Here is a 60,948-nt window from a genome sequence, read left to right on the forward strand (position 1 = left end):
TACCTCCAATATCTCTTCATATTTTGCTCTACTCGTTGACTGAGAAGCTTTGGTTTGCAAAACCAAGCTCAAGTATCATGTACTATACCGTCTGTAGATGAGAATATATTCCCCGTCTTTTTTATGGTATCACAACCACATATTTAAACATTGGAAATTAGATTACTGGATTGTTTAAATGCATTGCCTACATGAGTTATTGGATCTATTTAATCTATTTATCCAAATTGTAAAGATGAATTGCCAATGCCAGTTTATTTTGATTGTTGTAACGGTTCTGTGTTCCAAATTGTTTTTATTGGTCTACAATAGAGTTGCAACTTAACTTTGATTGTTGCAAAGGTGGATTATACATGTTATTTGTCATCTAGACTTGCACCTATTTAGTATATAACTCAGGTATTTCTTCTCTAATGATGCTGTCCGACAACTGAAAGAGGTCAAGAGTTGTCATATTTTTATGTAAATTTAGACCACTCAACCTCCATCCCTCACATATAATAAATTGAATCGGAGGGGAAAAAAAAAAAAACTTTGGCTTTCAAAAATCTCGTTGTACTAAATTCAAGTCCTTTCTTTGGATTCACGGAGCCCCTCTCAACTGCTGTAGATCAAAATTAGCACCCTCCTATCCTTCCAATGTGGTTAGATACATCCTCGCAGCAAGGAAATTTGACTCGGGGGCCCAATTATAGTAATAATCAACCGCCGGAATTAGCAGGAGGTGTCGTGGTGTAGTTGGTTATCACGTCAGTCTAACACACTGAAGGTCTCCGGTTCGAACCCGGGCGACGCCATTTTGTTTTCTTATAAGTTCCATGCTTTTTGTTTGCTCATCTCATGCGCACGAGTTATGGTTCCCAGTTTAAACAGACAAAAGGAAACTTCTACCTTCCTTACATTTTTTTTTTCTCTTTTTTTTTTTTTTTTTTTTTAACCCAATACGAAGAAAATTGGGTAAGAAAAAATAATGGCACTATAAAGCAATTGGAAGAGGACAGTAATGCTTATACACTCATCCATCTTCCGCTCTTACAATTGTTGGCTAGAAAAGAACCCGTGGTACTTCTAAACTCATTTATCTCACACTCCTTGGCCAATATGAGACGACTCAGACGAGCCCTCTTATTTTTTTTGGTCTTTCTTCTTTTTTCTACGCAATACCAAGAGAATTGGGCAAGGAAAAAAAATGGCACTACGAAACTGAATATGAGAGAATTGTTTATAAGCGAAACCCACAAAGATGCCCTATCCTGACTGGAAGAGGATCAGTAGTACTTGTAAACTCATCCATCTTCCGCTCTTTGGCGGATGTGTAACAAGCCCATTTTTTTTTATTTGTCATTATCATATTCTAGCAATTCTCCAGTCAGTCCTAAAATTTGGACTTCAGAAGTGCCATCCATTCCACCAAGGTCGAATTTTGAGGATGAGACTTCTATAGTTTCTCTCACTCCCATTGGTCTATCTGAGCCAAAAAAAATAAAGTGATTAAAAAAAAAGGCATTCATTTAACAAAAGGCTTCTAGATAGTTACAAGATACAAAACATGAAGCTCAGTGGTTATATATCCCCCTTAAAACAACACAAATAACATTACTGTTTCCTCTGTTTGCAACAACGCCTCAAAACTGGTCTCTCTAAGAGCTGGCAATGGTACAAAAGCACTTAGAAGATTAGAAGGCTGGTCTTTCTAGATAAGCGTCTTATGCAGAAAAACCTAACCATATTCATTGGCAGTGATGCTGGTGTCCGTAATTGTAGTATCACTGCTACTGCTGGTAGTACTTTTTTCATTATGTCTCAGTGGAGGACTTGCTTGGATTGAGATGGAAAGATCTGTGTTCGGGATTGCATGATCTGCTTTGTTAGGTATGCTTGAAGAGAAAGATGGCGAAGCTCTATGACTTGCAGCAGTGGAAGCAGTAGGTACAGGAATTGTTTGGGAGGCCGCCGCATGCTTTTTGGCACCTCTGTGCATGTGTTGCATGCAATACTTCTTATCAGGAACAACATCCCTGCTACACCGCCACTTCTTCCCATCTGTTCTTCTACACCTCCCTGGTTCAAGTTCAATGCTATTTCGATTTCCAAAGCATGAACTGTTGCAACCTTGAACTGAAAATAATAGTAAACAAGCAAATCCACCTTATTTTCGCCACTCAAAAAGAGAACATGTAGTGAACTAATGATCTGTCAATAAATTTCAGTAAGGCATGATGAGGTTGAATAAACAAAACCCTACTAAAAGCAATCAATTTTATCACATCATGCCTAGATAGTTTATGACAGATAATCCTGTTCTAACTTTAAAATGACACAACATTTATCAAAAGCAAGAGACAAAGTCCTAAAAAACACCAGACACAAAAATTCTACTAATGAGCTATTTGATCAAATTGATTTTACCTCAACTTACACCTCAAATTGCTAATAGCAGTTGATGGTTAGAAATTTTGGGAATAAAAGCATCAAAGTTTTATAACCAATGAACTAAAAGAATTCAATGAGAGTCTGACATCAACAAAAGCGACTGCATAAAGACCAAATCACAATTACCTAAGAACCTTTATGAGAAAGCATTTTTATAAACATATAGAAAAAAAAAATTAAAAAAATCTAGAATAACAAACTAAAAGGACATACTTAAAGATAACACAACCTACATGGGAAGGTTAACGGCCTCACTCCAAATGGTTCTGAGGGCCAATGGAGGAGCCCATCTATTTGTACCACCAAACAATATCAAGAAAGCATTCCCTTTGTACGGTAGGAAAAAAAAAAAAAAAAAAAAAAAGAAGCCTTCTAAGGTCTCAATAATGCCATCAAATATAGTTTATTTTTCAGATGAGAAGGGGCTTTAGTTTTACTAATATTACCTTGAAGAACACTCTTTGGTGAGAAGCCCAGTCCAGGAGATATACCAAAACTTATGTTGTTAACCCTGTTGTTGCTGCTTTTCATGGTAGTATGGTAACTGACAGAGTTGCCACTCATATCCTTTCTCTCAGTAGTCTGGTCAATTTTTCTGTTGGCATTGGCCGTGAGGGTGGGTGCAGTGGCAGGGGTAGTGGTGATCCTCATGGAAGCGGTGGCAGGCAGGGTGGGAGCAGTGGTAGGGGTAGTGGTGATCCTCATGGTTGTGGCGGCAGGTAGGGCGGTCGTGGTTGCTGCAATTGCAGGGATGTGGGTTCTGGTGGTAATAGCGTCATAACAAGCATTTTTCTTGCTTCCAGTATTGCTAATGGATATGGTGGTGGTGGAGGTGTTATGGTTGGAACCATTATTACTGTAAGATGGGGTCATGAGTCGAAGTCCTACAGCAGCTGAATTGCCACAATTCGCGTTTAACTCCCCTAATTTGTCATTCAACTTGTCAGATGGCATTGCATCTGAAGTAATTGAAATTTCAACAGCTTCCACAGGCTTTCTTGAACGCTGACGGCCTCTGTGCATATGCCGCTCACAGTATTTCTGGTCCGGAACCACATTCTTACTACACCTCCACTTCTTCCCATCAGTTCTTCTACACCTTCCCGGTTCGGGATCCATCATGGTCCTATAGTCAAACCCCTGAGGACTAAAATAACCTATAACTGAACACAACCAACAAAAGAAACGAAAGCCAGATCATAATCTTCAACTGAAACATTCAAAATCATCGCAATATGAAATTAATGAAAACCCATCTTAAAACTCATGTCTAGTAAACATAAACCAATTTCAAATGACAAACATAAATTCATCTCAAACATCATGTCTCTCAAGTAAGCTGACACAAACCCATTTCAAATTTCAAGTTGAGCCACACGACTGATACCATTTCAGATAAACAAAACCCATGCAGAATTTTTAAAACAAATATTCTCATCAGGACGAAGAGAAAACTAATCTGATATGATTCCCGTCTCAAAGTACAAGCCTAATAAACACACTCCATCTAAGAAAACAAAACTAAAATCAGCATCCTATGGAAAATCCAACAAAAGAAGCCCGGTTGATCTGATTAATATAATCCCATATCAAATCTCACGTCTTATAAGCTTAAACCCATCCCAAATACACGCGCGCATACACACACACATGCATGTACAAAATCGTATTAAAATTTCACTTACAAATCTACTGAAACAAGGTGAAATAAGTAACTTTCTTCATAAAATCATTAACTTCTAGTCCCTAATACAACTAGGCCCACCTCGTGACAGAAAAAACCCAGTTCAATTCCAATTCCTAAAATTAGTTTACACCAATTTTTTTGTTTTTAACCAAACGTTATACAGTATAAATAGACCAAATTAAAACCCTTTTTACCAAAAAAATAAGCTAAGAACCATTTGAACCGTAGAAAAGGAAGACTTACAGCTAGGGTAAAGCTCATAAATAGCAGGGCCGAAACAGCTAGCCACGCTCCTCCAAATGGGAATGAGGAGGTGAAGAGGAACAGGAAGACCAGCCTCTAAATGCTTGTAGATGAGGGCCTGTCCTTGAAGCTCATGCGACTGAGCTGGTGTCAACGACGCAGGCTTTCCGTGCTCACTCACGGGGTTTTGTGCAGTAGGAGCAGAGTAAGCACCAATCCCAAGACCCAGCTTGATCCACGGTGGCTGTGCTTCCTTCCCCACCCTACCCTTCCTCTTCTCTTCAACCCCCACGCTCGATTCCTCCTCGTCAGACATCCTCTGGGGTCCACGTCCTCCTTTCCCTTCACACAACATATATATATCATTAGTTATTGCATTTGCACCATTCAAATCAGCCAACAAAAACTGATTTTTTATTAACACCAGAAACCAAAAAATGAAAAAAAATGAAAAAAAATGAAAAAAAAAAAAAAAAAAAAAAAAAAAAAAGGAAGGCAGACGGAGAGAGAGAGAGAGAACCAGAATAAGAAGGAGGTACAGTTTGAAGCGGTGGAGCTTCCACTTCACATGAGCATCAAGAGCAAACGAACCCCAATTTGTAGTGTTGGGGAGAGAGAGATAGAGACAATGTAAAAAAGGCAGAATTCAAGAGGCAAAAAGCAAGAGCTGAAACTACTGAGGGCGTGACAGCGAGTGTTGACAGACATTGACATACTGATTCAAAGGGCAAAAGCAAAACCACCCAAACCCCTGTCTCTCTGTGGTGTGAGAGAGAACGTGAGGTTAAAGCGGTGTCAGAGTGTCAGAGTATCTGACCATCTCAGCCTTCTTTTAATTTTCTCTGAAAGCTCTCCTCCCTCGACAGTCCTCAGGCAGCGCGAGAGAAAAAAAAAAATTAAAGTAAAAAATTCAGAACCAGTTCAAGCGGGAACGCGCTACGCTCAGCTTACTGACACGAGAGTGACTCGCACGCACCAATCGCCGGAGCGGGTAGGCGATCGCCGAGGGTGGATTCCACGCGCCTTGTCAGAGTGCTTTGTCCGGCAATTGGTCGAGGCATAGGGAGGACACATCATCGGGTTTTCCGTTACGTGGGCCCGAGTCGGACAGTGGATGTGTGGGACCCACGTGTGCGTGGTCAGTGACAGGTGGGCCTTGGTACGGGCCGAGGAGTGTCCCTCCAATGAATTTTTGTTTGTTTCTTCTCGGCTTTTTGGGAATTGGGTCGGGTAAGATAGAAGATCATTATGGGCTGGATCATAAGGTTGTCTCCATAACATCGTCCAATTCATTTTCTTGGGCCTGAAGGGGTTTCCGTTGGATAGAAGTTGGTCTGAGATGGGCTTGAGATTGGGCTGAAAGTAAATTATCACTATTAAATTTTAAGAAAAATTGCACTATTGATCCATGTGGTTGATTTAAATTACAAATCACTCCATGTGGCATAAAAAATAATTGCAAGATCTTTGTGGTAAGCAAAAATTATAAATTATTCCCTAAAGTTATTTTTCGCCAATAACCTTAACACAAATCGTTAAATTACCACGTTAATCCAATAAAAACGTAACACATGTCGCTCTTTATACAGCATATAGACTTTGCTCCTAATTAAATTTGGCAGCTTTCACCGTCATGATGGAGCCATAAGCAAAGCCAACAGGGGGGGCAAATAACTTTTTTGACCCACCAAAAAAATATTGAAATAATAACATTCTATAAATAAATGACCCTATGGTGTGATGGTCTTTCAAAAGCACTGGACAAACAAATGGGGTTCCTTAAAAGGAAGGGTTTGAATTGGATTCCTTATTTGAAGAGTAAAATTACTCATAAAAATATAAAAGGATAATTTTACCCCTCAAATAAAACTAACTGATCCCGATCTTTGTCTTAATAAATAGGCTCAAATGTATGTTTGGTTTCGGATTAGAATTCATAATAATTAATTGTCTAAATTGTTAACAATTTGAGCAAGTAACGGGAAAGAGTTTATATGGGATCTACCAACCCAAAAAAATATGGACTGTTTAGCTATCTATTCAGTAGATGGGTTCTATATATTCTCTCTCACATTACCTATTCAAAATAATTGTCGTGAATCTCAATTTGTTCCCAAACAGCACATTATAAAAAAATAAAAAATTAAAAATTAAAAATTAAAAAAAAAAAAAAAAAAAAAAAAAAAAAAGAAGGATCAAATCCTATATTCGTTTCCCTATTAATTGCATTGTTCAGTCAATGCCAATTATAAAAATATTTTACAGAGTTGATTCTAGTTAATCTGTAGATTATATGTTGTTATAAAGTAAAGAAGGCTAGTCCTTCCACTTCTCCCCCTTAATAATTTCAAGAATGGAAATTTAAAATTCTATGTAATTAAGGTTCTGTTTGGTTCTCCTTCTAATAAGTGCAAAAATGATAACAATAAATAAAATATGTTTTGTTTAATTTTCCTCAAATATCTTTCTTTACCAAAAAACAATAATGTATTTTTTTTTGTCTGTATTTTGCTTTCCAAATTTCTTTAAAAAAATAAGAAAAATATACAAGAGAATTCTCATACTATAACTCATTATAAATTTTCTAAAATGAGTGGTAATGTATTTTAAATATGCAAGCAAATCAAATTGGACATACATTAATTATTCAATGTGCAAAACATAAATGATAAAGAGCATAAAATATGACAATATATTAACTAAAATTATAAAATATGATCATGTTGAATTATTTATTTTGCAAGTTATATTTTTCACTCTTTTTTAATTAAACTCTGAAATTCTATTCCACATATCTGTTATTAGAGTAATATTTCTTGCACAACTCTTGCACAACTTTTATATAACTCTAATAATTTTTTTTTAGAAAAATGATCCCTACACTCATTTCTCACAACAGTCCCACAACAAGCTGATGTGGCTGGTAATATTTTATTATTTTTTTACAAAAAGAAAACAAAACAAAACAAAACAAAAAAAATAATAAAATATTACCAGCCACATCAGCTTGTTGTGGGACTGTTGTGAGAAATGAGTATAGGGATCATTTCTCTTTTTTTTAAGATCAACCATTGAATTGAGAAATGATCCCTACACTCATTTTTCACAACAGCCCCACAACTAGGGCTGAGCAAAACCCGCAGAAACTCGGGTCCCCGCCCCGCCCCGCATGTCTTGAAAAAAAAAAAAAAAAAAAAAAAAAAAAAAAAAAGAAAGAAAGAAAAGGGGAAAAGAAAGACGAAGTTGACTCTTCAACTTCGTCTTTCTTTTCCCCTTGTCTTTCTTTCTTCTCACTTCTCACTTCTCAGTTCTCTTTCACTTCAATGTCTTCAACTCTTCACCTTCGGTCTTTAGTGAACGGCGCCCAGCTACAGAGCTGCCCACGCCATGACGCCCACGCGGCCACGCCCAGCTGCCCACGCCGCACCCCACCGCCCACATCCGGCCGGATTTCTCTTTCTCTCACCCCGACTCAATCCCGACCACCTGCGACAGATCCGGCCGAAATCTCTCTTTCTCTCACCTCGACAGAGAGATCCGGCCGGTGTGCTCATTTTTCCGGTCAGATCTCGTTTTAGCTGGGGTTTTTGTTGTGAATCTTCTGAAGAAAATGATGTGCTTCATCCCCGCGGGGATCCCCGCCCCGTTCATCCCCACCCCGAGCCCAACCGCCCAGCACGGTTGCTGGGAATTTTTCGCGGCGCGCGGGTTCCCTTTGGGGAACCCGCACGCCTGTGGGGCGGGGGCAAAAAAAGCCAATCCCCGCCCCCCCCCCCCCCCCCCCCCGCCCCATGCTCACCCCTACCCACAACAAGCTGACGTGGCTGGTAATATTTTATTATTTTTTTACAAAAAGAAAATAAAAGAAAACAAAAAAAATAATAAAATATTACCAGCCACGTCAGCTTGTTGTGGGGCTGTTGTGAGAAATGAGTGTAGGGATCATTTCTTCCATTGAATATTTAGTGCCCACGTGTAGGAAAACAAATTCAATAATTAATCATAAAAAAAAAAAAAAAAAAAAAAAATAGAGTTATACAAAAATTATACAATAAACATTACTCGTGCTATTAAGATGTTAATGGGGCCACAAACTCCCGTGGGATCGAATGGAAAGAAATACTGTAGTTTAAGTCTTTAACCGACATATGTCGTGTTGAATATAGAAAAAACATGTGGTGCTATATTGTTGCCGACAATATAGCAAAAGAACAACCATCAAACACCATGGTCCCATTGCGTTTTTATTCTTATTTTGCTGTGACTTTGAGTGTTAAAAAAGAGTATGACATTAAGATAATTCGCTAACGCAGCTTATAAGTAGGGTCGGTAATTTTTTTATACGACTCGCGAACTCGATACAAATTTTAATATATTGAAGGGTCTAATCCGTTTAATTAAATAAATCAATTTTTTATTTCCTACGAAAATTAGTGGATTATGGTTGTGAGGTCTTTTGCTTTATGGTACGTTTAGGTTTGCGATTTCAAAAAGTGCAATTTAAAATAACGATTTTAAAATGTGTGATTTGAAAAAAATAATTTTTAAAAACGCAGTTTTCAAACAATTTATGTTTTGCGATTTGGTTTAAAATCGCACTTATTGTCTACGAAATCGCAATCCTAAACGCACATTTAATCAAATAGGTCAAATTATAGTTAATTTATATAATCTTATACCGATACTTCGACACGGCTCGAACAGAACCAAACGCGTGACCATAAATTGACATACCTACACATAAGGGAACGTTCCATTGGGACCAATTTGTGAAAGTCAAAGAACTTTGTTTATGATGATTTAAAATCTTTTGAACAAACCAATGAAAAGATTGTTCTAGATTTTGCACAAATTGATGGGAGATGTGTCCGAAAGGCCTAAAACTGAGAAGAATGAGAGAGAGGATTGTTCACTCATGTCATAAAGACAACATGGTCTCAAACGATTGACAAATATATGTTTTGTCACCAAGCAAAAAAGGAAAATTGAGATCTTTTTTGTATTGCTGGGATTGGATACCCATTGAACAGATGAAAGGCCTGCTCTAGCTTGCTTCAGATTGAGGCAGAGTAGTAGATGCTTATTACAAGCTTTTTTCTGCTTTTAGGCCTTTGTTTTTGTTTGTAGCCCCCTTCAGCTTCACGCGACTTTAAAGTTTATGCACCGAAGGGCTTTCCTTCTTTAACCTCTGCATGCGATAATCCAAGGGACAAGATTGAAAGACAAATATTAAATGCAAAATTACTTCTTAAAATATTGATAGCTGTCATACATACTAAATATAAGTACTCAAGAGACAACAGTTACAAGATGATAAATTAAATTTATTGTTGTTAATATAAAAATATAAGAGACTTGTAAGTTGTAACGTTTACCTTTGATCTATAAATAGAGTCTTGTATATAATTATATCCATAAAAATGAAATATGTAGCCAAAGAAAAAGTTTTGATGTGGGGATATAGGCTATAAGCCGAACCACCTAAAATTAGAGCTGTGGGCTAACGCCAGTATTCATATCCCCTAAGGATGCCCTAGGATCTGTCCTGCAACTAGGACTGTAGAAGGATGGGGATATTAAACTCTAATAGCCGCTAACCGCGTAACCGGATAACTTCGTACCTAGGCCGGTTATGATTATCGGTTATGGAGATTGACAAAAGCGATTAATAACAACAATAATAATTAAAACCGTTCGGCTTAGATGTTATTTGTGACAATCTTCATGCGTGCAGTCTTGGCAGATCCTCACCAGGTGCCCCAAAACCTCGAGGCAAGCAAGTGTGAATCAAACCAAGGCTTATTTGATTTTAGGTGGATTTATGTTTATTTTAATATGCAGTTATAATTTTTTCAAAAAAACAAAAGATATGCGGTTATAACTGAAATAGTGCAATAATTTATGGCTAACATAAAAGGAGGTGTTTTGGATTTTAATGAAAAACAGTTACCAATTAATAAACTGTTTTCATAATTGCAAAAATGTTTGTTGCCATTAACCACCGACCAACTTAGCGGTCGTGGTTATTTAAACATGAATAACTGATTAAATCGGTTGCGGTTAGCAAAGAATAATTACAACCGCTTATTCACTCTTACCCACGGGTTGCAACCACAATTCCATACGAGACATATTACATACACATCACTTGTACATCTTTTGTCCATTACTTTTTTAAATAGAGTAATGATTGAATACCATCCAAAGATACAATTTTTCACTACTTTGCCTATGTGGCAAGGTGGTCCCCACTACTTTTTGAATTTTTTTATTTTTTTGAAAATAAATTAAGGTAGTGAACCACCTTGCCACATAGGCAAGATGGTGAAAAGTTGTATATTTGGGTGGTATTCAATCATTACTCTTTTAAATAAACCATTAGATCTGTATAACCCAAATGTAAATTCTTGTGGGTCTTACGAATCCAATGGTTGATTTAGAAAAGTGATGTACAAAAGATATACAAGTGATGTGCAAAAATCATTTCTCATTCCACGGGAGATACTTGAAGGTAAAGAAGGCAATCGAAAATAAGATAAGTTTAAAATTAATGGGGAGAGAGTTTTTTTTTTTTTTTTTTTCTCAATTGGGTTAAAGGAATTTTATTTAATTTATTTTATAAAATTGTCATATATTTTTAAGCATGTGAGAAACAAATTTTATTAACAAAGTTTGTATTTCTTACATGTTAAAGTATATGACAATTTATAAAGAACAAAAATTTATTTCAAACTGGATTGGATGAACTTCCTTCAACCCAATCTATAAAAATGTTATGTATCCATTTACATGTGAGACACATACTTTTTTTAATTGTAAGGACAAAGTTAGAAGAAATTTTATTAAAAATATATTTGTTCTTCCAACTTTTTCCTTGCAATAATAATAAAACAAGTGCTTTTCACATGCAAATAAACACATGACATTTTTATAAATTGAGTTGAAGGAAGTTCAAGAAAACTCTAAACTTTTATAAAATAGGCACTTGCAATTTTCTATTACCAAAGAGTCAAATGCATATGGGTTTTAGATAAATGATTGTTGTACAACTTTTAACACAATTATTGTCCAACTTTGCCTACGTGACAGTTTATCTTTATTTATTTATTTTTCAAGAAAATGACCTACAATTTGCCCCAGAGTGGTTTCATCCTTTTTTGAAATAAATAAATAAAGATATCACGTAGGTAAAGTTCGACAAGAGTTGTGTTAAGAATTGTACAATAATCATTTTTTTTTTTTTAGTTATATGTTAAGAAATGATATTTGGCCACCCCTTAACACAATTATTATCCACCTTTGCCTTTAGTTTTTATTTTTCATTTTTCATGGGGTGGCCTAATATCGTTAATCTCTTACATTTGTCCCTCCCAATCTCCAACCAAAAGAACTTCATTATTTCGGACTTAAAAATGTATAAAGGAAAACCAATATATAAACCATACAATTCATGAAATGTAGGTAGATAAGCTCTAAAGCGTCATAAATTGTAGGGGTGTAAAGTCGGCATGTAACCGGCCCTACCAGAGTGGTTACCGATTTTAAAAAATATTGAAACTGGTTATCTTCAGTAACTATATACATTTAAAAAATTAAGATAATAAATTTTTTAATTTTGAAAGGGCAAAAAAGTTTATGACACGGTATGATCAGAATTAAGGCACCATTTTCTGTATCGCAAAAGACATAACTTTTCAGAGATAATGAGAAGCAACCCTTGAGTTTACCATTAGGGCAAAATGACCAAGTATCTTATACATACGTACATAGAGCTAGTGTAAGAACATCATTCGAAAAAGGCTAATGCTAAGGAGTAGCGCTCTGGAAACGAATTCCCAAAAAAATGCTGCTATGTAGCATCACTCTTCAAAAAACTAGCTTGAAAAAAAAATAGTTGCAATGCCTTTTTTTTTTCATTTAGCTCCGCAATACATAGTTGCGTTCCAAGACCATAATATAGAACCATGAATCCCAAATTGATAGTTGCAAGGACAAGATTTTAACTACATGGATTTGGGGTTTATGATGGGTTCGGGCATGAGTAGAATGCTCACCGGAAACCCATCCAAATCAGCTCCATATGGGAGACATGGTGAGTCGTATTGTAGCTGCACAACAGAGCCTCATGATATCCCGAAAATTGAACATTGTAAACCTTATGATATATATGCAAACCGTATAAAATAATACATTGGACCAAAAAAGAGAAGGGATTTTTTTTTTAATGGCTAAAAAGGTCTAAATTAAGCTCAAAATGTAGGCTAAATACACAAAATAGACCCAAAAGATCTAATTTTTTAAAATTTTGATTATCGGTCCAGATAACTGAGCACCAACCGGTTAACCGCCGATTATTAAATAAACCGCTTCATCAGCTACTCGGCTACCATAACCAATTGAAAATTTTAGCCAACCAAGTTTTCACTCCTAATAAATTATGGCCAAACTTTGGGTTTAATGGTCATAATAGATTAACTAATAAAATTGTGAAGGGTTTTAAATATTGGAGCAGTTTTTTTTTTTTTTTTAAAAAAAAAAAAATTATTAGAATAATCAATGAGTAGAGTAATTAAAATTTTAAATCATTATTTTAAAATTAAATAGTAGAATTTTTTGTTATATCAATATTATTCTTAGGATAAACAATAAAGGTAATAAATGATGATTTGTTTTTTTGTTTTGTTTTTTTATTTTATTTTTATAAGTGATAGATCATGGTTAAATATGACAAACAATGAAATAATAAATGATGATATGACAAAGTTTTTATCATTTAATTTAATAATAATGGCTAAAGTTTTTACAGCCTAGACTTTTCTTTTCAATACAAAATAATATTTCTACAGCCTGGTGAGTGGTGACCCCTCGGCTGCCCAAACCTCACCCCATCATACCTTTACCATTTTTTAAAGTACCACCAAATGATCAACGGCAGCGGTGAAGCCAAAAAGTTTTTATTACTTTGATACTGTCTTAATATATTTGTATCTCAAATCATCAATTTACACAATTGTCCTTCAAGTCTGAAGAGTTTTCATATACTGAAAAAAGATATTTGCCTAAATTCTCAATACCATCTCAGTACTGGTGTGTATAACTTGTAGCTTTTTTTTTTTTTTTTTTTTTTTTTTTTTTTTTTTTTTTTTTTTTTAAATTTCAATTATAATTGGGTTATCAGATTATTCCTATTTAAATAACCACAATTGCAACTGATCTACCGGTTACACTTATTACCAGCCGTTAGTTATTCGATTATTAAAAACCGGTTATTAACCGAATAACCAATTTTTATACATACATTGTTAATTTTTTTCAATTTTTTTTTAATTCAATATTCAATTATTCAACCATGCAATATTCAATGCTAAATATTAAATACTACTGGACGTGTGTAATTTCATTTACTATTCATCATTCATTCATTCATCTAATGAGTTCACAATCAAGTCTATATATGTCCTTAAGGGGTAGCTCAATCGGTTGGAGATCTCGCATTATGAAGCGGAGGTCATTAGTTCAAATCTCCCCTCCCGCTCTTGTGTAAACATGTAAAAAAAAAAAAAAAAAAAAAAAAAAAAACAAACAAATACTACAAAATATAATGACAATTGTATTGTAATTAAAATATGATGACAATTCAAAAAAATATCAAACCTTCATATTAAAAAATATAAGGTAATTCATTCATTGAATTTAAAGGTTGAATTTGAGGCTCATCTACAATAAATATATTTATTTGTTTTATATATATATATATATAAACCAGTTATCGATTATCTGGTTGTTAACCGGTTTTTTAAAACTCTATAATTGATAACCGCAATCGAATTTTTGGTCTTCGATGTTTCGGTTAGCAATTCTTGATAGTTTATTAGTAGTTAATGACCACCCGTCTTGGACACCCATAATTAGTGCCATGCAATCATTTATACCAATACTTAAATTAATATCGTCTCTAATTAGTAAATTGATTATTCAAAAATAATAAAAATCCAAGAAATTTATTTATATCAATGTCTGCCCTCAACTGAACCCAAGTTTCCCCAACTTTCAACCTTGGGTTTGTTTAGAGCCGTTGAGAACCATCTTCATCATGAGTCATGACTAGCTCCCCCCAACTTTCAACGGGTATTCTTCTGACGTCATAAAGAAAAAAGGAAAGGCCATTCCCGTCAATTCAACGCAAAAGAGAAGCAGAAGCAATTTGCCCTGGCAAAGTACATATGCCACAGAATGCCCTTTTCATTTCCAGCTGTGAGCAAAAACCCTGCTGGCTGCTGCCCCCTCACACTGACGTGGCCCCCTCCCATCCCCTTACCGTTGCATTGACCATGGTTAACGAAACCCTTAACCCTAGTTAACCCCCTAACCCTATCTCTTTTAAGCTCTCGCAGTCTCGCTCTCATCCTCCTACACAGTCCAGACAGTCCTCACTCTCTCGCTCGCCGGTCTCCGACTCCACCATGGGCGCTTTACACCCAATCCTCCTCTTTCTCGCTCTCACTGGGCTCACCGCCACCATCTCGGCCCACAATATCACCGACATTCTCTCAGGCTTCCCAGAGTACTCAGTCTGCAACAGCTACTTGAGCCAAACAAAGGTGGCCGACGACATCAACAGCCGCCAAACAATCACTGTCCTCGTCCTGAACAATGCGGCCATGTCCGCCCTCGCAGGCAAACACCCCCTCTCCGTCATCAAAAAGGCGCTCAGCCTCCTCGTCCTCCTCGACTACTACGACCCGCCCAAGCTCCACCAAATTTCCAAGGGCACCACCCTCACCACCACTCTTTACCAAACTACCGGAAATGCCCCTGGCAACTTGGGCTTTGTCAACATCACCGACCTCCAGGGTGGCAAGGTCGGCTTCGGCTCCGCGGCTCCCGGATCCAAGCTTGATTCCAGCTACACCAAGTCTGTCAAGCAAATCCCCTACAACGTCTCTGTCCTCGAGATCAGCTCGCCGATCATCGCGCCGGGGATGCTCACCGCGCCGGCTCCTTCAGCTTCGGACGTCAATATAACAGCCGCCCTTGAAAAGGCTGGGTGTAAAACTTTTGCGTCGTTGATTACTACCAACGGTGTGAAGAAAACTTTTGAGTCAGCGATTGAGAAGGGTTTGACCATTTTCGCGCCGAATGATGAGGCTTTTAAGGCGCCTGGTGTGCCTGATCTGAGCAAACTCAGCAATGCCGAAATAGTCGCGCTACTACTATATCACGCACGCGCTGGTTATACTCCACTCGGGACGCTGAAGACCACCAAGGACCCGCTCACTACGTTGGCGACCAACGGTGCCGGAAAGTACGAACTTACGGTTACCACAGCCGGTGACGAGGTCACTCTTCACACCGGAGTCGACTCGTCCAGGATCGCCGACACGGTGCTCGACTCAACCCCTCTGGCCATTTTCACCGTGGGGAATGTGCTTCTTCCGACCGAGCTGTTCGGGAAATCGCCTTCGCCTGCGCCGACGCCGGAGCCGGCCACGGCCACATCGCCTAGCCCCGCACCGGCTTTGGCGCCGACTCCGAAAGGTGAAGCACCGTCTCCTTCGACTGCATCGCCGCCTGCTCCGCCGACAGAGACGCCGGGGGGTTCCCCGTCGGAAGCGCCGTCGCACGATTCTCAGAACAGTACCACGGATAACGGAGCTGGTCACGTGAAGGGTTCTGCATTGGTGGCAGTGCTGGTCACCGTGTCTGCCACCATCATTTCCTCCTTTGTCTTGTCCTGAATAGCAATTTCAGATGCCCGTTTAAATTTTTGAGTTATTATTTTCTCTCTTCTTTTTTTTTTTAATTTATTTTCGGATTTAATTTATGGGGGAGGAGTCGGTGCCGTTGGTGTTTTGTTTTTTAAGATTGTATTGACATATATATATATTTACCTGTTTTTATGCGATTTACTATTAAATTTGAATGCATGAGATTTTTTTGTCGGGGTTTGTGAGGATGGATAGGATGTGGTTGGAACCAAAACGCATTGGGTGGCTGGATCAGACTGTTAGCCCACGTGGAGAGAGGACCGGGAGTGGGGTCTACTGATTTGTGATTTCATTAGAATTTGGTGTTTGTCGATGGGATAAGTTCTGGTGCGGCGAATGGGGTTGGCTGGAAAGCAACAGTACTAGTTAGTAGCTAGTGGCTACCTAGTGCTACTATTATTTTCTATTATTTTTTACTCTTTTTCATTTTTAATTAGGGTATGGCCGTTGTGAAGAGTGTCAGGTCGCGAAGAACTGTCGACCATTAATAAGGGCCTAGGCGTGAGTGGTCCAAACGACGTGGCAGGGCGTGGATAGAATGAGTGGGACTATCTTATGGAGAATCGTACTGATTTTAGGGTATCGATGATTCAATGACATAGGGTGGTGATTACAAACTTACATTGTGCATATTTTATTGAGCTTTGGAATTATGCATAGAGAATAATTTCTGTTTGATCGTGGCAGAAAAGTGTATTTTGCCAACCAAAAAGAAATAGACAAATCAGTTAAAACTCAAAAAATAAAATGTTGCTGCCTAAAAAAATGAAATGCTGCTGCCTAACCGGAAGAGCACCATTACTGCCCTAAATCCGCAACCCCAGGCCGGAAAGCCGTCGCCACCGGGCCACGCGGCCACTCCACAGGCCGGGAGTGGCCGCGCGGCCACCCCCGGGGTCTGGGGATGGCTTTCGGCCCACCCCCGGCCACTGGGGAGTGGCCGCGCTGCTACCCCTGGTCCATGGGGTGGTCGCGCGGCCATCCCCAGGGTCTGGGGCTGGCCTTTAGGCCAACCCTAGATGGATCTAGGGTTGGCCCGATGGCCACCCCAGGCTCTGCGCGGCCACCCCCGGCCACTGGGAGGTGGCCGCGCGGCTACCCACAGTCCATGGGGCGGCCGCGTGGCCACCCCCGGGGTTTGGGGTTGGCCCGAACCCGAAGGCCACCCCTTCTGTCCGGGCGTCACTCTCCGTCGGGTTTGGCTTGGCTGTGACGGCGTCTTCCGACCCGGATAGTGGCGGTTTCCAACTTGGATGGTATGGTCCGGCACGGGCGCTGGTGGCGTTTTTCGACTTGGGCGCTGCCGGAAGCGTCCAGACCCACGTCGGAGGAGTTGGGGTTGGCCTGCCTGTGGCAGCGTGTTCTGACCCGGGCGGTGGCAGCGTGGTCCAATACGGGCGTGGTCTGGCCTGGGCGATGCCGGCGGCGTTCGGCCTAGGAGGTACCGGGGGCGTCCGGCGTGGCTGTGGTGGTGCGGATTTGGGCAGGGGCGTTCTCAGCGTGGTCCAAATCCGGTGTTTCAACAACACTTTAATTTTTTGAGTTTTTTTGTTTTGAGATGATGTGTCAATATATTATTGGTGGACAAAAAACCCTTGGTTTTTGCCATAACCTGATAGAAGGGGCTCTCTTATGCATATGATCCTTACCTGTGAAATAAGGTTGTCCCCATAATTTTATTGAGCTGATTATTATTCATTTATATATAAGAGTAGGCAGTTAGCGAATATTAAAAGTCTATTTTCAAAGTCTAAGTGAGTCCATGATCGAAGTCTAGGCCCAGTCGGTTCAACCGACCCAAGGAGGCTGGGTCGGTCATCAGGGTCTCGAATATTTATGATAGAAGCTTACGAACATTCCCGGTTACTAGAATTGAGAATGTATGTATTCCGGCTTGGAAAGGTCTACTCTCGAAGAATACGAGAAGAACTTGCGGAATGCCATATCCAGTTGGTCCTGGGAGCGGATCTCTTGGAACTAACATGAGGTAATATGGATAGAGCATGCTGGAATCTTTTTCCCTATATTATAGACAAAATTCGTAGTCTAATCGATAACTCCTTGAGAAGGATCTGGGATACTTAATCATCTTGAGAAGATCGTGGATTTCGGAAGGCCTGGGATACGTAGAGCAGGATCGTGGATCTCGAAAGATCAACACTCTCCATGAGGAGATTGTGGGTCCCGGAAGATCAACACTCTTTCCCTGGATGAAATCGTGAATCCCAGGAGATCTGAGATCCTCATAACACTCCTACCATATCTATGGGCTTATAAATAGATTGCTACCCCAAGTATCGAAACACTCTGAATTATTTGATATTACACAATCTCAATACTCTCTGAAATTGTTCATTATCGACTTAAGTATTGGAATGAGACCTCGTCGGCACACCCAACAAGCCTTTATTATTTTGTAGATCTCAAATGAAGCGAATCAAAAGTTGACACATCACCAAACCAAAAACTGTACTAACACCACTTGTACACACCTAGCAACAATTTTTTTATAACCTCTTATTTTTTCTAAATATGAGAAATTTTGAAAGAAAAAAAATATATATCACAAAAAATTACATGCAATAGTTTTCCTTTTGCTTCCCTAAACATTGGAAATACTTTATGTTTCGGGTAACACTTTAACTTCCTTATCCATTATTTTAACATAAAATATTTCCCTCATCTTTTCTATTTTTGTTTTTAATCGAGAACTGTGTTAAAATTTTGTAAAAAGATGCGAGGATAAAGAACTTGTATTTTGTAAATATATAATATTTTAATGGTATGAGGAAATATAAGAGAAACTACAATGAAGTGTATTTAGATAGTAAGTAAAAAAAAAACCTACTACTAGTGCTCCTATGAAGAGTTGTTCTGATTTTAGGGTTTGAATGCGATAGGGTGAAGATGAATTATGCATATGATCCTTAGCTGTGAAATTTCTCCTAACAACTTGTCTCAATTATCAAAACCCTTCTCGCATGTTGAACTCCATACTTTCCCTTTCCCAGAAGTAAAACTCCAAAACTTCATTATTTTTTGTTAGGTAAAATTATTAAATTCATTAATGTAATTTGAGGTTGTGATAAACAATAACTCTTTAGCCCCCACGCATCCCTATGGCCTTGCCTAAGCCAAATAATAATAATAATGATAATAAAATTGCATTGGCCTTTTAAGTTCAAACTCAAAGTTGGGCCCTCAAAACTTTTAAAAACCCAAACCCAAACCCAAAGTAGTCTTCAAAAACTCCAAAAGAATCTATAAACAAATTATATATATGGTGGTTCAGCTCTAAAAACAAATTATATAGAAAAGGCCTCTCCAAACATAATTCTAGAAATAATAATAATAAAAAAAAAGCTATAATTTTTTTTAAGTTGCAACCCAAAAGCTTCTAGAATAGTCACCAAAATTAGAAAAGAACAATATATACATATAAATCATATGATGGCCTAGTCCGCTCACAAAATTATATTGAATAACTGTTTAAAACATGACATGGCACGTTTTTACACTTTTTTTCATCTACCTACTTATAGGAAAATGACTATTGCACAACTGTCGTGCAGGTTTGCAGTCATATATGGTGGAACCCATGTGATGAGAACCTACATAATAGTTATGTAACTGTTGTGCACCAATCAGCTCTCTACTTTTATTTAAAGCTTCGTTCCTTTTTCGACGATCGGCTCTTCCCTTTCTACGAAGTTTTCTCTCTTTGTATACACTTTTTTTTATTTTTATTTTTTTACAAGCAAAGAATGCAAAAACCTAAAAAAAATACGTATTACAGAGACCTAATGCCGTGACGAGAGTCGGTATTCGATAAATCAACTTCTACTCTTTGCTAATTTCATTGTACTGTGTTATTTTGGCCGAGTTTGATAACTACTTTAGCTGTTAAATTGTGGTGATTAGGCTCCCACACAGGTCATAATTAAGTGCTTTACTGTTTGGGTGTAAACTGTAAACATGTGATTTGGTGCAAGCAAATGTCAGGCTCCTTTAATGATGTTGAATTTTCTTTTATTTTTTTGGTGAGCAATATGATGTTGATTGTTTTTTGTTTTTTGTTTTTTTCTTTTTCTTTTTCTAGTTATCGAAAAATAGAGAATGGATTACTTGTTAAGTTGTTTATCAAAGAAAAAAATTTTTATATATATAATTTTATTATTATTTAAAAAGAAAAAAAGAAAAAAAGACAGGAACTTCATACGAAATGACTTCTGCTAATCATTTTTTATTTCAAAAAAAGAAAAGTCCCTACCGTTCTGATAAAATAATTAAATTTTTAAGAGAAAATCATTTTCTTATTTCAAAATCTAATGCTCACTGGGGTTTGACTTGGGGCTGGTACGGTTTGCCTCGCTAATCGTTTAAAAAGAAAAGCATTTTGAGTGTGATTGTGGTAATTGGACCGTTGTGCTTTTACCCAACACCATTGGACCACTCATTTATGAACCTATGGCCTATTGCTTTTAATGGTTAGACAATTTTTTTTACACAAATTGTAAATTTAATATGAATTTAATGCAAAATTAATAATTTATAGTTAACAAATTTGATCCGTTTAATTAAATTAATCGAATTATAATTAATATATATAATCTTATATTTATACCTTTATACAATTTAAACTCGAGATGCGTCCACAAATTATGATACTAATAAGCATTTGGAGTTTTGGAGCCCAAGGCTAGGGTTTAATAAATGTGTGGTGGTTGGGACATAGGTTTGAATCTATCAAAGTCAAAATTGGATAGGTGAAATAGGATTTCCAACGGAAAGTTTGAGATTTGAAGTTTGTGGGTAAAGTTTTGCTTTGCAATTGAGAGTAGCTACCTTTATAAAAGTGACAAGACCCCCACTCCTGGGTGCCAACCTAAAGTTTCTCACCAATGCGATTTCATGGGCCATGGTTGGGTGAACCTTTTTTCTTCTTCTTCCTTTCCCTTTTTTTTTTTTTTTTTTAAATAATAATAATAATTCAAAATGACTAAGCTGTTGATGTTTTCGGATTAAGATCGTCTACAATTATTTGTCCAAATTTGAAAGAATTCAGGCATGTGATTGTGAAAAACTACTTATGAAACCCATCTGACCGGATAAGTGGTTGGGTAGTCCAATTTTTATTTGGTCAGATAGATCCCATAAATAGTCTATCACAATTACATGTCTGAATTTTCTAAAATTCGAACAAATAATTAAAGAAATATCTTATCCATGTCTTGACAGTGTATTGCTAGCTAGAACGGTGTGTGATGTGTCCCTAGAAAATACAATAATAATGTCAACCAATTAGGCTCTAATGAATGATTGTTGTTTTGTGCTTGGGTTTGGCTCAAAGGGTATGCATGGCAGGCTGGCCCCAATAACACGCTCACGAGTTGGCCCAAACGACTTGACAGCATATGGGCTTTTACCTAGACAACATGCGAACGAGGTGATCCAATTCAGTCTGGGATTCACTTATTCGAAGCATCATGCAATTTGAACAGAAAATTGTAAGAAAGCTTCATTTATAAATTACAACTTAAATACATACTGCTTCACCAGTTTGTGGTTCATAAGTATTCAGTCTTACAAAATAGTTCTTATTGATTTACACGGATTCATATTATTATTATTATTATTATTTTTCGAATTTTCACAACTTCAAAGTGTACACCTAGGCAGGGGCGGAGCCAGGTTTCAAACATTGGGGGGGCCAAATTGAGAAAAAAAACTTTGGGGGGGGGGCCAAAACTAATAAAATAAAAAAAAATAAGAGGTAAAATTTTTTTTTTTTTTTTTTTGGGGAAACTGTTTGGCTTGGGGGGGCTAAGAAAATAAAAAAAAAATAAGGGGTAAAATTTTAATTTTTTTTTTTTTTTTTTTTTTGGGGGGAAACTCTTTGGCTTGGGGGGGGGGGGGGGGGGGGGCAGGCCCCCCAAGCCAAAGAGTAGTTCCGCCCCTGCACCTAGGAAATAGTCCAATTTTGAAGAGGTCTTACCTTTCTCACTTTCGAATCTTGGTGTTCACCCAATTCTCTATGTTTTCGAAGGATCATTATCTCGCCCTTACATCCCTCTATAACGTCGTCGTTCTTAGAAATGATAGAGAAATATTACATACTACATTTTCATCTCACCTTTATTTTATTGGAATGATATGACAGTGTCTACCAGTGTTTTAAATTTTTTTTTTTTAATAAGGGTTAATAAACACTGTCACATCAATCCAGTAAAATGGAAGTGCATTATGTAACATTACTCTTATGGATAACTTGTATCACGATCGGTTGGTTACTTTAAATAATGACATTGGTCTAATGACTCTAATCCGAATGAATTTGTCATGAGTCACTTCCATTTTAAGTTAATATGCATTATAAAATATAAACCTTGTCAAGTTCATGCAGCATTGTTTGGTCGTTACATTATGTCCTTGCCCATGATTACACGCTAAACTAAGATTTTTGTTTTTCGTTTTTTGTTTTTTGTGGGTGTGTGTGAGGGGACAAAACTTAAATGCCAACAATAAGTATTCAATAGTCTTATTTTAAAGTAACCAACGGTAAAGAGTTGTCTAACTGCTCGGGTGACGGTTTTTTTCTTTGGGTAACCGTTCCCCTACAAAAGAGGCGTATTTTTTGAGTACAGGGGTTTCTTTTGGGTGTGCTCGTGGGTGACTTTGCCAGGTTTTGGATCTGGATTCTTCTAGACGGTTTGATGGTGTGACCCAATTTTTGTTCTAGATTTGTCGTTGCTCCTTGTTGTGTTTTGTTTCAGTCTTGTTGTAATATTGTAAGGCAGTTGCTCTGTATTTTTAGATTAAACTGTAAAAGCTATTGTATAACACTGAATGTGTGCCCTATCCTCAATTAAGTAGAGACTTATGTAAACGTACAAGCATCTTCTGTTGTCTAGGTTATTTTGTAAAAGTTGTGGTCTGTTATGGTGGTCTAAGTCTGACCTTGCCTTAGTGGAAGATATTTTGTCCCTGTGCCTCTAACTTAGTTTATTACAGATTCTTTGTAACCCTAAACATTAGATCGATTTTGTCTCATTTCTATCTATCAAAAGGAATCTTTCACTTATAAAAAAAAAAAAAAAAAAAAAAGGTCATATTTTAGAAAATTACACAATTTATATAGAAATTGTAAAATTTTTTGCCCTGCACATGACACATATTAGGCCCCGGGCATCCGTTAAGGCTCCTTTAAAAAGGTAAATTAAAATTAAAACTCTAGATAGACCCAAGCAAAACCCATGGAAGTCAACCCTTTTTATTAAAGTGATTTTTTTATTTATTTATTAAAATTTCATGTCTGAAGTCGGTCTCCAATTGTGTTTGAGACACATGCTAAACCCGTGGAACGATGTGGTCAGACACTATAAATGTTGTGTTCCAACACAATAAAAATGAACAACGCGGGCCGAAGCACCTGTCGGTGTCCCCTCGTCGCCTGTCTCGCATGCCAGGAGTATTGCGTAACACACACCCAATTGAATAGCAGCACCAATTGCATTAAGCTTTCCTATATAAATATTATATACAATAACTTATACGAGTAGGCGACCAACTTGGATTCAATTTTACAAAGTCGAGGTCTAGATGACGTTGGCATGACTCACAAGCATGTATTTAATGAAATTCTTGAAGTTATTATTTTTGTTAGGAGTGGGTATCAGTTCGGTAGATTGTTAAGTCGGTTAATTCATTGGCTTCATTCCAACAAACTATATTTTCGAAAATATCGGGTAAGTAATCTGGTTAATATTCGGTTAACATGGGTAATGAAACGACATCGTTTTAATTTTTTTTTTTAAAGAAGAAGAAAAAAAAAAAGAAGATCAAATGTTTTGTTATTACTAAAACGATGCTGTTTTGTTTTATGTCGATTCGGTTAAAAGGCGGTTTGGTAAGTCGGTTAAAATTTTAACTGAACCGACATTTTGAACAAAATTTTATACTGACTACTGAACCGAAATTAGTCGATAGAGTCGGTAAGCGGTCGATGACGGTTCGGTTCGGTTCGGTTTGGTAAGCCGTAGTCCAATAATTTACCCACTCCTAATCTTTGATGTAACTTATTTTAGAGTAGTCATAATTTAATTAGATAAGGATAGTTATAGTTATCCTTCTAAGTTAAGAGTCTTTTAGTTATTTGAACTATTTGAAGCACTATGGTGCAGAAGTCATTTAGTAGCAGGTTTCTATTATTCTATATAGGAGTTATCTCCAAATCAATTTTATCACTTATAGATGTTTAGTTCTAGTGGATGTTTATTTCAATTTAGTTGAGTCAAGATAGGAGTTGTTTTACGTGCGGTGAAACTCAACTCTGCGTAGGTTATGTTCCTCTATTTAAAGAGATTAATTTATTAATAAAGGTAAACATAAATTAATCCCAAGCCTTGTGTTTAAAAATGTCTAGGTTTCCTCAGAACCTAACAATTTATCCCGTTCTATATTCAATAAATCATTTACGTAACATCCAGATTGTTAGTAATTTGGACAATTATTGTAAGATCTGAGTAATGTTAAAATGAAGACTTTTAAAATCACAATGAATCAAGATTATAATTCAATAGTGATCTATCACACATCCAATGGTGATTTTAAAAACCACATCAATTTTGTGAGGATTCAAGTAGAAAATGAGTCTTTTTTTTAGCATTACTCATGAGAGATTCAATGTGAGATAAATTTTAGACTATTCAGACAAGTATATCTCATGTAGACTCTTTTAAAATAGCTGCACAAATTACTCACAATAATTGTTTGAATTATTAACAATTTGAACAACTAATTGTTGTAAATTCCAATTTGAGATTGATGCAATATTAGATTCTTAATGGTCTGTTTGGATGTGAAACGGGAAAGAAAATTCTATTCGGGTTTTTTTTTTTAAAAATTTAGGTTGTTGAATAACAACCTGAAAAATTACCCATTTCACCTCTGATTTCAAAAATCACCCGAACTCCAAGGCAGGATCCACGTTAGTCTGACGCACAGAGAAAATGGGTTGCTTTTGCAACCCATTGGTACAAGTTAATAATTAAATAATAATTTTTCATTTTTTTTTATAATAAATAATTATTATTTCATACTAATTTTCATAACCCCAATCATTATATAAAACTTTTCATACCTCCAATAATTTCCTACCATGGTTATCTGTGAAAAAACAATCTCATAAAACTTTTACCCAAACACAATTTCAAATAGAATTTAAATTCTACTCATCACTCAAATACATTTTATTTGCCTCGAAATTAGCGCACCAAATAAGAATTGAATTCTGATTTAAAAAATCGAACAGTCAAACGGACCATAATTTAGAGAATATCAATCATTGTTAATAATCATTTGGACAATTATTGTGAGAAAACCCACTTGTGACTCAATTGCCCAAATAAATTTTGGATTGTCTTATTCAGGCAAGTGAATTCATATATGAATTTTCTCACAATGACCGTCCAAATTGATAATAATTTAAGAGAATATTAATCATTGGCAATAATTTTGCTACTTTTTTTTTTTTTTTCACAGTAAGTTGTTTGTCCTATATCTTAAATAATAATAATAATAATAATAATTATTATTATTATTATATGGTATAAATTGTTGGATCATCATGACTTCATCTTAAACACTAGATGATTCCATTCACACCTTAAAAATTGGATAAACCAAACCATACCATCTATCTGTTTATGTCTAGATCGAATCAATCTGTCCCCGGTTGACAACCAATTTGGAAACAAACCGATCCACGAGTGTTATTGGTATTCAACCCTGTAAATTACAAGATGCTTAATCTGATTAGCCTAATTATTTAATTTGAACCCTAATTTAATATTTTATACAATCCTGATGCATGCTCCATCAATTTCAACTAAATACATCATGTTTGTTTGTCTTCTTTATATTTGTCTTTCAAATCTCAAATATTCTTTCTTATTAATTCGCTGCCGCTCTAATTAGATAAGTAATATTACTGAGGCTATTTTAAATATATATATTTATATTTATAGCTTAGTCAAGGCCTGGCTTGGATCCTATAAGAGTCCAGTTCCGAATAAAAGCATGAGAGTAATTAATTATCAAAAGAGGCGCATGCCCATGTAAATTGTCACATCTCTCTCTTTCTGCCTCTTATATTTCATTTCTTTAAACACTCTGGAAGTATCCAACGCAATTATATATTCACAACATGTATATATATATATATGTCTTCGTTAATTTTGGTCGTAAGCATAATATATATATATATATATATATATATATATATATATATAGAAAATGCCACAAAGAATTGATAGGGATGGACGCCAAGGTTATCTAACAAATGACAAACACAGAAGACACCAAGTGATTGTTGGAAGGTATTAATGTTTATTGTTATTGTTTTGTCAACCCTTCACAATTTTGCGGTTTGATTCCGTTCACACCAAAATTATATAAACCATTTCAACCATGTCCACGATGCACTGCACCTTCAAGGCCCTTGATAGGGATGGATGCCTCTGGAAACAACCTGGCGCACATGAACGATTTTGAGTTGCACGATTTTGTCGACGAGTCCAACTTCATTCACTGCATCAATTTGATTCGTGGAGAAGGTGAAGATCCGGTTGTTAATTATGGTACTGATGATCTTGTTAATGGATGTTTTGTTGACGCTCAATTCGATCCGATTCCGATTCCGATTCCGGAAGATATTTACAGCTTCAATGCTACAACAATGGTATCCGACCCCAATTCTGTGTTTAATTCGTTACCAAGTTTTGGTGGGGAAGAAGAAGATATTGATGGGGAGGACTCCTCCGCAACCACCACCACCACCACCACAACGAATACAACCCCGACAAAGAAGGAAAAGGTTGATAGGTCGAGGACTTTGATCTCTGAGCGGAGGAGACGGGGAAGGATGAAGGAGAAGCTTTATGCATTGCGTTCCTTGGTTCCTAACATAACAAAAGTATGTCTATCCATCCTTTTTATGTCCATTTTGTTGCCTATGTTTATGATCAAAAACTTTGCTTAAAAGCTCACAAGGTTTAGTTCAAACGGTCGATTCATTTGGTGAATACTACGAGATCGACTGTTCGAGTCTTCACTCAATTAACCGAGACTAGGCCTTTTTCTTTGCTATAAGCTTACTTGGGTGAATGGTTTATATTTGTGTAGATGGACAAGGCCTCCATTGTTGGAGATGCTTTACTCTATGTGCAAGAGCTGCAAACGAAGGCTAAGAAGCTAAAAGCCGAGATTGCTGGTCTTGAAGCATCCTTATTGGGATCGGAAAGATATCATCAAGCAGCCGGCGGATCAACTGATGATCAAAGCCCTAAGAAGATTCAACTGCTTCAAAACGAACAATATTCGATTTGCAAGAACGTGATTCAGATGGACGTGTTTCAAGTGGAGGAAAGAGGGTTTTACGTGAGATTGGTGTGTGAGAAGGGAGTCGGGGTGGCTTTGTCACTCTACAAGGCGCTCGAATCTCTCACCGGCTTCATTGTTCAGAGCTCCAATTTGGCCACAGTTTCTGAGAGATTTGTGCTCACATTCACATTAAATGTATGCTTAATTAATTTCTTAATTCTCCCAATTAATATTAATTCCTCATTTTGCCTCCTCTTAATAATTTTTTCAACTTGTTTAATTAGAAATGTAACTCGTTGGTTGTTTTTTCTTATGACAACAGGTGAGAGATTGTGAGCGGGAAATGAACTTACCAAATTTGAAGCTTTGGGTTGCTGGGGCACTCTTGAACCAAGGATTTGAATTTACAACGCCTTTATCTGCCTAATCTCTCTCTCTCTCTCTCTCTCTCTCTCTCTCTCTCCCCGTCATTTTCTGCTGAGACCGGGGTCGTGTTTGGATTACTACAGTTTTTACTACAAATATAAGCCGATCATAATTAGTGAAGCAAAAACTTTGACTTGTCAATTTAATTAGTTAACGGATTGTAGGTTCTTACAACTCAACCTCTAAAAAATGATATTTGTCCTTTAATCATATTAAGGGACGCATATAATTTTTTAAGAGATTTGGTTTTAGGAGTTCCAATAATCTAATTTGTAAGAAATTTATGTCCATAAAAAAGTTATAAACTGTAATATATATCTCAAGTACTTTTCACCCTTGCGACCCTACCTGAACCCTGAAAAAAATGTCAACCTATTAATTTCTATGATGTGTAATCATATGGTCACTCAAACGCCATTAATTTGCTATCATACATCATACATGTAAAGATGAGTTAATCTAAACCTCAATTTTAAAATTTTGGCAGCCGCAATTGTTTTCGTTTCGTTCGTCATTCAAGTGGTTTATTTAATTGGTTACCGATTGCTATGATTAATGAGAAATGATCCCTACACTCATTTCTCACAACAGCCCCACAACAAGCTGACGTGGCTGGTAATATTTTATTATTTTTTTACAAAAACAAAACAAAACAAAAAAATAATAAAATATTACCAGCCACGTCAGCTTGTTGTGGGGCTGTTGTGAGAAATAAGTGTAGGAATCATTTCTCATGATTAATTTACAAAGCGTTTGCACGTATAAATATTTTGGAGAAATATATGAAAGAAAAAGAGAAGAGCGAGAGAGAGTCGAAGCATATATCTGACCACATTATATTGAAGTAAAAATATATATAACAATATTACATAAGTCTCTATTTATTGAGAGACAATGAGTAGTGAGTAAGAAACCTTAAATTACATAGATATATGTTATTTGCACGACTCTCAAACAACAATGTTGATGTGCCTAGCATTTTTTTTTTAAAAAAAAAAATGAAAATGTTGAACACATCAGCATTGTTATGCAATTGTTGTGCAGCTAACATATCTCCATTAAGGTAGGGAATAACACTGAAAGGAAAGAAATATACGGTGAATAAAAAATGAGTAATGATTCAATGCCACCCAAATATATAATTTTTCACCACTTTGCATATATGGCAAGGTCCCCCACTACTTTTTGAATTTTTTAATTTTTTAAAAATAAATTAAGGTGAGGGACCACCTTGCCACATGGACAAGGTGGTAAAAAGTTGTATATTTAGATAGTAGTGAAGCATTATTATATATAACATCCCCTTCAAACTTAAGATGTAAGCTTGTGTTTGGAAAAAAGAAAGGGGAATAAATTTTTTTATTGGGTCGCAAGAATACAATCGGAGAAGGCAGGAGAAGTCGCCAGAGGATCGCTGAAAAGTCGCTGGAATTGAACGTGGTCGGAGTGGTTTATAAAATATATTTTTTTGTAACAATAAAACAACGATGGAATTTTCCTGAAGCCTTCATATGAGGGTTTTACGTGTTCTTGTATTGGGTTTAGCTGTTGGATTGTGTTTGGTGGGTTTTAAAGTTGTTCTTTGTGTTTTTCAGTTTTTGTAGATTTTTTTTGGGGTATGGGTTTTGGGCTTTCTTCTTTGTTTGAGGGGGACTAAGTTGACGATGCTGGTGATTGTGGAGATGATAACAATAGGTTTTAAGGGATGGGAGATTATGGGTGATTTATAGCATTATTCCAGGGTTGACCGGAACTCGACACACTAACCCAAATTGCTAGATTGCATTAATAAAAATAACTTACTTCTCACCTTCGAAGAGATATATGCCGGCCACCTCTTCAGAGTCTGGATTGTAAGTGTTTCGACAATCCAGTTGGTAATAAATTTTTGTCGCATAACAAAGCGGCGCCCAAGCTCGATCCGATAGCCGTAGAGGCTTCTCTTTCTCGGCTGTCATTAGATACCCAGTGTGAGAGAAGAGGTTCAAAGTTCCTATTAAAGTTCGGATATCTCTCTATCTCTTGCTCACTCTTTTTGTATGGGCCGAAGAAATTTCTGGGAAAATATTTTAATTTAATCACCTTGTATTTCTGTGAATGTTGTTAACTGCTATTTCAGAAGGGCTCGAAAAGTCTCTCGATTCTCGAATACCAAGCAAAGAAATTGGTTTTGGGTTCTAGAAAATTTGATTTGCATGTGCGATAGTTTTGGGTTCTTAATTGATTCTAAGAATTTATGCGAACCCACTTTGATCTGTAGTTTTTTTTTTTTTTAAAAAAAAAAAAAGGATAAAGATGAATGAAAAATGAAAAAAAAATAAAATAATAGCATTTTTCCTTTGGAAAACTTATCAAAGAAGCAATGACGTTGTCGAAGGAGGAAATCAATAGGCTTTTCAGGTTTTGAAGAACGATGATGCAAACGTTGAAGGACCGGGGTTGTTTTGTTGGGATTTGGTAGGGTTGTAATCGAGTCGAATTGAGCCGAGTATTGAATTTTTAAGTTTGGTTCATTTAATTTGTTTTTGAACATGAGTCGAATTTGAGCTTATCACCGAGTTAGATAATCTGTTCAAGTTATGCTCATTTGTTTTTCGAACGAGGTCGAGCTTGTTCACGAGCTACTCGATTGATTTAGTCATTCCATACATAAAGTAAATATCATGATTGTTTAATTTTATTTTTATTTTGGTAAAAAAGTAATACTAATTATTAGTTATTTAATTGCGGTTAAGATTTATTGTTTAAGTAATTAGAGAAATTAACTTAAATCTTAAATAATTTAATCTCAATTTTATATGTCTACCTTATAATATTCTATACACACACACATGTGTATACATATAAGATTGACATGTGTCCATTGACATGTAAGAAGAACATTTTGTTTTAATAATACGTACTTTTTACATGTTTTTTTAATAGCATTAATAAAAAAAATATGTGTTTCTCACATGTTTAAAAGATACATATCACTTTTATATGTGGGTTATATGAAATTTTTTACAAATCGATTTGTAATAAATTTCTGTTCTTCGGTTACCATAACAAAAATCGATTCTACTTCACACATGTTGCCTTAATAAATACTTTCACTTGTTATCCTATTCTCCAATAGTTAGTTTGGGTTGTTTGGTAAAGAGTTGCGTCGGGAAAAATGAAGAAAGAAAAGTTACAATTTTTTTTTTTTTAAATTTTTGGGAAAAATGAAAAAAAGAAAAGAGAAAGGAGGATATGTTGCTAAATCCAAAAAATAAAAGAAAAAGAAAATTGAGGGGATGACCTTTGGCGCCCAAAAATTACTTTACAATATCTTTTTTTGTGTCACATCATTTAAGAAAAAAAAAATTGAAAAAACTACATTTCTCATTAAAAAAATGCATCTCTATTCTCTACACACACCTTTGGGGAAACAATTTTTTTAAGCTTTCGGGGCAAGTGCTCTTCCTAGAGCATCTCCAGTAGGCTGTCAAATGCCTCAAAATAGTTAAATTTGACTATTATGAGCAATTTTTTGTCTCCAATAGAATAGGCAGAATATATATTTTTTCTTCTAGTGTGAATAGTAAATAGGCAGAATTGCATATTCACTGTTCACACTACAAAGAGTTTTTTATTATTTTCTTTATTCCTTTCCTTGTTTCACTCCCTCTCTCCCTCTTTATTTCAAACTTTTTTCCACACAAAATAATATTTAAAGAAAATTGAGAGTAGAATAAAGAATCTATTGGAATGTGTATAAAAAAAATGAGTAGTTAAAATAAATAATTGTACTTTTTTACAGCTACGTTGGCTATTATTGTTGTTAGGTTGAAAAATTGGGCCCTGATTTTTTGGACTTCCTTCCTCAATTATGATTGTTTGGATATCGTCACTTAGGACCAGTTCCAGTCGTTCTTGGACTCTGCCTGGTGGGCTCAAGCCTTTTTTAACCCTTCTCCAACAGAATTAAATGAAAAATCATACATACATACATACATACATACATACATACATACATACATACATACATACATATATATATATATATATATATATATATATATATATATAGTGTCATTTTCGTCCATTAATTGGAAACTCTAATGAATCTTTCAAAAGCTTGAACAAAGCTGCAATGCTACTATGTTAGAAATTTTTGATGAACATTAATGACATACCTAAGTGAGTTTATAATGTAAATTTATTTAACAAAACAATGTGATATTTTGTAAAAAAATTTGAATAAGCTTTTAATTTAATTTAAGGGTGCATTTGTGATTGCAATTTCATAAAGAAAAAGTGCGATTTAAAACCAAATTACAGAAAATGAACCTTTTGGAAATTGTGTTTTTAAAAAATTACGATTTGAAAACGCATAAAACTACTTTTTCAAATCGCAGGCAAGGAGGTGTTTTTTTGAAAACGCAGAATTTTAAAGGCTAACCTGCGATATTAAAGGCTAAACTGTGATTTTGCCAAACGCTAAACTACGTTTTTAAAAATCACTATTTCAAATTGCACATTTAAAATAGTTATTTTTAAATCACACTTTTTGAAATTGCAAACCTAAATGAATTCTTACTCTTTAGATCAAGAATAAACAGAAGATAATTTCATTTTCATTTAATAAAGTGTTGTACTTGTTCAACAATAATTTTCCTCATTAATGAAAGAATGAAGCTTCATCTCCCAAAAAAATAAAAAGAAAAAGAAAAAGAAGAGTTGCAATGTGACGATGTATTAAGCCCCCTTCCAAATTCTAGTCCTTTTTTTTTTTTTTTAAATGTCCACACAAGAGGGGGATTGAGAATTCGAACTAATGACTTCCGCTTTATGAGGCGTAGTGGTTAGCCGATTGAGCTACCCCTTAAAAACAAATTCCAATTCCTCCTTACTGTTTTAGATTTTTCCTTAATTCAGACCTACTAAAAACAAGTAAAATGTCTCTTATACTATAATAATACCGGATCATATTCCTTACAATTTCTTTAAAATTGCATATTCTCAAATTATATTAATTTAAGTATTTTCATACATCGAACGACATGAAAAATTCTACCTATTAAAAATGTGTCATGTTAACAATAATAATTTAATATATTTTTATTAAGTTTTTATACTTTAGTCATAGAAAAACTTTGAGAAAAAATTGTCTTTCGGTTTAATAAAAAAACATATTTTCAAAAGTGAAAAAAAAAAAAGGAAAAAAAGCATTTTATACTGATTATGATTTTTTTTTTTTTTTTAGTTACTTTAGTAACATGTCATATTAAAAATATGTAACATTTTTTACCTCATTGAATATAAAAAACGGCACGTAATTTGAAAACCTAAGCACGACCAAGGATTTTTACCATGGTTTTCGACGTTTCGTATCTTCCCCCCCTCCCCCCTTAAAACCGACGCCTTGTCTCTATGTTCGACAAAGCCCCCAACTCTACCGAAGCTTCAAAACAAAGTACAAGACAAACCCAAGGTAATTTCTTCATCTCCATCTCTTCGATTCTCTCTCTGTCAAATTTCTTCCTCTTGTCTTGCTTCAAGAACCGATTGGTGATGCTGTGGGTGCTTTAGTTTCAAAATTTGGAGGATAATCATAAAGTTTGTAGGTAATTGATGTACTCAGAATAATTCTGTTGATGTTGGAAGTTGGCGGTGATACCCGAAAACTCCCTTGAGCATTCACGAAATCCGTTTTTTGTTGATATTGATTTTAAATTAATTTATGAATGGGTGTGTGTGTTGATGAAATTGACAACTTTCGATGTACCCATTAGATGATTTTGCTGATTTCCGTTGAATTTTGGGATTTCGGTTGAATTGACAACTCTCTCTCTCTCTCTGTTCCGTGGTCGGCTCGCTCCGGCGGCATCTCTACGTTGATTACTCGTGTGAAAGGTAAGCAGTTATCAACAACACCTTTGTTTTGCTGTCACTTTTAGAGTTCACTTGCAATTCTCCGATGTTTTTAATGTTTCTGTTTTCAGTTTGTGTGATTCTGTTGCCCATGTTTCCCATATATTTTTGTTTATTTATATTTACTGTTTCAGACCAATCAATTAATGCCACGTGACTCTCATTTGACACATCATGTGCCAATTATACGTGCTACATGGTACAATAACTTTAAATTACAAATGCACTTTAAAAAATATTTTAATTTAATCACCTTGTGTTTTTTGTGAACATTGTTAATTGTTATTTCTTGGCTACCAAGCGGAGAAATTGGTTTTGGGTTCTAAAAAACTTTCTTTGTATGTGAGATAGCGTTCTTGATTCTGAGAATCTTTGTGAACCCACTTTTGTACACTGGAAACTCTTGGCTGTTGATTAACCACTTAAGGGTTTGGAGGGGTGCTTTAAAATATTTTTAAGTTTCTGTTATATATTGCTCAAAAATATTATATTGATTCTGAAATTGCTCACGAACCTTAAATTGGTATTATGATTGACAAAGTAATGACAAAATGATTTTGTTGCGGCTAGGTAATTAACAAGCTCTTTTCGCAAACTTATTGACGAAGCAATGACGCTGTCGGAGGAGGAAATCAATAGGCTTTTTAGGATTCGAAGAACGGTGATGCAAATGCTGAAAGACCGGGGTTATTTTGTTGGGGAGTTTGAGATTGACATGACCAAAGAGCAGTTCAAGAATAAGTACGGCGAGAGCATGAAAAGGGAAGACCTTGTTATCAATAAAGCCAAGCGAAACAATAGTTCCGATCAGGTATTTATTCGATTTTGTTTGTCTGCGTTTTTTCTTCCGTATTCAATGGTGCTTTTGTTATTCTTATTAATGTATTTGAGTGAGTCTTTTTGTTGCAGTAGCAGTAGCATTATATTGTTTTGCTTGAAGTAAATGTGACTGAGAGGCTCTGCTTCTTTTCACCCTTTGATTGTTGTGTACATGGAGTTTAATGTGGGGTTGATAGTTGACCACAAAGGGATTTTACACTAATGGATTGAAGGGAAATCATAGGAAACTGTACTGCTGTGTGTCTCTATATTTTATGATGTAGCCAAGTGAAAAACCTGTTGATAACCTGGAAGCTCAGGTGTTTTCACCGTTTCTCATGCATATAGTGCAATTAAAATTTTTCATGGTGTGGATGATGTGATATGTGGAAGAATTGTGGCTCTAATGGTCTTTTCTTGGTTGAATTTGTAGATTTCTGATTGCTCTTGTTTATTAGTTTGGTCTAGCTGGTTGATATTTAAGTCCATTATTATTTATATCAGTGCTCAAGGATGAAGATTATATCCGTAATAAAGATATGAAGCTGTAAGGAGAGTGGCTCCTTAATATAAAGATATTGGCTTGCATGTGTGTAAAATTTTCTTGCTTCCAGTATAGTTTAAAATGTTCCTTGTGCAAAATTTCCTCGTACTTGCCTTTTCTTTTTCATCATAAGGGCATTGACATTTGTATTGTCATTGATGTAACTGTTGCCATAGTTCTTCTGGGATTAGGGAAAGTAGAGCTAGATCAATTTGAATGACACAATTGTTCTCTGTGCATAGTTTCTTTACATATATATGCTTAGACAGTATGAAGCATGCTGCCCATGTATTCTTCTCTCCATGCCTTTGTTTGTCTTCTTATTGGTTGTTTCTTGTATGTCAGATCTATGTTTTCTTTCCCGAGGAGCAAAAGGTTGGTGTTAAGACAATGAAGACTTACTCCCAACGCATGAAGTCGGAGAATGTTTTCAGAGCAATCTTGGTTGTTCAACATAATTTGACTCCCTTTGCTCGGAGCTCCATAAATGAGATTTCTTCAAAATTCCAATTGGAGGTTTTCCAGGTGAAACTGATTGCTTTGTGATGTTGAAGAACAAAATTGTGGCTGTTGATTTTTGTCTAGCATCTTACTTATTTGTTGTTTTTCTACCCAAGGATTGTCAGTATTATGGACATCAGGGCATTGTGATGGCCTACTTAATTTGCACATCTCCCGAGAGCCTTTGAGGTTCTAATGGTATATCTATTTAAGTGAACATGAAGGTCGTACTAATTTGATTGATCAAAACTTAATAATAGTTAGATTGGACCGCTAGGTTCATCTGATGAATACAATACTTTTACCATAGAAATTATACTTGAATGTTTATTCAACTAGTGACCTTAATGGTTGAAGAAATTTGATCAGAAGATACTTGGAAAGAAATATTATCTTTGTTGTTATATTTGCTTTTGTTTTAAACAGATTTATCATCATCATCAATTTGAAGAGCTGGTTCTATTCTAATTGTGACAAAGTAATTGGGACATTTTATGACATATGAACCATTGCTTTTACATCGTGAGGTGTTACTTGATGGGATTTACTTGATATCTGTGACACATTTTCAACTGCAACTTGGAGTAAATATTTTCTTTGATTTTGATCTTGATCTTATGTCATTATTCAGTGATATTAATTACATCTTCAGTTATTAGCATGCATAATTTCCTGAACTTATTGGAAGATAGTAATTTTTTTTCCTTTTCGATTTTTCACTAATAGCACCATTTATACAGGAGGCAGAGTTGTTGATAAACATTAAAGAGCATGTTCTTGTTCCAGAGCATCAGGTGCTTACAATTGAGGAGAAGAAAACTTTGCTGGAGAGGTACACCGTGAAAGAAACACAGGTCAGTGGATGTTAAAATTGCATTTATAAATTGTAAAAATTTGGAAAATACTGGGAGTAATATTAGTTAGCATCTAAAAGATAAGTTGCTTAGACCAGAGATTGCTCTATGCAAAACAGGCCATGACCTACTCACTACATGCCATGAAAAATACTATTTATGTGTCCACTCTACACAAATCTTGTTTGATCAAAATGATTACTGTTATGCAAAATCAATCATTGAGCGTCAACTTTGTGCTAGAAATTGGTTTGTCTGCAACCATATTAGTTTGAAATACAGTAAAGCTTTAGAAGCCTGAAGCCATAATAGAGCTAATGGGCAGAACTAGGGAAAATTTTCCCTAGTTCGCTAGGGATTTTGAATGTATATTGTTTAGGTTAGTGATTTTGAATGTATATTGTTTGGTTCTCTGGGCATGTTAGGTCCTACCAAGTCAGATTTCCTTTGGTTGTTTTCAGTGCGCATTATGCATGGTGCCACGTGATTTCAATAATCTATCTCAATGCCCCAAATCTATAAATTTTCCAAAGTCCACTCTAAGAAGTAGACATAACATGTCAAAATAAGTTATAAACTAGTTGTAATATGGACCGTTGGATTGGAGGCATATTTATGATACATATGCTTTAGCCTTTGCATAAAGGTTACACATGGATCCTGTTGCCAAAAAGTTTAGCTCAAATCTGTTAATACATGCAAGCCAACATTGCTTAAGAAAGATTGGTGAATTCTGTGAGAAAATGTTGTATTTTCAGCTGGGAACTTCTTTGTTAGGATCAGCCTGTGGCTTTAATATAGGGCATAAACATGTTACTTATCAAAAAAAATATAGGACATAAACATGTATCAAGTTTGTGCTAAAGATAAATCACTAAGGAAATTCTCATGACGTGGTTCATAATTTATCTTACATTATTCTAATAAATCAAATCGAATGATGTTATTGTATGAAAATAGTGATATCAATAATTAAGGGAAAATTACAAATGACTGTCTTTTACTTTTCAAGTGGCTGTCTAAAAGTTCAATAATTAAAGTATTTGTTGGAATTACCGTTGTTATCATTTAGGAGGAAATTAGTTATCCCACATGAGACTTTCAGTGATTGAAATATTTTTCTCTAATGAAGGCTAGTCATTGTCAATTACTTGGTACTGAGAAATTATTCATATTTTTCATTACATTTTTTTTTTCAACTGGGATATCAATGTTAATAATTCAGATAATGTATTTTTTGCTATTGTATCTCGTTTTGGGATGTCAGTCTTCACAATGCATATCTTGTTTTGCATTTCTATTGCAAATCCCATCTGATTCTGACATTTTACTGTCTGTGTTGTGGGGTAAATTGAGTTCAGCTGCCTCGTATTCAAGTGACTGATCCAGTCGCGAGATATTATGGGCTGAAGCGTGGACAAGTCGTGAAGATAATCCGGCCAAGTGAGACTGCAGGCCGATATGTCACTTACCGTTATGTTGTATAAGTACTTCTTACATCTTAGTAACGGCTCAGAAAAGTGTTGTGACCGGACTTGAGTGGAAAGTGTTCATTGCCTCTGCCAAAACAGCCAAAGAACCAAACTCAACGATTTTGTTGGAACTTATTTATGGGTATTTCTCAGTTGTGAACTATTTCTCATGAAAATTTAAAAGACAAACTCTGTTTTGAACTTATTTATGGGTATTTCTCAGTTTTGCATACCTATTCTCTATGTGGTATTTGTTTGTAATGCAGTTAGTATTGTCCAGCATCAAAAAGTAAGCTCTTTGTGTGCTTGTTAGTCTAATGCTGATAATTTTTTGGTATCTCCGTATGAGTAATAAGTTTTGTGTACTTGTTTGTTGTCACAATTTACAGAAGCGCTAGTCATGTATGTGTTATACCTTAAAAGCATTGGTCGAGGTTACAATTAAAACTCCTTAAAGTCGCTTATACGGTATTCTTCCGTATAGTACACAACCAATATAGGATTTGTTATACTTATATACCCGCCCTGTGATATTTAATTTTTGTTTTCGTGTGAAGGTTTTGAGGAGCAGTTTGTGGCGTTATTGACAACTATTGAAGCAGGTAGTCCTCAAAAGGAGCCGGGTTCTTGTTCTAATGTTGGCAACAAAGGCATTAGGGAGTTAAAAAGGTTGGAATGTTCTATTAATTATGATTCTAAATTTGAGAATTCTAGCCATGCTTATGGAAACGTGAGGGCCTCTTCTTTTTTCAATGAAGCCTAAAATCTTATCTTGGAATGTGTGAGGATGGAATGAGGGGGACAAATGCTTAGGTGAGAAACTTAAAGATTGGAAAACTGACATTTTTTTGTTTTCAATAAACTAAGCTAGAAGTTATGTCTTAAAATGTAGTGCGTAGTTTTTGGGTTGCCATCATGTGGATTGGTGGTGTTTGGATTCCAAAGGTGCCTTAGGAGGCATTTTGATTATGTGGGATAGGAGGGTGGTGGAAAAGATCGACGTATGTGTGGGGAGTTCACCCTGGTTGTTTCCTTGATCATTTCACTTGGGCCTTTGCGGGTGCTTATGGTCCTAATTCTGATAGGGATAGAAGATTTCTGTGGGATGAGTTGGCTGGCTTGCTCAGTTGGTGGAATTTGCCTTTGTACATTGGGGGTGATTTCAACGTCACATGTTTCCCTAGTGAGAGATCAAGAGAAACTCACTTATGCCCAGCTATGATGGAGTTTTTTTACGTTATTTTTTATCAGGGTTAGATAGACTTCCCTCTTGTTGGTGGCTCTTATTCTTGGTCGAATAACCGAGAGTCTCTATCTTGGTCCAGGATTGACAGATTCCTTATATCTCTAGCTTGGGAAATCTAGTTTTCGGGCTTGTCCCGGAGAATACTTCCTAGACTTTGCTTGGATCATTTTCAGATTCTCTTTGATTGTGATGACTTTCTTGGGGAAATAGGTACTTCAAATTTGAGAATATGTGGAGTTAGAGGGTTTTGTGGATAAGGTAAAACAATGGTGGGACTTTTTATCACTTCCAAGGCTCTCCAAGCTTTGTTGTGTCCAGCAAGCTCAAGGTTTTGAAAGTTGACCTATGGAGATGGAATAAGGAGATGTTTGGCGATGTAGGGAGATAGAAAAAGATCCTTTTGGAAGAGGTAGGTGCTTTTGATACCATTGAAGAAGAGAGGACTTTAGGTGATGAGAAGAGGAGGAAAGAAGAAGCAGTTAGCGAGTTAAAGATCTCATGGAGGAGGTGAGTTGGAGGCAAAAATCTAAGGCTTTGTGGTTGAGGGAAGGCAATAAGTGTACGAAGTTTTTTCATAAAGTGGACAACTCCAGCGAGGGATAGAACTCCATTGAATCCTTGTTGATTGATTGCACACTTTCTACCAATTGGGTGGTGATCAATGAGCACATTGTCCAGTTTTATAATAAACTGTATATCGAGGAATTCAGTTGGCAGCCTTTGGTGGATGGCCTTTCTTTTGATTCTATTGGTGAGATTGAGGCTAATTGGTTGGAGGGAGAATTTGAGGAAAAGGAGGTGTTGAAGGTAATGAAAGCAATGAATGGTGACAAGGCGCTGGGCTCGGACGACGACTCTATGGCATTCTTCCAAGCCTGTTGTGAAGTGTTAAAAGAAGACATTATGAAGGTTTTTGTGAATTCCATGCTAAAGGTAAGTTCGAAATGAGCCTTAATGCTACTTTTATCGCTTTCGTCCTGAAGATTCGAGGGGTTGTTGATCCTAAAGACTTTTGCCCGATTAGTCTTGTGAGTGGTATTTACAAAATTATTGCTAAGATTATAGCAAATAGGCTCAAGATGGTGTTGGAAAAGATTGTTTCAAATTCGCAGAATGCTTTTATCCGAGGTAGGCAAATACTAGATCTCATTCTTATTGCCAATGAATGAATGCCTTGATAGTAGATTAAGATCTAGGGAGTTGGGCGCTTTTGCAAGCTAGATCTAGAAAAAGCCTATGATCATGTTAATTGAGATTTTCTGTTATATATGCTGAGAATGTGTGGTTTTGGCGGGAAGTGGTGTTCTTGGATTGCTTATTGTATTTCCATGGTGCAGTTCTCGGTTTTGGTTAATGGCACTCCTACCAGTTTTTTTAGTAGCTCCCATGGCTTGAGACAAGGGAACCCTTTGTCCCCTCTGTTATTTGTCATTGTGATGAAGGCTTCCGCTGCTGCAATTGTGGGATTGTTACTTGGCTTTTATGTGGGGACAAAGTTTGATATATCTCATCTTTTACTTGCGAATAATACTTTGATTATTAGTGGGGTTGATAGATCACCTTTGTCATCTGCGGTGCTTTTTTTTTATGTTTTGTGGCCGTCTCAGGCTTAAAGGTCAATTTGGCCAAGTCTGAATTGATTTCTGTGGGTAATGTTACTGATGTGGATGGGTTGGCTGGCATTATGGGCTATGAGGTTTCTCCTTTGCCTTTGACATATCTTAGTCTTTCGTTGGGGGCCTCCTACAAGGCTAAGTTTATTTGGAACAATGTTGTCTGAGTGTCGGTGGACTAGTTGGAAAATGATGTACTTGTCTAAGGGTGGTAGGACCATCCTTATTAAGGGTACACTTTCCAATTTACCTATGTATTTCATGTCCATCTTTCCTCTTCCTGTGAGTGTTGCTAATCATATTGAGAAGCTTCAACGTAATTTCTTATGAGGTGAGCTAAGTGAAGAGTTCAAATCTAATTTGGTAAGCTGATCCAAGGTTTGTTCTCCGGTCTCGAAGGGAGGGCTGGTGTTTGAAACTTGCTTTTTCTTTTTCTTCTTTTTTTAATCATGCTCTCTTAAGAAAATGGCTTTGGCTCTTTGTGCATGAGAGAGATGTTTGGGAGAGAGTTGTGGTGGACTCTAAATTTGGTAGTTTGTAGGGTGGGTGGTATTCTAATGAGCTTCCTGAGACGTATGGAGTGGGATTATGTAAGATTATTAGGAGGGGTTGAGAGTAGTTCTCCAGCCATATTAGATTTGAGATATGAGATGATTCCAAGGTTAGTTTCTGACATGATATGTGGTGGGGGGAGTTTGCCCTTAAGGAAGCCTTTCTAGTTTTATAAGGCATTGCTTGTGCAAATGATGCTTTAGTTGTGAATTATTTGGAGATTTCGGATGGCTCCAATAAATGGAATGTTTGTTAGAGCGGCTCATGACCGGAAGGTGGATGTCTTTGCCTCGTTCTTCAGGGGGTTGTATTTAGCTAGAGTGAGATGAGTCAGTGAAGACAAGCTTTGGTGGGCTCCCTCCAAAAGAGGTTTGTTTGCTATTAGATTCTACTACAATGTCTTGGTTTGCAATGATAGCTCTCATTTTCCATGGAAGGGTATTTGACAAACTAAGGATCCTTTCAGGATAGCCTTTTTTTTTTTTTTTCGCTTGGTCGGCGGTCTTAGACAAGATCCTTACCATGGACAATCTGAGGAAACGATATGTCATCGTGGTTGATAGGTGTTGTACGTGTAAAAAGAATTGAGAGTCCGTGGACTACCTTCTTCTCCCTTTATTTTAGTATATGTTTTAACTTGTAATTGATTTACAGTTTGCCATCTGCATCTATCTCTTTTAGAGAAGAACTGCAAAAATCCAATCTGATATTTTATGCCACGTTTTCTTATTGTCAGCTTCGATTCGGTGTCCCGCAGCCATACAAATTTCACAAGAAAAAGGAAGTGGACCTTGCCGGGGACCTCTGGCGATTTGTGCCCAAAGGCAATCAAACGAAAAGGACATCTAGCTTCCCATTGCATGGGTTGTTAAATTGGGATGCGTTACTTGTATAATGAAATGTGTGTATAATTTTTACGCTAGGAAAATGTTGGATTTACAATACCACCACAATAATTACACAACAGCCCCTCACATGGGGGTAGGGCCCAGTGTGTAGGGCTCACTCTTATGTGAGGAGCTGTTGTACAATTGTTGTACCGGTGAAGTGTAAGAATCAAACCTTTTTACACAAATAAGATATATTGGTAGGATTTATATATGGTGGGACCGAAAGTACACAACTTTTACACAATCAAGATATATTGGTGGGACCTATGCATGTGGATCCCATCAATGTGTCTTCTTAGTTGTGTAAAAGATGTGCATTTTTTATTGTGCAAAAATTATTTTCTTTTTAAATTATAGTAAATTATAGTGAAAAAATAGGACAGAAATTTCTTACAAGTACATATATCACTATTAGAGCATTTTTAATGGGTTAGCTATTTGCAATTTAAGTTAAAGTAGCTAAACAAAAAGTTAAAAACACACTCAATTGGATTATTTAAACGAAAGCTTGGATAAATTTTTCTTAGATATGTGAACAGTAGATATATCTTTTTTTTTTTTTTTTTTAATTGTCTATCTCACGCATATTACGACAGATGCAAACCAAAAATGGAGAATAAATAGCTCTTAAACCCTGTTCAAAAAAAAAAAAAATAGCTCTTAAACCGAATCCGCTTTCCAATTCCATGACAAACTACTTGAAAGCCACCAATCGATTTTTTTTTTTTTTTTTTTTCTCTATTTTACAACATTGTATATTTATCTTTCTTGTTATTTTTGTTTTATGGCAATTATAAATGCAGCTAAAGATATGTACAGTTAATTTTAGTTTATAGTATTTCTTACTGCTTTGCAAATACTTATTATTGGCAAATACAAACTGTTAAAAATATAATAATTAGAAAAATGACCGTTAAAAATTATTGTATTAGAAAAATGATAGATTTAACAAAACAACTGTTGAAAAAATGACTGTTAGAAAAATGGCCGTTTGAGAAAAAATGCCCGCTGAGAAATATGACCAAATATAACTGTTTGAAAAAAAAGGACAGTAAAAAAATATGATAATTAAAAAAGTAATAATAAAGATAGCATATCTAGATAACATAGAGTTAATAATAAATAATTGGATGTATGGTGCCTCTTAGAAATTAGTTTGTATGAAATTTTTTGCAAATCAATTTATAGGAAATTTCTGTCCGAAAGAATATACTTACAAAAATTTTATGTAGGAAATTTTTTCCATTTTTTTTTTTTTTTTTTTTTTTTTTTGCTTTTTAGTTTTATACCCCTCAAGCTTGCTACAGAGAATAAATTAGAGACTCTCCTCATCTCAAAATATTGATGCTGAAATAGCTTTTAATTTAGTGACATTTAACATAAAAAATCGTTGCATGATGCATATGTAAGCTTAATTCGGAAAACCCTACTCTACGGCTGCGCAGCCCTCTTTGTCTTTCACTCAGGTAAGGAAGAGCATTGGGTAGAGTTTCTTCATTGTGCAATGGCCCCTAAAGGTGATGTTACGAAAAAGGCTGATCCAAAGGCTCAGGCCTTGAAGGCTGCCAAGGCTGTGAAATCAGGTCCAGTCTTCAAGAAGAAAGCTAAGAAGATCAGGACATCAGTCACATTCCATCGACCAAGGACATTAAAGAAGGACAGGAACCCCAAATATCCTCGCATCAGTGCTACACCAAGAAACAAGTTGGACCATTACCAGATTCTCAAGTATCCACTGACTACTGAGTCTGCAATGAAAAAGATCGAGGACAACAACACCCTCGTTTTCATTGTTGACATCCGTGCTGACAAGAAAAAGGTCAAAGATGCTGTGAAGAAGATGTATGACATTCAGGCCAAGAAAGTGAACACTTTGATCAGGCCTGATGAAACTAAGAAGGCATACGTTAGGTTGACACCAGACTATGATGCCTTGGACGTGGCAAACAAGATTGGTATCATCTAAGATCTAATTTTTTATCCGTTTGTTTGGAGGAAAGTGATTCTGCTCTTGTTTTGACAGTTTTGTTAGTAATGAGACATTGTGTTAGGACTCCAATATTTGTACTGGGGAACTATATTTTCTATACTATTGCGATTGTATGCCAAAAAAAAATAAAATAAAATAAAATGTAAGCTTAATTCAACCAGAACAAAAAGAATCATATTACTCTCATATAAAATTAGTGCCGGAATGGAAATAGGAGGAAATAGCTATGGATTTCGTAATGGTTTTGCCCAGGGTACCGTCGAGAGATGATGCTATTAGGTAGTGGTTGGCGGGTTGACAACGACTTCTCACTTCATTTCGATGAAAGTGAAGGATCCTATGGGCAAGCTAGTGAGACTGTACGTGCAGAACATAGTGCGATTGCACAGAATGTTGATAGTCATTATATCGGATCATGACTCTCGGTTCACTTCGAGATTCTAGTAGTCTGTAGCAGGAGATGGGGACACAATTGAGATTTAGTATGGCTTTTTATCCACATACAGACGGACAGTCCGAGTGGACTCAAGTCACTCAATATTGGAAGACATGCTTTGGGCATGCGTATTGGACTTAAAGGGCAATTGGATTCAGTACCTGCTACTAATCAAGTTTGTGTATAACAACAATGTTAGTTGCTGCTTTAATAGAGTAATGTTGGCGAGAGACGGCTTTTGGGACCCAAGATAATTCAAGACACCAAGGAAAAAATGGCACTCGTTTAGTAAAGAATGACAACAACACAGAATAGGACGAAGAGCTATGTTGACAACTGTACGTAGGTGAAAGTTGGAATTTGAAGTAGGGGACAAAGTGTTCTTGAATATTTCCATACGAAAGGTGTGATGAGGTTCGGAAAGAATAAGAAGGTTGGCAAGTTGGCTTATCCGGTTGCCCCTACCGCCAAACCTAACTGGTATGCATGACGTCTTCCATGTCTCGATGTTGAGAAAGTAGATCGCGGATCCAGATTGTTAAGGAATTTCCCGCCATTAATTAAAATGATAGAGAGATGAGCTGGTGTCTGTAGCTAAGAGAGGAGCTGTTTGAAATGAAGTGGGAGATTCTCCCTAATTAATATTTTTGTCTTATTAATCGATGATTGCCCGCCGCCGATCAGAGAAAGTAGGGACGATTCGGTATAAGCGCCTGGGTTTATGGGCTCAAATTAATGAAGGAAAAGAAAAGCATATTCGAGTAATAAATGTTGACGTGAAGGACATTTAAGGAGAGCAGACATATAAAAGGTTTGGACTGATAAAAAAGAGAGGTATCTTCTTCTAAAACACACACGAATTTCTTCTTGCTAAAGAGATTTTTTACACCCATTCTAACTTGATCGTCGGAGGAGGCGTTGCCGGGACACCCCGACGACCCCTTTTGTTTTGCAGACAACTTGAAGAACACTCATTTGAATTTCGTCAACCTTGGGAGCTTTGGTACACGGTGTCGTCCGGGATTCCAAGTCGTCAGCTCCAGAAAATTTGTTAACACTTTGGCACCGTCTGTGGGAACGACGTGGTCACGTGTTCCTGTGAATAGTACGCGGTTAACTCGAAGAAGCATGGCTGAAGAAAATGTGCACAAGGGACCAGGGACTTCACATGACCCCCAGGCTGAGATAGCCCGCTTAAATGAGAAAGTGGCGCAACTCGAAAGGGAGCTGCAGGAGCGAGATCGAACGGAGCGGCCGAAAGTTCAAGAAGACCTGCCACAGGGTGATCAGGTGAATCTTGAGGGTGAAGATGGGCGTTCGGAAGAGGTGGTTGGAGGTGAGGACGAGTCTGACAGTGATGCCGAACTTGTTGACCTCATGGGGAAGAATAAGAAGGTGAAAAAGGAGTGGGCTCGAAAACTGACTAAATTGGAGCGACAGTGTGATTACTTGATGGGATCCACGCAATCGGGAGCTAAGGGGAAAGCTCTGTTGACTGACAGCTTGTTTTCTACCACAGTGTCCCCCTTCACTGATCGTATAATGTCATGCCAACTCCCAAGTAAGTTTAAAATGCCCGAAATACCCGTATATACAGGATTGGGGGACCCTATTGAACATTTGGCCAGTTTCCGTGCGCACGTGGTGCTGCATGCCACTCCGGACGAGGTTGCGTGCCGAGCTTTTCCCCTTACTTTGGCAGGGGGAGCTCGAGAATGGTTCAGAACTTTGCCTCCTCGTTCGGTCTCGAGTTTTGAAGGCCTCGCCAGGAAGTTTGCGTCTCAGTTTATGGCAGGCGTTGTCCGGAAAAAGCCTGCTCAACAATTGATGACCATTAAGCAAGGCCCCCAGGAGTCATTGAGAAGTTACTTGCTCCGCTTCAACCAGGAAAGGTTGGCCGTGGAGACTCAGAATGAGCAATTTATCCACTGTGCCATTTATCAAGGGATCAAGAAGGATGGTGCCCTCATGGCGGACTTAGCAAGAAGACCGGCAGACAGTTTGCAGGAATTTTATGATCGGGCGGAAGAGTTCGTGAACCAGGAAGAAACCCTCCGTGCGTTCCGAGGGGCCGAGGGCCCAGGAAAGGAAAACCCGGTGCCGGACAGGAGATCAAAGTCGAGGGCGGCCCCGATAGGAAGGGAGGTTGCAGAGCGCGGACCCGCTAGGAGAGTTGAAGGTTATCACTGGACGCCTGTGAATGCTCCGGTGAAGGAGATTCTCATGGAAATCAGAAAGGACCCGAGTTACAGGGATCCCTCACCAATAAAGGGCCATCCGCCTCCGCACAACCGGCATAAATACTGCCACTACCATGGCTCTTTTGGTCACTATACAGACAATTGCATTTCTCTGAAAGAGGTGATCTGATAAGCGTTGAATGTTACACATTCAAGCCCCTTAACTTATATATGTTAATTCCTTAGCATTGTTATTTGTTTGATTTTGTGTTGTTTTATTGTTTTCAGGTTTTAAATAAAGATGCAATTAATTCCATGCTTTTTGGGCTTAAAGTACACTTAGAGAAGACCTAGAAGATATGTTTAAGCTTAACCAATCATAATAGAATACCTATATGATGTGGTTAAGTTTAATCAAATCAAGTGAAGGATTAAATTGGAATTTCTCTACTAAGAGTCAAAAATCGGATTGGATTCAAATTTGGATTCTGCATATGTCTCAGTGTTTGAATCATAACTTTTGCGTCAGATATCGGATTGTAATACAATTGGTGGCGTTCGAAACCTAATAAAAATTCCAACAAATATGTCAGAAATAGCTTTTCCTAAATTCGGACGTTTACTATATCAAAATCGCCTCGCAATAAAGGACCACAATTCTGGCCGAATTTGGAATCTTTTTCCTACTTGGATTGAAGTTTCAATCTCCTACTTGGACAAGAAGACTCAAGAGACGATTTTTCTGGAATTGCAAGAGCTTCTAGGCCTCAAAACATTGAAAAAAGACACGGCTTCCTAGAGAAAATTCAGAGAAAAACTTCTTGAAGGCTTGCAGAGTTGAAGAGAAGTAATCATGGCAAGAGGCCATTGCAGCAACTTCATGAGCGGCTAAAAACCTTTGTAGGGTATTGATGTAGCCCTATCCAAGCACAATGGTTTGATTGTATTTTAATTTAGAGAATTTTAGTTTATGCATGTTGGTTGTATAATTATGAGAATTGCTACAATTTGATATTGTTCTTCATCTTTTAATGCAATTGTTCTTCAATTTATAATCAATATTGATAGAATTCTTCTCTTGTCTTAGAAAGCTTTTTACCTTTATTGAACTCAAATCATTCTTATTTTCTGTGATTATGAGAATGATGATTATACAACGGGTTTAATTGACATATGATCAAGAGGATTAGATAGGCCATGCCTAGGGAAGACGAATCGTACTACACCCTAGTTTAGTGTAATTTAGGTAGACGATTCGTGCCAACCGAAGATGGGTTATACTTTTTCATTGATTGTATGTATCCTATTAAAGACGTAGCTAATCCATGCCTAGGGAAGACGGGTCGTACCGCATCTTAGTGGTTAGGTGGACGGTCCGTGCCAACCGAAGATGGATTATACTTATGCTTTAATATGGTAATTTCTTGTTTATTTATAGCATGCATAGAATGAATTTCTCTAATTAAATATGATTAACCATTGATGTGCGAATAGCGGTGAAGTCAATACTCTACTCTTTTTCTCTCTCTTATATTTCAATTCTCTTTTACGTTTATTTTTATGCACTTTAGTTAATTACAAATTCAACAATCTTTTCATTAGTTATTTTTAATCTTCATAAACTTGATAGCAATACCCCTGTAGTCCTTGAGGTTCGACACCCTCTCTATAGCCTTATCCTACAAGGATTCGTCCTATTGCGAGTGGTTATTTATTATTGATATATTTTGGTAAACAAAATACCACATCAATTTTTGGCGCCGTTGCCGGGGACTACAAACGGTTGTGTTATTAAGTTTTAAAGATTAAATCTAGCTTCATTATTTTCTATTTCTTTTTATTTTTATTTTTACTATTGATTTGTGTTTCTAATTTTGCTTTTAGTTTTTCTTTTCCTTTTCCCTCTCAGTTTTCCTCGCTGACCGCCATCATCATCTACAGCAGCTAAATTCCAGCATTCCTACGGGCCGGTTGTGAGCTTTTTATTTTGTTTTGTTGTATGCTGGGTCGTCGTTCTTTATCATTGCCTTTAATTTCTTGCGACCCTGACATTGAACGCACTCTTAGACAACTTAGATCCGAAAGGAACTCTAATTTGCTAGGAAAACGCACCACTGAGACTATGGGTGACGATAACCCTATGGCTTTGAGAGATCATTATCTCCCTACCACATACACTTCTCCCACATGTCTCAGGTTGCCGGATGTTACAGCAGCCCACTATGAGATTAAGCCTAGTACTATACAGAGTTTACCATCTTTTCTAGGACTTAGTACTGAAAATCCTTACGATTTCCTCGGTGAATTCTTAGCAATTTGTTCTACCATTAAATTGAGCGGGTTCACTGAGGACGCTCTAAGGATGCGTCTCTTTCCCTTCTCCCTCAAGGAAAGAGCCAAACATTGGTTTCATTCCTTAGCACCAAACTCCATTACTTCTTGGGCTCAATTGCAACAAGAATTTCTAAAGAAGTATTTTCCCATAGGAAAGACCAATGATATTAGGAGAGCTATCACTAGTATCTCCCAATATGAGGGAGAACAACTGTATGAGACCTGGGAAAGACTCAAGGACCTACTTAGATCATGCCCACACCACGCTGTCCCGAAGTGGCAGCTAGTGCAAAGCTTCTATGAAGGCTTGACTGAGCCTAATAGACAAATGGTAGATGCATCTTGTGGGGGAACATTTATGATGAAAAGTGAGGACGAAGCATGGACATTGTTTGAAAACTTGAGTAATAATTCCACTCAGCATGCATCCACTAGACGTAGAGCACCTGCACCTAAAGCACCAAAGACCGAAGGTCTTTTTGAAATAGGACATTCTTCAGATGTAGCTACCCAAGTAGTTGATGCTATCACTAGGAAATTAGATCAAATGATGGTTGCTGGTTTTGCTCCTAATTCTACTCACATGCACACACAGCACACACCATGCTCATTTTGTTCTAATCCTATGCATCATACAAATGATTGTCCTACTGCTGGAAAGTTTTATGATGATTTAACTGAGCAGGTCAATGCAGCTTTTTCACATCCGGGTAATGATCCATACTCCAATACTTATAACCCAGGGTGGAGAAATCATCCCAATTTCTCATGGAAGGCTCAAGCTTCAAGTAACTCAGTCCCAGGGGTGCATAATCAAGCTCAATCTAACAGGCAACCCTACCAATCTTCTTCCACATACCGCCCTTCACAACAGCAATCTCAGGCCACACCATCTTCTCAGTCAGATTCTGGCATTCAGGCTCAGATGTTGAAACTTCTAGGCGAGATCAATCAGAAGGTGGACTCTTAGAATCAGATAGTGAACTCTCACTCTCAATCCATCGCCAAGTTAGAGGCTCAAATGGGACAGATGGCTAATACCCTCAACAAGAGAGAAGAGGGGACACTTCCAAGTCAGCCGGTGGCCAACCCGAAAGGACATTACATGGTAGAAGGCAATACTTCACATCACCAACAAGTTCAAGCCATCACCACATTGCGTAGTGGAAGAAGGGTCGACAATTATGTGCAAGAAAAGGTGGATGAGCAAACTGAGATCCCACAGAATCTGCAGAAGGACAAGGGTAAGCAAGTAAACATTGAGGCCTCTTCTTCATCAGCTCCCACTCTTGAGATACCATATGAGCCTCAGGTTCCATTCCCGGAACGTCTCAAGGCACCTTCTCACTTTGGGAAACAAGGAGAGAAAATACAAGATATGATGGAGGTATTCAAACAGGTAAAAATCAACCTTCCACTCCTTGATGCCATCAAGCAAGTACCTGCCTATGCAAAATTCCTCAAGGACTTGTGTACTCAGAAAAGGAAAAGTAGAAATCATATTCCCAAGAAAGTACTTCTTACTGAGCATGTGAGTTCCCTAATTCAACACAACACTCCTCCGAAGTTCAAGGATCCTGGATCCCCTACAATTTCATGTATCATCGGACAGAGTGAGGTTGATAAAGCACTCCTAGATCTAGGAGCTGGTGTGAATTTACTTCCCTATTCAGTGTATCAGCAACTTGGCCTAGGGGAACTGAAGCCCACCACAGTAATTCTACAGTTGGCTGATCGGTCTATTAAGAAACCAAGAGGGGTAATAGAAGATGTCATCATCAAAGTAGATAAGTTTTTCTTCCCAGTGGACTTCATCGTACTTGACACTGAGCCCGTTCCCAATCCTGAGAAGCTGATCCCGGTCATCCTTGGGCGCCCTTTCTTAGCCACGGCCAATGCATGCATCAACTGTCGTACAGGAGTCATGGAGATCTCCTTTGGTAATATGAAGGTCAGGTTAAATATCTTCACTGCATTCCAGCATGCACCTGATCAGAATGAGTGTTTCTTTGTGGACAACATTGAAGAATATGTAGAAGATTCACTCCCCATTATTTTGGCAAAGGATCCTTTGGAAGACTGCCTAACTCACTTTGGCTCTAAAGACTTCAACACCAATCAATACATTGATGAGGTAAATGCCTTGCTAGAGACAACTGCCAGTGCAGATTTTTATCCATGGAGACTACCCAAGGAGCCCCTACCTCCAACTTCAAGCACTCCTCCCGTTCCTTCCCTTGAGTCTCCACCGAAGCTTGAATTGAAGCCACTGCCAGACAAGCTCAAGTATGCCTTCCTCGGCTCTAATGATACCTTGCCGGTCATCATTGCTTCAGATCTACAAAAGGACCAAGAAGACAGTTTATTAGCAGTATTGAAGAAGCATAAAGAGGCTATTGGATGGACTGTAGCTGATTTGAAGGGCATAGACCCCTCCATCTGTATGCACCGGATTCATTTAGAGGAAGATGCTCGACCGTCTCGTGAGGCACAGCGCCGGCTGAATCCCAATATGAAGGAAGTAGTGATGAAGGAGGTGGTCAAATTACTTGATGCAGGTATCATCTACCCTATCTCCGATAGCAAGTGGGTGAGCCCCACCCAAGTGGTTCCAAAAAAGTCTGGCATCACAGTGGTAGAGAACTCAGTTGGCGAATTGATTCCCCAGCACACAACCACGGGATGGCGCGTCTGTATTGACTACCGCAAGCTCAACTCCCATACTCGGAAGGATCACTTTCCACTCCCATTCATTGATCAGATCCTGGAACGTCTTGCTGGCCAAAGCTACTACTGTTTCCTAGATGGGTACTCCGGGTATAATCAAGTGGCAGTTGATCCCCAAGACCAAGAGAAGACGACCTTTACCTGCCCTTTTGGTACTTTCGCTTATAGGCGCATGCCCTTTGGATTATGCAATGCACCTGCCACTTTTCAGCGATGCATGATGTCGATCTTCTCAGACATGGTAGAAAAATTTTTAGAGGTATTTATGGATGATTTCTCTGTTTTTGGTTCCTCCTTTGATACATGTCTCCACAATCTATCACTTGTGCTTCAACGTTGCAAAGAAACAGATCTAATCTTAAGCTAGGAGAAGAGCCACTTCATGGTGCAAGAGGGAATAGTTTTGGGCCATATAGTATCTAAAAGAGGAATTGAGGTGGACCGTACCAAAGTTGAGCTGATTGAAAATCTACCGCCACCTACTTCAGTGAAGCAGATTCGTTCCTTCCTCGGCCATGCCGGCTTCTATCGCCGCTTCATCAAGGATTTCAGTAAAATTTCAAGACCCTTGTGTAATTTACTTGCCAAGGATACTACTTTCCACTTTGATGATGCATGTCTAGAGGCATTCCATAAGCTCCGTTCTATGCTATCTTCTGCTCCCATCATGAAGCCTCCCGACTGGTCTTTGCCGTTCGAAATCATGTGTGATGCGTCTGATTATGCTGTGGGTGCGGCCTTGGGACAACATGAAGGCAAGCTTCCTCATGTCATCTACTATGCTAGCAAGACTCTGATGGATGCTCAAATCAATTACACAACAACAGAAAAAGAGCTGTTAGCTGTTGTCTTTGCTTTGGATAAATTCCGCTCATATCTTCTAGGATCCAAGGTAATCATCTACTCTAATCATGCAGCTCTACGCCATTTGCTGGCCAAGAAAGAAACTAAGCCCCGATTGATTCGATGGATACTTCTTCTGCAAGAATTCGACATCGAAATACGGGACAAGAAGGGAACTGAGAATGTTGTCGCTGACCACCTGTCACGGATTATATTTGAGAAACCTCAACCTATTCCAGTTAATGATTCCTTCCCGGATGAGCAACTATTTGAGATTACTTTGAGGGAGCCGCCTTGGTATGCTGATATTGTTAATTATTTAGCCACAAGTCGGATCCCTTCTCATTGGTCCAAACAAGACAAGGACCGCTTCTTCAAGCAAGTCCGATCTTATTTTTGGGAAGATCCAGAGTTATTCAAGTATTGTGCTGATCAGATAATCCGCCGCTGTGTTCCCGAGAGTGAATTCCACAGTATTCTTACATTCTGCCATTCGCTAGCATGTGGAGGACACTTCAGTGCCAAGAAAACTGCAGCCAAGGTTCTACAGAGCGGATTCACATGGCCTACCTTGTTCAAAGATGCCTATGGGTTTTGTCGGGCTTGTGAGAGGTGCCAACGCCTTGGAGCTATGTCTCGGAGGGACATGATGCCACTAAACCCCATCCTAATTGTTGAAATCTTTGATGTCTGGGGTATCGACTTCATGGGACCCTTCCCGCCATCTTTTGGGTTTGAGTATATTCTTGTAGGAGTGGATTATGTCTCTAAATGGGTCGAGGCTGTGGCCACCAAGACTAATGATCACAAGGTTGTGGTCAAATTCATCCAGACTAACATTTTCAGTCGATTCGGTACCCCACGGGCCATCATTAGTGACGGAGGTAAGCACTTTTGCAACCGGTTTCTCAAGACCTTGCTCCTTAAATATTCCGTCACACACAAAGTAGCCACTCCCTACCATCCTCAAACTAGTGGCCAAGTGGAAGTTTCCAACAGGGAGATAAAGCACATTCTAGAGAAGACAGTTAGGCCAGATCGTAAGGATTGGTCCTTGCGCCTCCATGATGCACTATGGGCCTATCGCACAGCTTACAAGACACCAATCGGTATGTCTCCATATCGGATTGTTTATGGTAAGGCATGCCACCTTCCTGTGGAGCTAGAGCACAAAGCTCTGTGGGCAATCAAGCAGTTCAATTTTGACATGAAAGAAGCTGGCTCTCACCGGAAACTTCAGTTGACAGAATTGGAGGAGCTGCGCAATGATGCATATGACAATGCCCGCATTTACAAGGAAAAGACAAAGGCATTTCATGACCGACATATTCTACCCAAATCCTTTGTGCCAGAACAAAAGGTATGGCTTTTCAATTCCAAACTCCGGCTCTTTCCTGGGAAGCTTCGCTCCAGATGGGATGGCCCTTTCATAGTCACGTTAGTGTCTCCACATGGCGCCATCGAATTACAGGACCCAAAGGATGGCACTTTGTTCAAAGTCAACGGCCAAAGATTGAAGCCCTACATAGAGGGCGTTGCACAAAATGAAAATGCTGCTTCCATCCACTTGACGGATCCCATCTACTTGGATTAGAGGAGTTTATCTTACCCTTCCTCATTTTTATTTTTGATTTGTTTGTGGATCTAGTTTGTCTGGCTGAAGACGTTAAACTTAGCGCTAATGGGAGGCAACCCACTTTACTAACACTTCTCTTGTTGATTTTCTTGATTTTTATTATAAAGCTGGAGTAGTGCTTTGTTTTTTTTTTAGGACAGGCATTCTTGCGTTGAAGATTGGGGGAGTACAACCAGTCCCATTTATTTTTTTCCTTCCACCCGGTATTGTATCTCTATCTATACATTGGGGACAATGTATCGTTTAAGTTTGGGGGTGAGAAAAACATTTTGTTGTCCTCTTGTAGATATTGTGACTGCCTGATCATGCTATTTCTAAGAATTTGGTTGAATTTTGAATTTTGATTCGTATTTCATTGGTGAGCTTAACATGATGAACACATGATCACTTGACTAGGAAATTAAGAAGTTTTGCTAATTTCTTTGGCAGCATGAGATATTACTTATTTCAATTTGATTCTCACAAGCACACTAGCACGTAGTCTGTGGGGTATGAAATTTGAAATCAGTTATGTCTATTATCAATATCTTAGATGCAGCTGGGTAACTTATTGGAGGAATAACCTTGGCATAAAAAAAAAAATAAAAAAATAAAAAAATAAAAAAGAAAGAAAGAAAGAAAGAAAGAGAATAATATTGATCACTTTGAGCTTTTCGCTGAGTAACCGGATCTCTTGCCTCATTAAGCATTGAGTATTCGCGTCAAAAGGTGGAAGTTTACCTTGATTGATAAATGGCTAAGTTTAGCTTCGTAGCCTTTTTGACTCGAGTTAGTAAGTCTTTAGGGTGTTTTACACCTAGTGCCCTAAAACCATCTGGTTTGGGAGTCATTGACCTAACACTCGTTACATGGGTCAATTAGAAAGCTTAAGGGAGCTAAGCATTGCACAGCCTGCATATATAAAAATAATAAAATATATATATGCCTTGGTTGTTTTATCTAATGGGGAGTCCAACGAATTTTGAGTGTTGAACCATTCATGATTGAGATTAGTTTTGAAACCTCATGGCTATGTGTTAAGTTCACTTTACACTAATTGAATCTTGTGATATCTAATAATGCCATGTTTGTAGCTTAATTTTTAATTCCCTGAAATTGTGAAGATGGAGTTTATTTTGTTAAGCTTTCTAATGAATGAGAACCATTATTTTTATGATGCTGCATTCTTGGGGATAACATGGTAGGAACAATGTTTGTGGGTATCATTTCTGGCAAACCCTCACGAGACTTCACTCGTCCACTAGGGAGTCCTAGGGGTTTAAAAGGCTTGTTGCATACGCTAAATGCAATCGTACATCCCACGAAAGAAGGATTTATTCCGTTGTTTTTCAGTTTTATTTCTTGTTTTGTATTGCTAAGGGACTAGCAATATGTAAGTTTGGGGGTGTGATAAGCGTTGAATGTTACACATTCAAGCCCCTTAACTTATATATGTTAATTCCTTAGCATTGTTATTTGTTTGATTTTGTGTTGTTTTATTGTTTTCAGGTTTTAAATAAAGATGCAATTAATTCCATGCTTTTTGGGCTTAAAGTACACTTTGAGAAGACCTAGAAGATATGTTTAAGCTTAACCAATCATAATAGAATACCTATATGATGTGGTTAAGTTTAATCAAATCAAGTGAAGGATTAAATTGGAATTTCTCTACTAAGAGTCAAAAATCGGATTGGATTCAAATTTGGATTCTGCATATGTCTCAGTGTTTGAATCATAACTTTTGCGTCAGATATCGGATTGTAATAAAATTGGTGGCGTTCGAAACCTAATAAAAATTCCAACAAATATGTCAGAAATAGCTTTTCCTAAATTCGGACGTTTACTATATCAAAATCGCCTCGCAATAAAGGACCACAATTCTGGCCGAATTTGGAATCCTTTTCCTACTTGGATTGAAGTTTCAATCTCCTACTTGGACAAGAAGACTCAAGAGACGATTTTTCTGGAATTGCAAGAGCTTCTAGGCCTCAAAACATTGAAAAAAGACACGGCTTCCTAGAGAAAATTCAGAGAAAAACTTCTTGAAGGCTTGCAGAGTTGAAGAGAAGTAATCATGGCAAGAGGCCATTGCAGCAACTTCATGAGCGGCTAAAAACCTTTGTAGGGTATTGATGTAGCCCTATCCAAGCACAATGGTTTGATTGTATTTTAATTTAGAGAATTTTAGTTTATGCATGTTGGTTGTATAATTATGAGAATTGCTACAATTTGATATTGTTCTTCATCTTTTAATGCAATTGTTCTTCAATTTATAATCAATATTGATAGAATTCTTCTCTTGTCTTAGAAAGCTTTTTACCTTTATTGAACTCAAATCATTCTTATTTTCTGTGATTATGAGAATGATGATTATACAACGGGTTTAATTGACATATGATCAAGAGGATTAGATAGGCCATGCCTAGGGAAGACGAATCGTACTACACCCTAGTTTAGTGTAATTTAGGTAGACGATTCGTGCCAACCGAAGATGGGTTATACTTTTTCATTGATTGTATGTATCCTATTAAAGACGTAGCTAATCCATGCCTAGGGAAGACGGGTCGTACCGTATCTTAGTGGTTAGGTGGACGGTCCGTGCCAACCGAAGATGGATTATACTTATGCTTTAATATGGTAATTTCTTGTTTATTTATAGCATGCATAGAATGAATTTCTCTAATTAAATATGATTAACCATTGATGTGCGAATAGCGGTGAAGTCAATACTCTACTCTTTTTCTCTCTCTTATATTTCAATTCTCTTTTACGTTTATTTTTATGCACTTTAGTTAATTACAAATTCAACAATCTTTTCATTAGTTATTTTTAATCTTCATAAACTTGATAGCAATACCCCTGTAGTCCTTGAGGTTCGACACCCTCTCTATAGCCTTATCCTACAAGGATTCGTCCTATTGCGAGTGGTTATTTATTATTGATATATTTTGGTAAACAAAATACCACATCATGATCGAAAGGTATATAGCTGATGGCAAGTTGAAGCGTTTCGTGTAGAGACGAGAGGGCACCTCGGATAAGCGCCCTATGTATAAGTTTGCCGGGAATCAGGGATTGTCCGGGCGTGATGCGCGCCCGGGAAAGCAGCAATACTATCGGGAAAGAAGACCGCCTCAGCAGCCCCGCAGGGATGTCCGAGCGGAGAAGTCGCCTCAGCGTGAGCGGAGCAGAAGCCGCGGGAGGCCGCAGGACTCGGGGTGCTTCCCCGAAATCCAGACTATAGCTGGAGGCTTTGGAGGGGGAGGCGAGACTTATTCGGCTCGCAAGTCTTACGCGAAGGAAATGCGAAAGGTGTCCATTTACGCGATTACAAGGCCGGAAAAAGCGGCGAGGCGCGAGAAGTTAACCATCACCTTTTCGGATGAAGATTACGAGGGGGTATACTTACCCCATTCGGATGCCCTGGTGGTAACCATGGTTATAGGAAATCACAGGATTCATCGGGTCTTGGTGGATAATGGTAGTTCAGCGGACATTCTCTATAAGTCGGCCTTCGACTTGATGAAAATTAGTGAAGATAAGCTCTCTGCCTTCAGATTTCCCCTGGTGGGGTTCGCAGGAGAACGAGTGATGCCACTGGGGTTAATTGAGCTTCAAGTTACAGTGGGCAGTTCCTCGACAGAGAAGACAATTCCGGTAAGGTTCCTTATTGTCGATCAACCCTCCGCTTACAACGCTATATTCGGGAGGACAGCTCAGGCTGAGTTGAAAGCGGTCACATCGATACCCCATCTTAAAATGAAATTTCCGACGGACGACGGAGTGGGAGAAGTCCGAGGGGAGCAGAAGGCAGCCCGCAAGTGCTACAATGTTTCCCTGGGGGGTTCTTCCCGCCAGGCACACCCCGGTCAGGGGACAGGTCCTGTGACTAAATAGCAATTACAGGTGAGGAGTCCGACCGGGGATCTCGAGGAGGTGGAGGTCGGACCCCAAGGTAGGAAACTCCGGGTAGGCGCACAGCTTCCAACAGACGAAAAAGGGAGGTTGGTGAAATTTTTGCGGGACCACCTGGACGTCTTTGCTTGGGAGCATGATGAGATGCCAGGAATAGACCTCTCGGTTATCGAACACCGGCTGAATGTTGACCGGAACTGTAGACCAGTGAAGCAGCGGAGGAGGACTTTCGCCTCAGAGCGCAATCAGGCAATTGCAGACGAAGTTCAAAAGTTGATTAGAGCAGGATTTATCCGGGAAGTTGATTATCCGGAATGGCTGGCCAATGTAGTGTTGGTAAAGAAAGCCAATGGGAAGTGGAGGATGTGTGTAGACTTCACCGACCTCAACAAAGCTTGTCCGAAAGACAGCTTTCCTCTCCCCAGGATAGACCAGCTCGTCGACTCGACGGCCGGTCATGAGGTATTAAGCTTTATGGATGCATTTTCCGGTTACAACCAAATACGCATGGCGGAGTCCGACCAGGAGAAGACGTCGTTCACGACTGATCGAGGGCTGTATTGTTATACGGTAATGCCCTTCGGATTAAAAAATGCTGGTGCTACATACCAAAGGCTGGTGAACAAAATGTTCCAAACGCAAATCAGGCAGAATATGGAGGTTTATGTTGACGACATGCTTGTCAAAAGCCTGACTACTGGAGGCCATATTGCCGATCTGGCGGAAGCATTTGAAAATTTGAGGAGGTACCGAATGAAGCTGAACCCGCAGAAGTGTGCCTTCGGGGTCGACTCCGGAAAGTTCTTGGGGTTTATGGTGTCACATAGGGGAATCGAAGCGAATCCCGATAAAGTGAAGGCCATTTTGGAAATGCCCTCCCCCCGGACGATGAAGCAACTGCAACGATTGACGGGAAGGTTAGCCGCTTTGAATCGCTTTGTTTCCCGGTCGTCGGACAAATGCTTGCCTTTCTTTAGGGTGTTAAAGAGGGCTTTCAGCTGGACGGAGGAATGTGAGAGGGCCTTTGCGGAGCTAAAGACCTATTTATCCAATCCCCCACTCCTGAGTCGCCCAGTGGAGGGGGAGATCCTCTATTTGTATCTTGCGGTGTCCCGAACTGGAGTCAGCTCAGTGTTAGTGAGGGAAGAATCAGGCAAGCAGAGGCCAGTGTACTTCACTAGTAAGGTATTACATGGGGCGGAAGAGCGATATCCTTGGATTGAGAAATTAGCGTATGCTCTGGTAATTTCAGCGCGAAGGTTAAGGCCCTACTTTCAAGCCCATGCGGTACGGGTCCTCACTGAATACCCCATTCGGAAGGTGCTGCAGAAACCCGATTTGTCGGGAAGGCTAGTCAATTGGGCAATCGAGTTGGGGGAGTTTGATATCGAGTACCATCCTTGGACAGCGACAAAGGCACAAGCCTTGGCTGATTTTGTAGTAGAGATGGGTGAAGGTCCGGATGAGGAAGGGCCGACGAAGGGACCAACTTGGGTTGCCTACGTTGATGGTTCCTCAGCGGGGGGAAGAAGCGGAGCTGGAGTGGTGTTCCGAGGGCCCGACCGGGAAGAGCTCAGGTATGCTCTGAAGTTTGATTTCCCTGCCACTAATAACGAAGCTGAGTATGAGGCTGTGCTGTCGGCCATGGAGATCGTGCGGCAAATGGGAATAATGGATATAGAGATTCGAAGCGATTCGCGAGTAATTGTTGAGTAGATAAACGGAAGTTACGCCACGCAGGAAACGAGGATGTCCGAATGCCTCAGAAAAGTACATCAGTTCTACTCGTACTTTGACAAGATCGTTATAGTTAAAATCCCCCGGGAGAAGAATGGGTTGGCAGACGCTCTCTCGCGAATCGGATCATGGTCGGACCCCGCAGTGTCAGTACGCGGCTGCAAGTTCCTGACCAAAACTCACCCCACGGTATTCGTGACAGAAGAACTGATGCAAATAGGCGAGGTGGACCCCGAATGGGCTACTGAAATTGTACGGTATTTGAGAACAGGTGAGCTCCCGCCGGCCAAGGAAGATGCTCAGAAAATTGTCCGTCACTCGGCGCGTTATGTTTTAGTTGGAGGAACTTTATACCGACGGGGGTATTCTTTTCCCTTACTAAAATGCCTGCCGAATGAAGATGCGGATTATGTGTTGAGGGAAGTGCATCACGGAGTATGCGGAAACCATTCAGGAGCTAAGGCTCTGATGAACAAGGTTGTCAGGGCAGGATATTACTGGCCGACGATGAGTAAAGATGCAGCGGAGTTAGTAAGAGGCGGTGATGCGTGCTAGAGATTCTGTCGTATCCCCAGGAGCTCTCCGGAATACCTTCATTCAATTACCTCTCCCTGGCCATTCGCCAAGTGGGGGGTCGACATTGTCGGTCCCCTACCAACGGGAAAAGGTAACAAGAAGTTTGTGCTGGTTGCAGTGGATTATTTCACTAAGTGGGCGGAGGCCGAGGCACTTGCGACGATCACAACCGAGAATGTTATTAAGTTCCTATGGAAGTCGATAGTGTGCAGATTTGGGATACCTTATGCCATGGTGACCGATAACGGCAAACAGTTCGATTGCGCCCGT

At 38.1% G+C, this 60,948-nt stretch overlaps 8 protein-coding genes and 1 non-coding gene across 12 annotated transcripts in view; 8 read left to right on the top strand and 1 right to left on the bottom strand.

Moving 5' to 3' along the window:
* The window catches only part of LOC133864394 (serine/threonine-protein kinase Aurora-3), a 2,987-nt gene extending 2,774 nt beyond the window's left edge, over nt 1–213 (top strand). For both annotated transcript variants that reach the window (XM_062300720.1, XM_062300721.1), the window contains exon 6: nt 1–213. This exon is cut by the window's left edge and continues 220 nt beyond it. The gene's annotated coding sequence lies outside the window, so the exon portion shown is untranslated.
* Nucleotides 214–723: 510 nt separating this feature from the next.
* On the top strand, nt 724–797 carry TRNAV-AAC (transfer RNA valine (anticodon AAC)). The gene has a single exon. It is a non-coding gene; the product is annotated as a tRNA-Val (tRNA).
* Nucleotides 798–1,488: 691 nt separating this feature from the next.
* On the bottom strand, nt 1,489–5,366 carry LOC133862523 (growth-regulating factor 9). Its single transcript, XM_062298355.1, has 4 exons — nt 4,884–5,366; nt 4,364–4,705; nt 2,880–3,596; nt 1,489–2,118 (listed from the first exon to the last, which is right to left on the bottom strand). The coding sequence occupies exons 2-4, from the start codon at nt 4,677–4,679 to the stop codon at nt 1,721–1,723; spliced, it is 1,431 nt and encodes a 476-aa protein (XP_062154339.1). The 5' UTR covers nt 4,680–4,705; nt 4,884–5,366; the 3' UTR covers nt 1,489–1,720.
* Nucleotides 5,367–14,743: 9,377 nt separating this feature from the next.
* LOC133863929 (fasciclin-like arabinogalactan protein 10) lies at nt 14,744–16,272 on the top strand. Its single transcript, XM_062300086.1, has one exon. It carries the CDS (start codon nt 14,827–14,829, stop codon nt 16,099–16,101), a length of 1,275 nt encoding a protein of 424 aa, XP_062156070.1. The 5' UTR covers nt 14,744–14,826; the 3' UTR covers nt 16,102–16,272.
* Nucleotides 16,273–26,596: 10,324 nt separating this feature from the next.
* Nucleotides 26,597–28,063, top strand: LOC133862422 (transcription factor FER-LIKE IRON DEFICIENCY-INDUCED TRANSCRIPTION FACTOR). The gene is made up of 3 exons (XM_062298229.1): nt 26,597–27,103; nt 27,313–27,705; nt 27,833–28,063. Exons 1-3 carry the CDS (start codon nt 26,639–26,641, stop codon nt 27,935–27,937), a joined length of 963 nt encoding a protein of 320 aa, XP_062154213.1. The 5' UTR covers nt 26,597–26,638; the 3' UTR covers nt 27,938–28,063.
* A 5,198-nt stretch (nt 28,064–33,261) lies between these two features.
* On the top strand, nt 33,262–42,527 carry LOC133864678 (DNA-directed RNA polymerases II and IV subunit 5A-like). Of its 3 annotated transcripts, XR_009899546.1 has the most exons (8): nt 33,278–33,394; nt 33,696–33,816; nt 34,405–34,645; nt 35,543–35,722; nt 36,439–36,552; nt 37,914–38,166; nt 38,582–38,693; nt 42,172–42,527. XR_009899546.1 is itself a non-coding variant. In XM_062301081.1 (6 exons), exons 3-6 carry the CDS (start codon nt 34,445–34,447, stop codon nt 38,037–38,039), a joined length of 621 nt encoding a protein of 206 aa, XP_062157065.1. In that variant the 5' UTR covers nt 33,278–33,394; nt 33,696–33,816; nt 34,405–34,444; the 3' UTR covers nt 38,040–38,256. The 3 variants fall into 3 exon arrangements, 2 of the variants coding, with proteins under 2 accessions (XP_062157066.1, XP_062157065.1); XM_062301081.1 differs by lacking the exons at nt 38,582–38,693; nt 42,172–42,527 and having other exon boundaries at nt 37,914–38,256; XM_062301082.1 differs by lacking the exons at nt 33,696–33,816; nt 38,582–38,693; nt 42,172–42,527 and having other exon boundaries at nt 33,262–33,394; nt 37,914–38,256.
* A 1,223-nt stretch (nt 42,528–43,750) lies between these two features.
* On the top strand, nt 43,751–44,446 carry LOC133863611 (large ribosomal subunit protein uL23y-like). The gene has a single exon (XM_062299642.1). It carries the CDS (start codon nt 43,830–43,832, stop codon nt 44,289–44,291), a length of 462 nt encoding a protein of 153 aa, XP_062155626.1. The 5' UTR covers nt 43,751–43,829; the 3' UTR covers nt 44,292–44,446.
* Nucleotides 44,447–49,053: 4,607 nt separating this feature from the next.
* Nucleotides 49,054–50,235, top strand: LOC133863334 (uncharacterized). The gene has a single exon (XM_062299278.1). The coding sequence runs from the start codon at nt 49,054–49,056 to the stop codon at nt 50,233–50,235; it is 1,182 nt and encodes a 393-aa protein (XP_062155262.1).
* A 60-nt stretch (nt 50,236–50,295) lies between these two features.
* LOC133863335 (uncharacterized) lies at nt 50,296–52,359 on the top strand. Its single transcript, XM_062299279.1, has one exon. It carries the CDS (start codon nt 50,296–50,298, stop codon nt 52,357–52,359), a length of 2,064 nt encoding a protein of 687 aa, XP_062155263.1.
* The last annotated feature ends 8,589 nt before the right edge of the window (nt 52,360–60,948 follow it).

Source organism: Alnus glutinosa, chromosome 3 (assembly GCF_958979055.1).
Source record: "Alnus glutinosa chromosome 3, dhAlnGlut1.1, whole genome shotgun sequence".
NCBI lineage: Eukaryota > Viridiplantae > Streptophyta > Magnoliopsida > Fagales > Betulaceae > Alnus > Alnus glutinosa.

Bases quoted from the DNA above. Each gene is read 5' to 3' on its own strand.
- LOC133862523 (XM_062298355.1), bottom strand. From the start codon at position 4,679: ATGTCTGACGAGGAGGAATCGAGCGTGGGGGTTGAAGAGAAGAGGAAG. The intron at 3,597-4,363 runs GTAAGTCTTCCT...GGTTGTGTTCAG, and splicing joins TTATGAGCTTTACCCTAGCT to TTATAGGTTATTTTAGTCCT. The intron at 2,119-2,879 runs GTAATATTAGTA...TATTATTTTCAG, and splicing joins ACCAAAGAGTGTTCTTCAAG to TTCAAGGTTGCAACAGTTCA.
- LOC133863929 (XM_062300086.1), top strand. From the start codon at position 14,827: ATGGGCGCTTTACACCCAATCCTCCTCTTTCTCGCTCTCACTGGGCTC.
- LOC133862422 (XM_062298229.1), top strand. From the start codon at position 26,639: ATGGATGCCTCTGGAAACAACCTGGCGCACATGAACGATTTTGAGTTG. The intron at 27,104-27,312 runs GTATGTCTATCC...ATATTTGTGTAG, and splicing joins TGGTTCCTAACATAACAAAA to ATGGACAAGGCCTCCATTGT. The intron at 27,706-27,832 runs GTATGCTTAATT...TTATGACAACAG, and splicing joins TGCTCACATTCACATTAAAT to GTGAGAGATTGTGAGCGGGA.
- LOC133864678 (XM_062301082.1), top strand. From the start codon at position 34,445: ATGACGCTGTCGGAGGAGGAAATCAATAGGCTTTTTAGGATTCGAAGA. The intron at 34,646-35,542 runs GTATTTATTCGA...CTTGTATGTCAG, and splicing joins GAAACAATAGTTCCGATCAG to ATCTATGTTTTCTTTCCCGA. The intron at 36,553-37,913 runs GTCAGTGGATGT...AATTGAGTTCAG, and splicing joins ACACCGTGAAAGAAACACAG to CTGCCTCGTATTCAAGTGAC.
- LOC133863611 (XM_062299642.1), top strand. From the start codon at position 43,830: ATGGCCCCTAAAGGTGATGTTACGAAAAAGGCTGATCCAAAGGCTCAG.
- LOC133863334 (XM_062299278.1), top strand. From the start codon at position 49,054: ATGGGTGACGATAACCCTATGGCTTTGAGAGATCATTATCTCCCTACC.
- LOC133863335 (XM_062299279.1), top strand. From the start codon at position 50,296: ATGGCTAATACCCTCAACAAGAGAGAAGAGGGGACACTTCCAAGTCAG.